Source organism: Mesoplodon mirus, assembly GCF_964341445.2.
Source record: "Mesoplodon mirus genome assembly, chromosome: 2".
In the NCBI taxonomy this organism is placed as follows: domain Eukaryota; kingdom Metazoa; phylum Chordata; class Mammalia; order Artiodactyla; family Ziphiidae; genus Mesoplodon; species Mesoplodon mirus.
The window spans coordinates 96,632,808-96,704,896 of NC_138977.1; positions in this window are offsets into that span (position 1 = coordinate 96,632,808).

Sequence of the window (72,089 nt, forward strand, 5' to 3'; positions counted from 1 at the left end):
GTGAGTTGGTGGAAAGGAGTGGAGGACATTTCCAAGGTTGGTCAATGTCACTAGGACATCTGTGTTTGCTCATTGGCAGTTATCAAAGTCATGCCCCTCCCCTCTCCAGAGACAGAGATGGGGGGTTCTTTCTTGATGATTACATTTCAAATAGATGGCTCCCAGTTCCATGAGAAAGACGCCTCTGGGTTGTAAAACTGGTAAGAGGCTGGCAGGTTTACATCTCGAAGGGGCAGACAAAAGATTGACAACAAAGTTTTCTAAGGTAAACACTCTAAGAAAAGGGAGGTCTGGGCATACAGTCAGGAATAAACCTGTTTAAGTACAGTCAAGCTGAGGGGGCATTAAGGACATGTTGAACAATATGCATATACATGCAAGTATACACATACATAATAATATATGTGTGTGATATAATACAAAAGACAAAATATGTCATGAGTACATCCTAATATTTTCAGGGCAAATTCAGGACTATAGAGATTTTACATAGTCTCACTGATCTTATAACTGTTATTTACTTTTTCCTTCAATAAAAATCCTAGTTCACAATAATATCACTATAACTAACCATTTATTTTTCTCAAATGCACATACAGCTGTCTCAGAAAAATAATTATGGAATTATCACTAAATGAAATTAATTCTGAAGACATATTAAGTTATATTTGAAATTCTTTTTGTCCTTAATTCATATACAGTTAAATTATGGTATTTCAAAGTCACTTGAAAAACTTTTTCTCTGCATTGTACCAATTCAATATAAGGTTGATTTGTTGTAGTTTACATTTTATTTTTGAAATAACCTTCTTAATGCAAAGTCTTTTCTTGGTTCCAAAATCAAAACTATAAAAATAGTATATTCAGAAAAGTCTAGTTTCTATCTCTGCTCCTCTCCACATTATTCTCTCCCTTTTTATAGATATCCACCCCTCCTATGTTACAATTTATTGTTCCATTGTTTCTTTTTTAATCATATAAGTAAATATGCATTACTATGTGTGTTTACATATACATGTGTATGTACATAATATATATGTATATACACACACACACATTTTATATTTGTAGTTTCTTCCCTGCTACAGACTGAATATTTGTATCTTCTCAGAATTCACGTTAAAACCTAATCCCTAATGTGATGATATTAGAAGGTAGACATTTTGGGAGGTACTTAGTTCACTAGTGTGGAGCCTTCATGAATGCTTTCTTAAGAGACCCCACAGAGATCCCTCTTCCTTCTGCCATATGAGATTACAGGGATAAGACAGCTATCAGTGAGGAAGCAAGCTCTCCCCAGACACCAAATCTGCAGGCATCATGATCTTAGATTTCCCAGTCTCCAGAACTGTGAGAAATAAATGTTTGTTCTTTATAAGCCACCTGGCCTATAGTATTTTTATTATAGCAGACCTAATGAACTAAGACATGTCCCTTTTTTACATTATGTTAGCTAGTTTTTTGTTAGTTGACTACTATATACATAGTACTTCACTATGTGAATATAATAAAGTATATTCAGTCAATCCTGCTGATGATGAATATTTGGGCATTTTTATGTGAGACTGCATTGCTCACGACCAGATGCACACCAGAGAGGGAAAATTCCCTCCCCATTTTATGTGTTATTCTCAAATTGGCTTGTTGAGATTTCCACTGAGTAGCTTATGGTGTTTGGGATTTCTCTGGACCTTTTAATAGTCACTTTCCTTTCCTCTGAAGTTTTTTTTTTTTTTAATAATTGTAAGACTTACAAAGTTAAATTTCCACTATATACATGTAATTTTTCTGTGACTATGATAATAACTTCATTGGTATAACATTTAGTATTATATGTAATAAGCATGCTCCACATCATCATGGCTTTCTGGTAGGTTGGGGACAAAGTATTCTATCAATCTGATATAGCTTCCCTAAGTTTTAGAGACTTAGGAAAATAGCCCATGAATATCTTAAACCAGTAATATTCATTATCTCAAATTACAGCTCCAAGAAACTCAAAAGAGTATGTGAGTGACAAAGCAAGTCACTATCACAATTGAGAAGAGATGATGGACTAAGTCTCCTGTCTCCCAATCTATAACCCATACCCTAATTAAATGGAAAACATTCCCTGAAGGAAACACACGAGTTCTTTACTGTTACACCTCACTTATTAAAACACTGCTTTTTTTAAAAATGAAAAAGTCAGTTGCCTTTAGTAAAGACTGCCTTTGTGAATTTCAAAATACCCCTTCCATCACACTTTACTGTCTGACATAATATATTGAGAATAAAAATATATGAAGCTCACTTGCTCATTCATTAGTTTGCAGCAATACTTAAGGAAAAGTAATTACACTACTCCTTGGCAGGTTCTGAGTAAGATGGTTATGCAAATTTTCTCACCATTAGAAAACCATGGATTTTTATGAAACCCTTTCATTATTCTGATGTTTTATTGTTTAACCTCTGATCCTAGATCGTTGAATTGTAAGCCAGAAGGCAGCATTTTCAAATGTAAGAAAAATGATTGCACATAAAATAAAAATAAAGTTATATAACTATAACTTGGTAAAATTTGGGGTTATGTGTGTATCAACGAACCAATTATACTGAAAGACCATGTGCTGGGTGACATGGCACAACTCCTAAAATATATTCCCATATCAGTAGCAATTGCAACTGTAGCTGTCTTGGTCCAATGAAGAGATAGAAATCACAAAGGGGGTTAAACGGTAAACGTCTAAAATAAGAATTAGCTATAATAAAAGAATAAGTATGATATAAGGCAACTTTATATGGTACCCTAAGACTAAAGGACAGTACTCAAGGAAGGATGAGCTTAGGGGTTCTGACCTTGTTGAGTAAGATGTAGTACATTTGGAGCTGAGAAGTGAGAAATATAATTTGATCACTAATACAGTAACTATGTCAATTGCTAGGTCACATAAATAACAAATGACAAGATGATCAAGCCATAACAGGATGGTAAAATCGTTTAAAAAGGTTAACGACAATTATTGTGTCTTTGTGATCCTCTTCTTATGTAATATGCAAATTGCTTAATACATTTTTCAAAGTTTTTCATATTCTAAATTATTTTCCACCATGGCCCAGCCATTTTCCCCAATACTAAATGTTATATAGATAATTAAATAATGAATAATTAATGACTAATTAAATTAAATTCAGATGAGGTATTAACAGATATATACATGAGGACTCAGATATATGACATTGACTTAATTTAGTTTATCTGGGGTAAAAGAACATATTAGTTAAGAGTTAGGCTCTGGAATCATACTTTCTAAGTGAAATTCCTATATTTCCACTAATAACATTGTGTTTTGGTCAAGTTAACTAAGTTCTTTTTTTCCTCAGTTTATTGACTTAAAATGAGGATGATAATAATAATACACATCTTACAGAGTTGGATGTAACCAATTTAATTGACTATAAGTACACAGAACAAAGCCAGGAAAATAATAAATACTCAACAAACATGTCTATGATCACAACAATCAGTATTTTGGATTGATCAGGGGGAAGTTTATGATCTTATAGTGTATTGATGAAAAGAGTGACTAGAATAGTCTTGTAACAGTAATATATAACCTTTAGATTTTTCTTAATATTAGATATCAAAATTTCGCTATCCTGACAAGATAAAGTATTCTAATTAATAATGTTGAATCACATTTTATTTTCTGGATGACACTGAGAAGAAAGTAAATCTCTAGAGAGAATCATGAGTAGAGAGCCAGTTCTGAGGATGAGAGGACATACTATACAGTAAAGCCCTGAGCTTTTGACATAGGGTGGGCCATTGTATCATATGTTCATCAACATCAGATGATACTTTAATAGTCAATTTGGTTATTAAGTTAAACAAAAGACATAGAGTACACAAAAACAAATTCAAATAATATTCAATATAATAATATATGCCACAATGAGATATCACTTCACATCTCTTAGGATAGTTATTATAAAGATGAAATGAAATAAAATGAAATGAAATGAAAAAAGTGTTGGTGAGAATGTGGAGAAATTGGAAACTTCATGCATTGCTGGTAGGAATATAAAATGGTATAACTACTGCTGAAAAGTGTATGCTGTTTCCTCAAAAATTAAGCATAGAATCATCATAAGGTCCAGCAATTCCATGTTTAGGTATATACAGAAAAGAGTTGAAAGTAGGAGCTTGAAAAGTATGTGTACACCAACATTCATAGTAGCATTATTTACAATAGCCAAAAGGTGGAAACACCTCAAATGTCCATAGAAATATGGATGGATAAACAAAACACATTGTGTTTGCTCTCATTCAATTGATCTACAATTTACCTTGATCCTACTTTTGTCATTGTTGCCTATTGCAAAAGGAATAGATTCTAATCCAAATGTAAATGTTTGACATCTATATTAAGAGTATGAAACAATCTATGAAACATAGAAAGAGAAAAGAGGAAAATAGAAGGCATTAGTGACATCTTGATATTTCTATCTGGAAATTTTCCAAGCATACATAAGGAACAAGATTGTGAACAACCAAAACAGCTGTGTATTAGTCTTTTAAATGAACAGGGTTTATTAGAATTTCATTATTTCTCATTATGGCTAATATTGTATTCCCCAGCTGGAACGTTCCCAAGAGGTTTGGAATTTACTAAAAATTACTCATGAGAAAATTGTCAGAAGATCCATAATTGCAATATAAAGCACTTTTCTGGGTAAGTACACTTTGTCTTCTTAGAGAGACTTGGTACGTCATGGTACTTTAAGTTGGTCACAGGAGAAATGGGAAAGTTTCTCTGTACAAGTTGATACTGTGCATAAGAGAAAAGAAGTTGCTAAAGATTTTATGATCAGTATTAAACATATCAAATGGACTAGCTCTTCTAAAAAATAAAATAATCCTCTGTGGACAGAAATGGACAGAAAAGAAAGAAGTGGTGGAGGCTAAAAAAAGCAGACATACTAGATACCAAAACCTCAAACACGTGATGGGATTTTGGATAAAGGGCCAATCACTCTATTCTTGTTAGAGAAATCAAGTCAAAATTGTCACGAAACACTTCACTAACTTTTCCTGCCCCCAACACCCATCATGTTTTTATTTTCTTTTATTGAAGTAGAGTTGACTTACAATATTATATTAATTTCAGGTGTACAACACAGTGATTTGATATTTTTATAGATTGTACTCCATATAAAGTTATTAAAAAATACTGGCTATATTCCTTGTGCTGTACATTACATCTTTGTAACTTAAATAAGTTTTATACCTAGTAGCTTATATCTCTTAATTACCTTCACCTATCTTTCCCCACCCCCTCTGGTAACCACTAGTTTGTTCTCTGTATCTGTGAGTCAGTTTCTGTTTTTTTATATATTTTAAAAAAAATTTAGATTCCACATATAAGTGAAAAAATACACTTGTATTTGTCTTTCTCTGTCTGATTTATTTCACTTAGCATAACATCCTCCAGGTCCACCCATGTTGTCACAAATGGCACAATTTCATTCTTTTTTATGACTGAGTAATATTCCATTGCATATATATATCAGTCATATCCACAAAGACAATCTTTTAAAAAAAGAGGGAAAGTAATGGCTAAAAATATCAATATTATTTGAGAAAGTAGTATAGTAGCTACATGCTTTTTGAAGTAGCAATAGAGAAGGAGACAGCCCTCAGAAATGAGAAATATAGATCTTTGGAATAGAGTTATTGAGCAATAACTCTAATACTTGCACTGGAGACTCAAGTTAAGCTGATGAAGGTAAATCCACAGAATAGATAACCTCAGAAAAGGAAACATTGAACACCACACACACACGATTTACAAAGAAAACTAATATTTAAAAAGTTAGTTAACAAAGGATAGTATATACTGAATCATATTTAAGTCACTATCATTCCCCACTGAGCAATACTGACTCTTGCAAATGCTCTAGCTAAGCCAAATCAAATCTGAAAATGGCAACTGCCTCCTGGCCTTACAGAATGGCAGAGGAAACATCTCTGACACACTGTTAAGAATCAGAAGTATGATAATATATGTGCTCTTTCCAACTGGGTGCCCACTTCACAAATCATTTAACTACTCAAATCTACTGTCACCCCTATATGTTAACTGTTATAAGATTTAGATCAGTGTTAATAGAAATACAATTCACACCTCAAATATGAGCCACTATGTAAGTTTCAGGTTTTTTCCAGCAACATTAAACAAATTAAAATTGATTATATATTGTGTTAAGTCTATCTGAAATGCTATCACTTCAACATGTGATCACTATGAAACTTATTAATGAAATATTACATATTTCTTTGTTAGTATTAAGTCTTTGAAATTGAGTGTGTGTCTTAAACTTTAGCACATCTCAAATTGGACTAGCCACCTGCCCAGTGCTCATAAGCCACAGGTGTTTACTGGCCATAGAAAGTGATGATTTAGATTTTATTTTTAATGCTGATATATTTGTGCCATTGTTTAGCCATAGGGAAAAAAGAGACATTTATGAAAAATGGTTTTCTATTGCTCTTGAGATTAAATCCTCTATTGTTAATATGCTTGTCCAAACATTCATGATCTAACTCCCTTACATTTTCCTACTCACTCTCCATCTTTTTCCTTATCTTTCAGCCACACCTATCTTATAGGTTTTTAACTTCCAATTTAACCTACACATCCTCAGGAAAGCTCTCTGAACCCAAGATAATATTAAGGCTCTCATTTTATATTTTAAAACAACTTACAAGTTTTCTTTATAATATCCAGAAACACTAGTGATATTTTTTAATTTTACATGGTTATGCCACCCATAATCATTAAATCCTACAGTGACCTCCCATCATTTTCAGAATAAAATCCAAATGCCTTACCTTGTCTCCAAGATTTTATAATCTGTTATCTGTCTACCTCTCAAAACTCAATCTCTTTGCACTTGCTTCCTTCATTTCAGCTACCTTGATGTTCTTTCTTTTGTAGAAATATGATAGGCCTATTGCAGTAGCTTTGTGTTGCCGTTCTCCATGCCCTAAAAGTTCTTGCTCTAGACCTGGTTACACAAGTCACATTTCAGATGCTCAGTTGCCACATGTGGCTACATCTAACAGGACAGTGTGGAAAGCATTTCTCTCATTCTTGGTTCAATTGGACAGCACTGCTCCAGACCAGGATGGCCAGACTTTCCCCATAAAGGCAGATGGTAATATTTTGCAGTATGTGAGCCATATAGTCCTTGTCATAATTTTTCAGGTCTTCAATTGTAGCAGTAAAGCAGCTATATACAGTGTAAACAAATGGACAAAACTGTGTTTCAGCAAAACTTTGTTTATGGAAAAAGGAGACAGGTTGGATCTGGCCCACGGCCTATAGTTTGCACTTCTCTGTTCTACACATTTCTGTGGCTAGCTCCTTAATGTTATACCCTTTAGAGTCAAAATTTACTTCACTACTGAAACCTTTACAGAGCACGCAGTCAAAATTATCCTTCCAACCTTCAACTTCCCCTCAGTTACTCTTTCCCATCTCATTCTATTTAACCTTCATCATAATACTTGTCATTACCTTAATTTACCTTAATCATTTAAAAATGGTATTATTTGCCTCCTTTGCTAGATAAAAGCTCTATCAAAGGGAGTATAGTCTGTCTTTTTCATCATTCTGTCCCTAGGACTTAGAATACAACTTGGCATGTTGTGGACAATCAATTTTTTGAAGAATGGATACTTAATACAATTATATTTAATTATATGTTATTATATTTAGATTGTTGCTTAATGGCTTTTTTCCCCCATAAGAGTGTAAATATAACAAAGACAGATTAAAATTTTGCATTTACCATTGAGGTCCAGATTTTAACAAAGGGCTTCATATGAATACTGTATTTCTTTAATTATAAAACAATGAAATATGATTTATCATCAGTTAATTATACCTAATAAAACTAGAAAACTAATATGTTAAATGTATACATAATTATAAGTTGCATTATCTTTCAGCAACATTAAATACGAAAAATATGATTCAAAGTAGAATAAAAAGGTAAACCATGTATCGGCTATGTATGCAGTAGGTAATTTTTTTTAATACTTTAATCTTATTTTGGTTTTATTTTGTTCTTTTTTTAACATCTTTATTGGAGTATAATTGCTTTACAATGGTGTGTTAGTTTCTGCTTTATAACAAAGTGAATCAGTTATACATATACATATGTTCCCATATATTTTCCCTCTTGTGTCCATTAAGGATGCTTGTAGACAGAAAATGTTCAAATGTCTTAAATAAATGTAGTAGGTAGGGCTTCCCTGGTGGAGCAGTGGTTGAGAGTCCACCTGCTGATGCAGGGGACACGGGTTCATGCCCCGGTCCGAGAAGATCCCACGTGCCATGGAGTGGCTAGGCCCATGAGCCATGGCTGCTGAGCCTGTGTGTCCGGAGCCTGTGTTCTGCAATGGGAGAGGCCACAGCAGTGAGAGACCCATGTATCACAAAAAAAAAAAAAAGTAGTAGGTAACTTTATTTAAGACATTTGAACCTTTTCTGACTACAAGCGTCCTTAATGGAGCCTGTTGTTTGCCTCTTTAATAACGTTACATGACATAGGTAAACTGTGTTTAATTTCACATAGTTGACCTTAATGAATATGCATGGAAACTCCTGGTTTCATTTAATATTCCCTGCTGTTTATATCCATAAGCATAATAGAAAGCACAAAAGAAGATTGTCCCAGTCTTTATAGAAATTACATTCTTTTAACATATTCTTCCTCTCCTAGTTTTTAATGGCAATTACAATGGCTTTTATGAAACATACTTTCCTTTTATTTAGACTATCAATGATCAGATGAAATAAACAGAGGAAGAAAGAGACACCAATCTCTTCTATATCTACCTGATCAAATGGTCAAGAAAATATCTTGCCATCACTTTGATAGTTCAGATCTCAGGTTATTCTTTTGCTTTCAAGCAGATGTTGGGGATCCCCTGTCTGATATAACACAGAGAATATACTATCTTTGAGTGAAATAGAACTTGAGGGATATTTCAATTTTTTTGTTTTGCTTTGTTTTTTAATAAATTTATTTATTATATTTACTTATTATTTTTGGCTGCGTTGGGTCTTTGTTGCTGTGCATGGGCTTTCTCTAGTTGCAGTGAGTGGGGGTACTCTTTGTTGCAGTGTGTGGGCTTTTCATTGTAGTGGCTTCTCTTGTTGCAGAGCATGGGCTGTAGGCGCACAGGCTCAGTAGTTGTGGCTCACAGGCTCTAGAGCACAGGCTCAGTACTTATGGCACATGGGCTTCAGTAGTTGTGGCACGCAGGCTCAGTAGTTGTGGCTCGTGGGCTCTAGAGCATAAGCTCAGTAGTTGTGGTGTACAGGTTTAGCTGCTCCATGGCATGTGGGATCTTCCTGAACCAGGGTTCAAACCCTTGTCCCCTGCATTGACAGGCAGATTCTTAACCACTGTGCCACAAGGGAAGCCCGATATTTCAATTTTTCATGTGCTATTTCTCCACTCTTTCAAGCTTATGCCAAATAATCCTTCCTGTTCTGACAATTAATTATGCTTTGTGGGTTTTTTCCTTCTAACCTGTAGATAGGGTGTCACTAAGGATTCTCTTCTTACCATTTGGTTCGGTCACACTGTATCTTTTTAAATTTCTCAAAAGCATTTATAATACTCTTTTCTGTTCTTGACTCCTGGCTTATTTTAACTTGGTGTTTGGGCTCAATTTGCTTATCATATTCTCTCGAAATCTTCCCTGTCCCTTCTCTGTTTATTCTCTTCTTTCATTATTGTCTTTATGTTGACTAACTTATGTTGGGGAGAAAGAATTTTCCTCTACTTTTCTATTTTCTTCTGGCTGTTCTAAGAATTAATTGACATGAGAAAGATTAACAGGAGAAAATCAAATTTAATTTCATAAGTAAAGGAACCCCACATATATGAGAGGTTCAAGGACTGAAAGGTAAAATGAGGTATATGTGACATCCTGAGCTAAGGAATGGGGTCAGGGCCTGGGACTTCCAAGGACAGGTGGGTCATTCACAGGACAATAAGAAGAAGAGGAGAAGTTTGCCCTGCCATACAGATGGAACCACTTAGATAAAATTTATCTTTGGTAATACCTCTTTTTCTGGGAAGTATTTGTAAGTAGTTAATTGAGGGGCAGTAGTTCCTCTTGAGCCTATAGGGTCTCCATTGCCTTCAGCTCAAAATAATCTACAAGCCAAGATCACATATCTTGGGGACGTCTGTTCTGAACACCTACATTTACAATCAGACTTCTACAGGGAAAAATGTATGTAAAAATCATGTCCTTTGGCTGAAATTATTGACTGAAAAAAAATTTCACAGTGTGAGAAATGTGAGTTAAGTTTTATTTGGAACCAAATGAGAACTATAGTCTGGAAGACAGTCTCTCAGCTCTGTGAAACTGCTCTAAAGAGTTAGTGGGGAAGGTCAGTATATATGTGATTTTAGTGAAGGGGGATACTTGCAATCAAGCACACATTTTGGCAAAAGACTGCTGCTAGTCATGAGGCACAGATGTCTCCACTGATGATGTTAGTACCTTTATAAATATGAGAAGATGCAAGAAATTGGCCTCAGAAAATCTGAAGTAAATGCCCTAAGAAAAGGGAATTCAGGGGCCTACAGTCAGAAAGACACCTATCTAAAGTTTAATTAGGCTGAGCAAAATGTGAAGGCCTTTGTCACCCATTTGTAACCAACCAGCCCCTTCACTCCAGGCCCTTGGAAATAACTCAGTTGTTTTCTGCCTTGACAGGTTTGCAGTTGCAAGAATGTCATACAATGAAATCACATAGTCTAGAGTCTTTTGAGTCTTGCTTATTATGCTCTGTATACTGTGTTTTAAATCCGTCCATGTTATTGGGTCTATCAGTAGTTCATTCCTTTTTATTCTTGGGTAGAAGTCCATTGCTTGGATTTACTGCAGTGTGTTTTGCTATCCCCCCCCCCATTTGAGGGATATTTGGGTTGTTTCCAGATGTAAGCAATTATAAATGAAGCTGCTTTAAGTAGTCATGTACATGTTTTTTATGAGAACATAGATTTTCATTTTAATTGGGTAAATATCTATTGTGGGATTGCTAGATGATATGTTTAGCTTATATTTAACTTTAGATGATCAAACTGTTTTCCAAAATGTGTTTTGAATTCATACTATCAATCTCTCAGAGTTTGAGTTACTATACATACTTACTAGAACACTATATTGTCAGCTTTTTAGTTTATTTATTTAATTAGTTAATTTATTTAAGTCAATTTGATGTGTATAGTGATAAATCATTGTGGTATAAATTTACAATTCTCTAATGATTAATGATGCTCATTATCTTTTTACTTTTTTAAAAATTAATTAATTAATTATTTTTAATTTTTTTGGCTGTGTTGGGTCTTTGTTGCTGCATGCGCACTTTCTCTAGCTGCGGTGAGTGGGGGCTACTCTTCATTGTGGTGTGCGGCCTGCTCATTGTGGTGGCTTCTTTTGTTGTGGAGCATGGGCTCTAGGCTTGCAGGCTTAAGTAGTTGTGGCAGACTGTGGCACAAGGGCTCAGTAGTTTTGGCTCATGGTTCTAGAGTGCAGGCTCAGTAGTTGTGGCGCACAGGCTTAGTTGCTCTGTAGCATGTGGGATTTTCCTGGACTAGGGCTCGAACCTGTGTCCCCTGCATTGGCAGATGGATTCTTAACCACTGTGCCACCAGTAAAGTCCCCCTTTTTATTTGTTTAATAACCACCTGTACATCTTCTTTTGTGAAGTATCTCTTGAAATATGTTGTCGATTTATTGGTTTGTTTGTTTTCCTACTATTGATTTTTGAGAATTTTTTATGTAATACACAAAAAATTCCTTAGCAGATATGTGATTTGAAAATATTTTCTCTCAGGTTGTTACCTGTGTTTTCATTTTCTTAAGAATGTCTTTCAATGACTAGAGTCTTTCAATTAGCTAAACTTTTCTTACTGGTGTTTGATGTCATCTGCCGTAATTAAACAAATGCTCACTTACTTGTACTTGCCTGTCTTTTTTAGACTTACATTAGTTGGTTGCTTTGCAATTATCTGATGGGTTAGAATGAATTTGTGTATTTTCAAATTTCTCTGGGATTTTTTGTTGTTACTGGTGTAAATGTGAGAGTGATGCTCTGTTCAGGCTTGGACACTGTTAGCAGCATCTGGAGTCTCATGATCACAGGTTTTTCAGTCAAATTCCTCAAGAAGATTTCATTATATTATTAGCTATTTTTTGGGGGGGCAAGCTATTTAATTTTCTGTGCCTCAATTTCTTCAGTGAGCAGAGAAAACATAACAAGAAGTATGTTCAAATATTATATTTATATAGCACTTGATATAAAGATGGAACCAGGGACATGAGATCAGATCAGAGTTTTAGTTTGGATCTGCCACTCTCTTTTCCCACTATGTTCTCTAAGAATCCATTCTCTTATCTGCAGAATGAGAATATTCAACTAAATTGTATTCATGGTGTTTCTCTATCATGATCTGAAACTATTATAAATCATAGTTTCATCTTAGAACATACAATATTTTTATTCATTAAATCATACTTATCTATCTCCTGCAGATACTGTGCTTATTTGTGCATCAATATGATTGTGTGAACTACTGCTGATGTTTGAATGTTAATATTTGCAGCATTTAATAACATAGTTATGCAGTTTATGAACTAGGTTTCTTCTTTTAATGATATGTCATGACATCTTATTCTGAAAAATACTATGTTGTTATCTAGAATTAAAATGAGACTGTGACGTCTGAACAGCTTTTTGAAAGATAACAAATTTATGTTTATTAACAAAATTATATATTATAACAAATTCATATTTATTAGGGCACGTTTAAACTTATTTAATGCAAAGTATATTCCTTAAAATAAGTTAATTCATCTCAGCAATAGTTAGTCAAGAAATCTGTATAGTCTGCTATTTGTTCTTTCTATACAGTAGGCATACATGTGTTGTGTGTCCAGTGAGCATGGTTTCCCACTCACCAAGAAGACAAAGTTTCTGAAATTCCTGTTATTTTACAAAGGACTAATAGAGATTAACTTTTAAGGAAGCATTTACATTAAGCGGGACAATTTTTAAGATATTATCTTTCTCACTAGATAATAATGTAAAAAGGAAATTAAGAATCCATTATTGAGTTTCAGAAACAGAAGGAAAAAACAACTTAAAATGAAAACAATACAAACTATTAACTCATGACATTTCTTCTATCTGCTAAAATGTCACTGCACACTTCAAAACTCAATCTGTCTTTGTCTTATGGATCACTCAGATATCTCATTATAAAGCCTTATCCCATTTTTATAATCAACAAGAAATTATTTAGAGAAGCACTAAAAATATTTAAAAGTAGAATAGTTGGTGTGAGGGTGTTCTGTTGGCAGTGCTTTTCTGTCCTTCTGAGCTATATTTTGCAATAATTTAAAAACTGAAAATATTTATAAAATTAAAATACTGCTGACTCCAGCAGGTTTGAGAACTGAAGGCTTAATATATTTGTTAAAAGCAGTGCATCATTTGGCATTGCATAAAATCCCATAGATAGTCCCCAATTCCTCTCTCCAGTGAAGCAGGAGGCATAATCTAGACATGAAAAAGAATAATGATAGCTACTGCTGATCAGCCCAGTCTTATAATACAGGAAAATTCACTTTCTCCAAGATTAAACATCCACTGGTATGGCCCAGTGATTATATTTCAGCAAGAATATATTTCCTTTTGGGAGAACATATAAAGTTGCTGAGTAGAGATACTTAAATGATCTGCAATTTCAAGAATCAGCAGTGACGAGGGTGTGCTACATCAAACAAATGCAAGAGTAAAAAATTTAAAGTTTTAAAACCAACACTTTATTCGTTGATCAGCAATTGGAATTCCTTATGAAGTGATAAATTACTTAGGCTATGTTTAACATATGACATTTTGAGTCAATTTTCCAGTCACTCCTCAATGACAAAATCTTAATTGTTTATTTCTTGTTGGTTTCATGAGATCATTTGAATTATTGATTCTTCCCTTTAATATTGAACTGCCATGTGCTTAAGGTATTTAAAGGATATGGGAAAATATGGGATAAGTGCCAAAAAATGTTAAATTAAAATATAAATTCTCTTTTGATTTTCACATTAGCCATCTAATTACAATTTTGGATGCAGGGCTGAAGAGGAAGAGGAAAGCATGCTTGCTACTTACTACCTTAAGCAAAGTCCTGTCTTATATGTTTATATGTCTTCACATAAACTGATCATGGCAATGATAATCTTCAAGTAAATAATTCCAGATCATATACTAGAGAATATGGAGCATCAGCTTTAGATAACTGTGGTGGACTATTCTGAATAATTTTTAAAAATCTGATTATTTTCAAAAGGCTTTAGGCAAATGTCTAAAGACATTTCTAGATAATGCCTAAGCTAAGCAATATGAATTAATAAATTAATTCAGAAACCTATGATTACATTTGCCATGGCAATGCTAATGACTTACTTCACATTTGTGACTATTAGTAAGAGATAATGCACGGGAATTTTACAGACATATGAATTATTTCATGCTAAAATTCTAAGCATTTAAATTATTTTACATAATGATATTTAAAAATATACATATATATATATATATATACCAATCACTACTTAAATCTATAAATGGTTATTTTTCACTATAAATAGGATACAGTCATTTAAACTATCAAGTATTCTCCTTAAGTGTAAAGTTCACCTGTTTGTGATCATAGAATGGAAAAAAAGACCAGTATTAAATTATAAATTCACAGCAACAGCTACATTTATTAAAGAACACTTCTGAGCAGGGCCTCAGCCCAATATGACTCCTAAAACGGAGCTATAAACTCCTGCATAACAGTGCTTTACTTATATTAACTCTAAAAGAAGAAATAGTGGAATATTTTTTCCATTTAAAAAACACGTTAATGAAGGCCATTCCCTCCAGGCTCTTTCTTTATCTAGTGTGAGAGAGAAGGAATGGCCACCAATCCAGTTAGTTTGGTCATTCAAAAATTAGATTTGTACCTCCTCTTTATAATCCCCACAGGATCTGTTATAAACGTGGTTTAGATGCCTAAAACCTTAACTGAATTTGAGTTAGCATTGTGGTGTCTTCATTTGTCAAATTAATGGACCACCAACTCAACAATCAGAAGATGGCCTGAGGGAAAGAGAACCCAAAAGAAACAAATTTTCCTTAGTGGGAAGGAATGGAAATTCTGAAACAAGGAGACAGTTCTGGTTTTGGAAGAACACTGGAGTAATGGTGCCTGAGAAGTCGGTAGTAAGGTGACTTTTTTACATGGGAGGAAAGCACCATGGCAGAAATAGACTCCATGATGAGTACGTTTTGTCTTGGGCCATGTCTAATACCTAATTTGATAGGAACTGTTTATTCTGCTTCTCCCAGACGTCTTCAATAACCTCTACCATTCGCCTAATTCACACTCATCTAAATCCCTATAGAACCAATTACATGGTTGCATCACAGAATGAGCTAAAAAATTACATTCAGTCTTACTCTCAGGAAACTTGAAAATGTATATGTGATGAGAACATTTTCCTGGTCTAAGTATCCCCTTCATGCTCTAGAGTGCTAGACTTTGGAATTTTATTCTTGAGCAGTAACAGAATCATTTTCCTTTGAAAAGTCTTGATCTTGCCTTCAGAATTTCTGCTCTCTGCTTTGTATAGTAAGTAAGGAAACCTATCTCCCAATTATGGCAAGAATATTAGTCATACCCTGTAAATGATTTGCAAATTTAATTTTTAATCGAAACACAGTCTAGTATGAGACAGTGATATCTAAAACAGTTGAAAATTGATTAACTTTAAATGTATATATGTTAGTGATAATTTTTTAAATGAGTAAATTAAAAGTAAACTTCTGGCAGAAGTTTCAGTCAGAACTCAGGGTTCTTTCCATTCAGTTTTTCCCAACCACAGTCCCACACATTTCAGTGACTAATGAGATCTGTAGATTATAGATCTTCTCTCAAATGGTGACCTGGAAACAATAATCTTGAATCTTCACTTATTTAACTTCAGCCAAACAACTTAGTTGAAACGTTTGTTATTTCAAAGGGTTACCTAAAGTATTGGTCAACCTTTCACTATTTCATATACTCAGGATAAATGAGGCAGTTAGCCTTCTTCATAACATCACCCAACTATCTGAGTGTGCTCTAGGGCAGACCTATCAAACAGTACACATGGCATGGCACACTGAGGGAGCTCCATGGGTTTAAGGTAGGATAAGCAAAAATTTATAGTTCAATCTGGGACCCATTCAAGAATGAAAAGAATACTAAAATTATTGAAATTTATCACTGTTGAAATATAGATTGATACAATGTTTTATTTTATTGGATATAGATTTTCAAAATAAAAATGCTTTTGAAAATAAAAATATGTTGCTATGCATATTAAAGCAAGAAAATATTTTTGTATTGAGTATTGGAACAATAAAAATAATGATTCATGTATTTTGGTCAATTTTGAGGTCATATATTTTTAATAACATTTTTATAGTATGTTTTTAAAATTTACTTTTCCATATGTTATCAGTATTTTATTTTTTATTTACCTATAATATCTATTAGAGTTGCATTTTCTGATATATATATATATATATATATATATAGTGTATATATATACACACACACACATATATATATATGTATACACACACACACACACACACACACACACACACACATATATATATATATATAAATGGCCACTTCCATAATTTTTTTTCATTAGTGTACAATATTTTTATTTGAAAAACAAAACACTAAATATTTCTTTTACTAGTTCTGATATATCTTGTAAGCTTAGATAAAAATATGTTGAATGGAGACCATTTTCAGTTATAATTGTTGTCATGTGTGAAAGTTTTAGCCAAAATATCTTTCCTCTTTCCTGAAGTTTTTGAGAATTCTTTGGTACAATTTGTGTTGTTTCTCCATTCTCCTCCTTAGTAGCTTAAAAGTCTCTCTCAGGTCTATTTCATCTATCTACCTGCCAGATAACAAAATCCTGTAATCAGTATCTCTTGCTCTGTTCTCTCCAAACTTGCTGGCCTAAGTCCTTTTATTTTTAAAATAATCCCATTACTAAAAATTTAATGGGGTTTTGGGAGGAGCAAAACTCTCAGTGCCAGCAATACATGGAGAGGCTTAAATTAGTATAGACATGCTCACAAATTTCAGTTTTTTTAAAAAAATAAAGTTATGCATACTAGTTAAAGACAGTTATGTGGTATTATTTCCATCAAGGAAATAAAAAGAGTTAAATATGTTCACTTTCTCTCATCCCTAAAAAAATCCTAAGTTGTGTTCTGTTCCAACATATGGGTGGTAGAAAAAAAAGTAGTATTTAACAACGAGAAATGTGAGACTTTTCTATAACACAGTTCTTAAGTGTGGTATTTTTAAAAGTCACTGACTAGATCTGTCCAGTTAGAAATTCTCTGCATCACCAATCTTGTATGCTAGCCACATGGGGCACTTGAATTTGCCTAGTGTGTCTGAGTAAATAAATTTTAATGGAATTTAATTTATTAATTTAAGTTTAAATGCATATAACCATATAACTCATGGCTAACATTTTGGGCAGTGCAGCTCTATTTAAAGAATCATGTCATATTTACTTCTTATAATATATTAAAAATATATATATGTTTATAGAAGTTTAATCTAAGTATTTATCATTCCTTAATTGAAGGCTGAGATATACTTTTTCTTTTATTTCATAAAAATTGAAATCACATTGAAAATCACAAGAGAAAAATAAAATAGTGCCAACTTCATCAAGCCTATTATCTTTTCCTGCATTTTTTCTTTCCTGAAATTTTTACTTTTTTAAGCTAATTTAAGCATTTTCTTAAGGAAATGAGAAATAAGTCTAGTGGAAATAAAAATGGCACAAATGCCTTAGCATTGAAAACAAAGCAAAACAAAACAGAGATTTTTATCTCATAAATAAGACTCACAAGCATAAATGTCTCACCACAAAGCCGTGTTTTTGAGATTTGTTGTGGATTTTGTGATATAAGTTCATAAAAATGTAAAAATAGTAAAAATAGTCCTTTTCTTTTCTTGAAACCACTGGTAAGTCTTGAATACTGGTAAATTTTGTTGTTCTCATCACAGTGAAAATAAGAGTACATCTTGAATTATTTTAATATAAAATATTTTATATTTTAATATAAGATTGTCTTTGTTTTTACACATTTTATTTTCTCAAGATAGTCTTTTATCATTCAACTTTAATAGTCCAGCTTTTCTTTAACTAGATTTCAGTTTTTAGGCTCCATTCCCATCTCAATGTGAAATAAACTAACCAAACAATCAACCAATAAAAATGACAAAAATTCTGTTTTAAAATAAGATTGTTAATGCCTCCGGTGTATATTCCCCTAGGGCATGGCAATTTATTTAATTAATCACCAATTAAATAGTCAGATATATATTGAATAGCTATGAACTGATATGCACCCTGTCAAATAAGTTCCCCAAGGGATAGTAAAATAAATCACATTTTCATTTTGAGTTGATGGTCAACTCAGTAGTCACACAATTAAATTTATGTGTAGAGGCAGAATCTGATATCATTATCTGACTTTTTTCATTTCAGTTATGGCTACAACTATAGGTATTGGCATCATGTAAAGGCAATTATAGGCAAATATCAAGCTACAATCATATGCCTCAGTCTTCCAAATTTTAATTTAGGTAAAGTTATGTAATTTTAATTTTAACTGGTCTAATTCTTAATATTAAAAATGAATTCTAATGAACTTTTTTATTTCAATTGTTCTCCAAATTAAGAGTGGATACAAACATATAAGTAATTATGCAAACAGATAGTTGAACCTAAAAATCTTATATCATTTTTAGCCTAAAATTTAGCAATAAGTGTAAGCCATTATAAAGTTAACATCACTACATAGTAATATGGAGATAAATCCTAAAATGCCTTGAAAAGCGTCACATGCATTTAGGATTGCAGAATGGTTCAGTCGTCTAACACATACCGTCTCATTCATAAATGAGTGTTCCTCAGATTGGTGGTTGCCAAGGGAGAAGGGATGGAGTGGGAGGTTGGGGTTAACAGATGTAAGCTTTTATATACAGAATGGATAAACAACAAGGTCCTACTATACAGCACAGAGAACTGTATTCAATATCCTGTGATAAACCATAATAGAAAAGAATATTAAAAAAAGAATGTATGTATATATATGTATAACTGAATCACTTTGCTGTACAGCAATAATTAACACAACATTGTAAATCAACTATACTTCAATTAAAAAAATATTCTATGGGGCTTCCCTGGTGGCATGGTTGTTGAGAGTCTGCCTGCCAATGCAGGGGATGTGGGTTCGTGCCCCGGTCTGGGAGGATCCCACATGTCACGGAACGGCTAGGCCCGTGAGCCATGGCCACTGAGCCTGTGCGTCCGGAGCCTGTGCTCTGCAACGGGAGAGGCCACAAAGTAAGAGGCCCATGTATCGAAAAAAAAAATTATATGCCAAGAGAAACCATTGCAAAAACTAACTAACTAAATAAATAAATAAATACGTGTTCTGTTTCTGGTCTAAAGCTAGTGAGGGATTATTGTTTTTAAAAATAACTGTGAGATTTTTAAAAATTAATATATTTACATTCCCTTTCACAAATACTCTTTTGGTCAATAAAATGACTACTGAATTGATTGTCCATAAAGTTAAGGTATTTGTTATTCAATTACTGATTCTAATGATTTTCCAAGTAGCTTTTCGAACTGCTTACCAAATTATATTATCCAAAAAAGATGCTAACAATTTTAATCCAAATCCAGTAGTTTCCTTTCTATTGCATATTCAGTGAGCAACACAGATTTAGCTGATCAGAAATGGGTTTGATAACTCAGTGAAGTGTGTTTAATTGTCTCAATTTTTTACAGCAATTTTACCCCAAATCCAAGTCGTTTGTTAGACTAACAACAACATGCCAACTGACTGAGTTAAGTAGTCCAGACAAGAAGAATATTCTGGCCAATGTCAACAGATAAGTATATGAATGTTATGAGTGTTTGTGTACCCCCAAAACTCATGTGTTGAATCCTAACCCTTAAGGTGATGGTAGTAGAAGGTGGGGCCTTTGGGAGCTGGGTAGGTCATGAGGAAGGAGCCTTCATGAATGAAATTAGTGCCCTTATAAAACAGGGTTAAGAGAGATCTCACAATTCCTTCCACTACTTAAAGACACAGTGAGAAGTTGGCAGTTTGTCACACAGGAATGGTCTTCAATAAGACCCAATCATGTTGGCACCCTGTTCTTAGACTTCCAGACTAACTTTGAGAAATAAATTTTTAGTGTGTATAAGCCACCTAGTCTATGGAATTTTGTTATAGCAGCCTGAATGGGCTAAGAAAATACATAAATAAATTCAATAACATTGTTTATTTTTTAATATAAAATTTGTGATTATAAACTGAGAGAGACATACAAGAGAAGACTGTAAAATAAATATTGAGATAAATATTAGAATGATGATTTGAGAAAAAAGGGAGATTTATAAATGATAGAAATTAATCCAAAATGGTTCAAGTCATTCTTTAGTGATTTTTCATCTACCATGCATGATTGCTAGTTTTTTTGTTTTCACTTGTATATATATGTGTATATTTTAATTGGGGTATAGTTGCTTCACAATGTTGTGCTACTTTCTGCTGTACAGCAAAGTGAATCAGACATATACATACACATACCCCCTCCCTTCTGGATTTCTCTCCCATCTAAGTCACCACAGAGCATCAAGTAGAATTCCCCATGCTATACAGCAGGCTCTTACTAGTTATCTATTACATACATAGCAGTGTATACATGTCAATCCAAATCTCCCAACTCATCCCACCCATCCTTTCACCCCTTGATGTCCATACGTTTGTTCTCTATGTCTATGTCTATTTCTGCTTTGCAAACATGTTCATCTGTATCATTTTTCTAGATTCCACATATATGTGTCAATACATGATATTTGTTTTTCTCTTTCTGACTTACTTTGGTCTGTATGACAGTCTCCAAGTCCATCCACATCTCTACAAATGACCCAATTTCTTTCCTCTTAATGGCTGAGTAATATTCCATTGTGTATATATACCACATATTCTTTATCCACTTGTATATTTTCTTAAAAATAATTTGGTGTTTACTGAAAATTTAAGTACCTGGGGATAATCTGCTTTTATGAAGAAATGCTCATTTTGTATCCTGGCATTTTATACCATCTAGTTAAAGAGTAGGACAGATAAAAATGTTTGTGCTTATGTCAGACATATCAATGATATTAGATTCTTAATTACCAACTGCTAACATATAGTTAAATTCCTTTGTCCCACTACTGGGCATATATCTGGAGAAAATCATGGTCCAAAAGGATACATGCACCCAAATATTCATTGCAGCATTGTTTACAATATCCAAGACATGGAAGCAACCTAGATGTCCATCAACAGTGCAATGGATAAAGAAGATGTGGTAAGTATATACAATGGAATATTACTCAGTCATCAAAGAGAATGAAATAATGTCATTTGCATCAACATGGATGGACCTAGAGAATGTCATACTGAGTGAAATAAGTCAGAGAGAGAGAGAGAGGGAGAGAGAGGGAGAGAAATATCATATGGTATCACTTATGTGAAGAATCTAAAAAGAAAGGATACAAATGAACTTATTTACAAAACAGAAACAGACTCACAGACTAAGAGAACAAACATGGTTACCAGTGGTGAAGGGCGGGAGGAAGGGATAGTTAGAAAGTTTGAGATTGACATGTACACACTGTCATATTTAAATGGATAACCAACAAGGACCTACTATATAGCACAGGGGCTCAATGTTATGTGGTAACCTGGATGGAAGGGGAGTTGGAAGGGAGAATGGATACATTTATATGTATGGCTGAGTCACTTTTCTGTGAAACTAAAACTATCATAACATTGTTAATCAGCTATATTCCAATATAAAATAAAAAGTGTGATGAAAAAACTCCCTTGTTCACTATAAATATTGGCCAGTTAGTGTCAGAGTTATCCAGTGTTGTATTTTTACTAGTGATTTTTCTATCACCTTGAAATCTCTTCCAGCTTTCAGCCTTGAAAAATCTACTCATCTATATCTACCTAAACTTATTTTCTACTATTCTTTGAGATATATACTATATTTAATAAGCAAACATAAATTGTTTGGTTGATCTAAATTCCAACACAGCCACATTACTGAGACAAATCTTTCCCAGTCTTACAGCTCCTCCCCTGCTCAGATTAACTTAGTGCTAATGGATCTTGCTTTCTTCCACATCTCTATGGTATGAGGGAATATTTCATTTATGCATGTGTGTTTCTCCTTAGATACACTCATTTATGCATGTGTATATCTCTTAGCAACTGCTCCACAAATAAGTGTGCTCCAAAAATAAAGGTGTATTTCCTTATTTATGCATGTGTATATCTCCTTAGCAACTACTCCACAAATAAGTGTGCTCCAAAAATAAGGGTGAATACAGACACACGCACACAAACACACTTTATAAATTATATGAAATAGAAATGATTGTTATAAGATAGATGGTTTCTATGCATAATAACAATAAAGTTAGCATTTTCTGTATAGCAGCAACATAAAGTAATTTTATATAAACTTTCAGTTCAATTGATTTTTTAAAATATACTGAAGGGGAATATTTTTGACTAAACAAATAGAAGTACTCTTCATATTTTTTCTAAATCTGTCATAGTCTATCTGAGGAAGTCTCCAGGAAGTTTATGTTTAGAGTGTGCTCAGCAGAAAGATTATTGTGAAAATTATTTTTATTTAATATAAGGATAAAATAATCACACACGTATGGATAGTCTGTTATAGGTGAAATGCCTGGCAGTGACAAGTATTAAAATTGAAAATGTGAATTCTAGTAACAACAAAAATTGTGCCAAGTAGAAAATAAGTATGCTTAATGGAAAAGTAAAAGTGCAAAAAATCAGATTAAATACTCGTCCCCATGTCTCAAAAAGGAAAAAAAATAATGTGATTGGGATATATAGCTTTTTTAAAAATGGGTGCTGAAATTATTGACACACCTTAAATTAGTAGCTGTAGTGCAATATATGTTTTTTCATTCCTTTGATTTTGGTTTTCTGCTAAAATTTTAAATCCCAGACAAATAATTTAATTAATATATTCTTTCCAATAAGTAAGAATAGTGAAAACATTTGCCCTTTATTTATGAAACTTCTTGACACAAATTATTTAATAATTAGGTGCATTTATTTTTAAACTTGGTAACAGTGATTAGGGAAAATAAATAAATATCTTTTGAAATTTGGGATTAGCTAATCTCAGTTCCTTTACCAACATATTGGTGATAATTTCAACATTAATAGCTTCTAATTGTTGATTGGTCTTTTCTCCTTAATATTTTTCTTAGTTTTTGATGAGGCTTTTAATATACACAACCATGAGCTATTTCATCATAATGATTGCAGGCCTAATTGTGACAATTTCAGAAATTACAATACTTTCAATAAAATGAGTGAGCAAGTCAGTGGAAGAAAATAATTCGATGATACATGACAAATTCACATAAGAAGTCAACCAACTGTCATTTGGTTACTCTGATTTTCCAAACTAGAAACTCATATTCTGATAGAAAGCCCATGTTGAGGATTATTATGAAGATTATGTAAAATTTAGTGGAAATGGACTCTTCTTTTGTTTTTGTTTGTGGTGAGAAAAATACAGTTGTAACTGAACCTTAAACATAAAGGTGTTAAAATTTTATTTTATTTTCTAACTTATTTCTCAAAGCCTGCTTTAGAAAATGCATGGCTAGTTTTTTCCTGCATAGAGAATATTACATCGATTATTTTGAGTTAATAAAAAGACAGAGTCTAACAAAACACATTACAGTTGATGGAGCCATCACAATTGTGATTTAAATTATGTGTAAATAAATTGCCTTTAAAATAACCAACTCCTTTTAATCTATTTAAACAGCTGAGAGGAGCTTCAAGATTGCAGAAGAGTAAGACGTGGAGATCACCTTCCTCCCCACAAATACATCAGAAATACATCTACATGTGGAACAGCTCCTATAGAACCCCCACTGAACGCTGGCAGAAGACCTCAGACCTCCCAAAAGGCAAGAAACTCCCCACGTACCTGGGTAGGGCAAAAGAAAAAAAGAAAAAAAAAACAGAGACAAAAGAATAGGGACGGGACCTGCACCAGTGGGAGGGAGCTGTGAAGGAGGAAAGGTTTCCACACACTAGAAGCCCCTTCGCGGGCAGAGACTGCGGGTGGCATGGGGGGAAGATTCAGCGTTGTGGAGGAGAGAGCAGAAACAGGGTTGTGGGGGGAAAAGCAGAGAGATTCCCGCACAGAGGATTGGTGCCGACCAGCACTCACCAGCCCAAGAGGCTTGTCTGCTCACCCGCTGGGGCGGGAGGGGGCTGGGTGCTGAGGCTCAGGCTTTGGTCAGATTCCAGGGAAAGGACTGGGGTTGGTGGCGTGAACACAGTCTGAACGGGGCTAGTGTGTCACAGCTAGCGGGGATGGAGTCCGGGAAAAGGTCTGGACCTGCCAAAGAGACAAGAGACTTTATCTTCCCTCTTTGTTTCCTGATGCGTGAGGAGAGGGGATTAAGAGCACCAGTTAGTGGAGGCCCAGAGATGTGCAGGAGCCACAGCTATCAGCATAGACCCAAGAGAAGGGTATGAGACACTAATGCTGCTGCTGCAGCCACCAAGAAGCCTGTGTGCAAGCACAGGTCACTGTCCACACCTCCCCTCCTGGGAGCCTGTGCAGCCTGCCACTGCCAGGGTCCCGTGATCCAGGGACAACTTCCCTAGGAGAACACACGGCACACCTCAGGCTGTTGCAACCTCATGCTGGACTCTGCCACTGCAGGCTCATCCCGCATCCGTACCCCTCCCTCCCTCCGGCCTGAGTGAGCCAGAGAACCTGAATCAGCTTTTCCTTTAACCCCATCCTGTCTGAGCAAAGAAGAGACACCCTCAGGTGACCTACACTCAGAGGCGGATCCAAATCCAAAGCTGAACACCAGGAGGTGTGCAAACAAAAAAGAGAAAGGGAAATTTCTACCAGCAGCCTCAGGAGCAGTGGATTACATCTCCAGAATCAACTTGATGTACCCTGCATCTGTGGAATACCTGAATAGACAATGAATCACCCCAAATTGATAAGGTGGATTTTGGGAGCAAAAATGTATATATATATATATAATTTCCCTCTTTCTCTTTCTGTGAGGGTGTATGTATATGCTTCAGTGTGTGATTTTGCCTGTATAGCTTTGCTTTTACCATTTGTCCTAGGGTTCTGTCTGTCTGATTTCTTTTCTTTTTAAAAATTTTTTCTTAATAAATATTTTTTGTTTTATTTTCCGTTTCTTTCTTTCTTTCTTTCTTTCTTTCTTTCTTTCTTTCTTTCTTTCTTTCTTTCCTATTTTTTCTCCCTATTATTCTGAGCTGCGTGGATGAAAGTCTCTTGTTGCTCCAGCCAGGCATCAGGGTTGTGTCTCTGAGGTGGGAGAGGCAACTTCAGGACACTGGTCCACAAGAGACCTCCCAGCTCCATGTAATATCAAATGGCGAAAATCTCCCAGAGATCTCCATCTCAATGCCAAAACCCAGCTTAACTCAATGAGCAGCCAGCTGCAGTGCTGGACACCCTATGCCAAACAACTAGCAAGACAGGAAAACAACCCCATCCATTAGCAGACAGGAGGGCTAAAATCATAATAGGGCAACAGAAACCTCAAAATACACCACCAGACGTGGACCTGCCCACCAGAAAGACAAGATCCAGCCTCATCCACCAGAACACAGGCACTAGTCCCCTCCACCAGGAAGCCTACACAACCCACTGAACCAAATTTAGCCACTGGGGACAGACACCAAAATCACCGGGAACTAAGAACCTTCAGCCTGTGAAAAGGAGACCCAAAACACAGTAAGGTAAGCAAAATGAGAAGACACAGAAACACACAGCAGATGAAGAAGCAAGACAAAAACCCACCAGACCTAACAAATGAAGAGGAAATAGGCAGTCTACCTGAAAAAAGAATTTAGCATAATGATAGTAAAGATGACTGAAAATCTTGGATGTAGAATGGAGAAACTACAAGAAATGTTTAACAAGGATCTAGAAGAACTAAAGAGCAAACAAACAATGATGAACAACACAATAAATGAAATTAAAAATTCTCTAGAAGGGATCAGTAGCAGAAAAACTGAGGCAGAAGATGGATAAGTGACCTGGAAGATAAAATAGTGGAAACAATTATTGCAGAGCAGAATAAAGAGAAAAGAATGAAAAGAACTGAGGACAGTCTCAGAGACCTCTGGGACAACATTAAACACACCAACATTCGAACTATAGGGGTCCCAGAAGAAGAAGAGAAAAAGAAAGGGACTGAGAAAATATTTGATGAGATTATAGTTGAAAAATTCCCTAATATGGGAAAGGAAATAGTTAATCAAGTCCAGGAAGCAAAGAGAGTCCCACAGAGGATAAATCCAAAGAGAAACATGCCAAGACACATATTAATCAAACTATCAAAAATTAAATACAAAGAAAAAATATTAAAAGAAGCAAGGGAAAAAAAAAACACAAATAACATACATGGGAATACCCATAAGGTTAACAGCTGAACTTTCATCAGAAACTCTGCAAGCCAGAAGGGACTGGCAGGACATATTTAAAGTGATGAAGGAGAAAAACCTACAACCAAGATTACTCTACCCAGCAAGGATCTCATTCAGATTTGATGGAGAAATTAAAAACATTACAGACAAGCAAAAGTGAAGAGAATTCAGCACCACCATACCAGCTTTACAACAAATGCTAAAGGAACTTCTCTAGGCAAGAAACACAAGAAAAGGAAAAGACCTACAATAACAAACCCAAAACAATTAAGAAAATGGTAATAGGAAGATACATAATGATAATTACCTTAAATGTAAGTGGATTAAGTACTCCAACCAAAAGTCATAGACTGGTTGAATGGACACAAAAACAAGACCCGTATATATGCTGTTAAAAAGAGACCAACTTCAGACCTAGGGACACATACAGACTGAAAGTGAGGGGATGGAAAAAGATATTCCATGCAAATGGAAATCAAAAGAAAGCTGGAGTGGCAATTCTCATAACACACAAATAGATTTTAAAATAAAGACTATTACAAGGGACAAAGAAGGATACTACATAATGATCAGGGGATTGATCCAAGAAGACGATATAAGAAATGTAAATATTTATGCACCCAACATAGGAGCACCTCATTACATAAGGCAAACACTAACAGCCATAAGATGGGAAATTGACAGTAACACATCGTAGTAGGGGACTTTAAAACACCACTTTAACCAATGGACAGATCATCCAAAATGAAAATAAAAAAGGAAACACGAGCTTTAAATGATACATTAAACATGAGGGACTTAATTGAAATTTACAGGACATTCCAACTAAAAACAACAGAATACACATTCTTCTCAAGTGCTCATGGCACATTCTCCAGGATAGATCATATCTTGGGTCACAAATCAAGCCATGGTAAATTTAAGAAAATTGAAATCATATCAAGTATCTTTTCCTACCACAACGCTTTGAGACCAGATATAAATTCCAGGAAAAATATATAAAAAATACAAACACATGGAAGCTAAACAATGCACTACATAATAACCAAGAGATCACTGAAGAAATCAAAGAGGAAATCAAAAAATACTTAGAAACAAATGACAGTTAAAACACGATGACCCAAAACCTATGAGATGCAGCAACAGCAGTTCAAAGAGGGAAGTTCTTAGCAATACAATTGCACCATAGGAAAAAAGAAACATCTAAAAACATCAATTGAAACTTACACCTAAAGCAATTAGAGAAAGCAGAACAAAATAACCCCAAAGTTAGCAGAAGGAGAGAAATCATAAAGATCAGATCAGAAATAAATGAAAAAGAAATGAAGGAAACGATAGCAAAGATCAATAAAATTAAAAGCTGGTTCTTTGAGAACATAAACAAAAATGATAAACCATTAGCCAGACTCATCAAAAAAAAAAAAAAAGGAGGGGGGAGAAGACCCAAATCAATATATTTGGAAATGAAAAAGGAGTAGTAACAACTAACACTGGAGAAATACAAAGGATAATGAGAGATTACTACAAGCAACTCTATGCCAATAAAATGGACAACCTGGAAGAAATGGACAAATTCTTAGAAATGCACAACCTTCCGAGACAGAACCAGGAAGAAGTGGAAAATATGGACAGACTAATCACAGGCACTGAAATTGAAACTGTGATTAAAAAGCTTCCAACAAACAAAAGCCCAGGACCAGGTGGCTTCATAGGCGAATGCTATCAAACATTTAGAAAAGAGTTCACACCTATCCTTCTCAAACTCTTGGAAAATATAGCAGAAGAAGGAACACTCCTAAACTCATTCTATGAGGCCACCATCACCCTGATACCAAAACCAGACAAAGATGCCACAAAGAAAGAAAACTACAGGCCACTATCACTGATGAACATAGATGCAAAAATCCTCAACAAAATACTAGCAAACAGAATCCAACAGCACATTAAAAGGATCATACACTATGATCAAGTGGAGTTGATCCCAGGAATGCAAGGATTCTTCAATATAAGCAAATCAATCTAAGTGATACACCATATTAAAAAATTGAAGGAGAAAAACCATATGATCATCTCAATAGATGCAGAGAAAGCTTTTGACAAAATCCAACATACATTTTTGATAAAAACCCTGCAGAGAGTAGGCATAGAGGGAAATTTCCTGAACATAATAAAGGCCACATATGACAAAGCCACAGCCAACAACGTCCTCAGTGGTGAAAAACTGAAACCATTTCCACGAAGATCAGGAACAAGACAAGGTTACGCACTCTCACTACTATATTCCAAAATAGTTTTGGAATTGTTAGCCACAGCAATCAGAGAATAAAAAGAAATAAAAGGAATCCAAATCGGAAAAGAAGAAGTAAAGCTGTCACTCTGCAGATGACATGATACTATATATAGAGAATCCTAAAGAGCTACTAGAAAACTACTAGAGCTAATCAATGAATTCAGTAAAGTTGCAGGATACAAAATTAATGCACAGAAATCTCTAGCATTCCTATACACTAAATGATGAAATATCTGAAAGTGAAATTAAGAAAACACTCCCATTTACCATTGCAACAAAAAGAATAAAATATCTAGGAATAAACCTACCTAAGGAGACAAAAGACGTGGATGCAGAAAATTATAAGACACTGATGAAAGAAATTAAAGATGATACAAATAGATGGAGAGATATACCATGTTCTTGGATTGAAAGAATCAACATTGTGAAAATGACTCTATTACTGAAAGCAATCTACAGATTCAACACAATCCCTATCAAACTACCACTGGCATTTTTCACAGAACTAGAACAAAAAATTTCACAATTTGTATAGAAACACAAAAGACCCAGAATTGCCAAAGCAATCTTCAGAAAGAAAAACGGAGCTGGAGGAATCAGGCTCCCTGACTTCAGACTATACTACATAGCTACAGTAGTCAAGACAGTATGGTACTGGCACGAAAACAGAAATATAGATCAATGGAACACGATAGAATGCCAAGAGATAAACCCACACACATACGATCAACTTACCTTTGATAAAGGAGACAAGGATATGCAGTGGAGAAAAGACAACCTCTTCAATAAGTAGTGCTGGGATAACTGCACAGCTACATGTAAAAGAATGAAATTAGAACACTCCTTAACACTGTACACAAAAATAAACTCAAAATGGATTAAAGACCTAAATGTAAGGCCAGACACCATCAAACTCTTAGAGGAAAACATAGGCAGTACACTCTATGACATAAATTACAGCAAGATCCTTTCTGAGCCACCTCCTAGAGAAATGGAAATTAAAACAAAAATAAACAAATGGGACCTAATGAAACTTAAAAGCTTTTACACAGCAAAGGAAACCATAAACAAGATGAAAAGATCACCCTCAGAATAGGAGAAAATATTTTCAAATAAAGCAACTGACAAAGGATTAATCTCCAAAACATACAAGCAGCTCATGCAGCTTAATATCAAAAAACAAAAACAAACAACCAAATACAAAAATGGGCAGAAGACCTAAATAGACATTTCTCCAAAGAAGATATACAGATTGCCAACAAACACATGAAAGAATGCTCAACATCATTAATCATTAGAGAAATCCAAATCAAAACTACAATGAGATATCATCTCACACTGGTCAGAATGGCCATCATCAAAAAATCTAGAAACAATAAATGCTGGAGAGGGTGTGGAGAAAAGGGAACCCTCTTGCACTGTTGGTGGGAATGTAAATTGATACAGCCACTATGGAGAACAGTATGGAGGTTCCTTAAAAAACTAAAAATAGAACTACCATATGACTCAGCAATCCCACTACTGGGCATATACACTAAGAAAACCATAATTCTAAAAGAGTCAGGTACCACAATGCTCATTGCATCTCTTTTTACAATAGCCAGGACATGGAAGCAACCTAAGTGTCCATCAACAGATGAATGGATAAAGAAGATGTGTCACATATATACAATGGAATATTACTCAGCCATAAAAAGAAATGAAATTGAGTTTTTTGTCATGAGCTAATTGGACTTAGAGTCTGTCATACAGAATGAAGTAACTCAGAAAGGGTAAAACTAATACCGTATGCTAACATGTATATACGGAATTTAAGAAAGAAAAAAGAAAAAGGTCATGAAGAGCCTAGGGTCAAGAAGGGAATAAAGACACAGACCTACTAGCAAATGGACATATATACAGTACCAAATGTAAGGTAGATAGCTAGTGGGAAGCAGACTTATAGCACAGGGAGATCAGCTCGGTGTTTTGTGACCACCTAGGTTGGTGGGATGGAGGGAGACACAAGAGGGAAGAGATATGGGAACATATGTATATGTATAACTGATTCACTTTGTTATAAAGCAGAAACTAACACACTATTGTAAAGCAATTATACTCCAATAAAGATATAAATAAATAAATAAATAAATAAGTAAATAATTAAGTAAATAAATAAATAGCTGAATACAAGATCTTTGATAAAAAAATTATCACAAACACTGGCAACAGTTTTATTAGTAGGAAAAAAATACTTTCATTCAAACCAAAACCTGAGACAATGTAACCTATGTTTTATCTAGATCTTATAAATATCCCTCATCTGTTTCAAAAAAGAGAAAAGCAGGCAATTTTAATATTTGAATATTAAAAGACCTTACAAACATTTTTTAATAGTATCTTTTAGAATATATCACCTCTTCATATTAGTGAACTCTGCATTTTGACCTATTCCATTTTCATCAAATTTGCCTGCTTTAATATAAAAAATTTAAAACTTTAAAACATATTTAATATTTCCCCTCAGATTAGAATATTGAAAAATCTGTTCCACCTGTTTGTCTTTACAATTTACAATTCCTGGTGAAAATTTAATACCTTATAGATATCTGTGAAAAACAAATCATACAATTTAGTTTTCTTTGCAAGGAATATTAAGTAAAACAACTGAAATAAAACAACTCATGCAGCATTTGGCACAAAACATAAATTTAATAAATGCATAATATTTCTAAAGTGAAATTTATAAATAATAGATAAATTTTCCATAAAAAGTATAAATACTCTCCACCTAATTATTGTTTCATGCTAAAATTGTTTTTCTTATTTTATATTTCAAAGTTCCTGAAATAGTCATCACAATTATGCAGAAAGTAAAATAATTATTTCTCTTTAAAATGGTATATTAGAGAATTTTTGAAAATTCTCTAATTTTTTTTATTTTACTAGATTTTAAATGCTTTAATTTTTTTTTGTTCTTTTTGTCTTTTTTTTTTTTTTTTTTTTTTTTTTTTTTTTGCATTATGTGGGCTTCTCACTGCTGTGGCCTCTCCCATTGCGGAGCACAGGCTCCGGACATGCAGGCCCAGCAGCCATGGCTCACGGGCCCAGCTGCTCCGCGGCATGTGGGATCCTCCCAGACCGGGGCACGAACCCGCGTCCCCTGCATCGGCAGGCGGACTCTCAACCACTGCGCCACCAGGGAAGCCCCCTCTTTTTGTCTTTTAAATACAAAGTCTTAGCTGTCCCAGTGCCCAAAGTCTTCCCTTCCACTAAGGTCCAGTAGAGTCTGAATCTTCAATCAGAACCTCTGTGGTAGCAGCGAGTATAACCACGTTCATGACAAGTCCTTCAGCATCTCCACTGCTGCCATTTCACACAAAGATTTCCCATCAGCCATCAGGCTCACCGGTTCCTTCCCACTACAGTATGACTTTGACAGCCCTTCAGCTTCTAGCAGGAGGTGCTCTCCAGAGGTGGAGCTTCCCAAGGGCTCAGGAAGAAGAGGAAGACGCTGACCGTCTGCAGGTTGTGTCAGGGACTTTGGATTAGTGCCCAAGATATCTGTGCTGGTGAGGAGGGCGCCTGCATTGGCAGCCAGAGCTTCGGCAATCAGCACTTCAGGGTGGGCTTTTGCTTTGTGAGCCACTACGCTGTCCTTCTTCTAATTTTTTTTTTTTTTTGCCACAGATATTGCAAGAAAACTGGTAGAAATAGTCTGCATCATGATTCTTCATGTGACAATTAAGGGATGCCTTTTGCCGACAGGTAAATACACAGATCTCGCATTGTAATTGCTTCTCGCCAGCATAAATCATCCGGTGCACTGCCAGATTGTGGGAACTCTTGAAGGCACGAGCACAGTACTCACAGATATAATCTGTTTGATCTGTATGATGTTTGGCATGTCATAGAAGTTGCTTCTGGAGCCTGAAGAGTCGCCCACAGGAGGGATGGGGACATAAGTATTCCTTCTTCAGCAAACGCTGATATTTAATGTGGTGCTACAAATAGCTAGGATGAGCAAGAAGGCCCCAAATTCCACCTTAAGATCATGCTAATCACCTCCATTTTTAAATGTGCAGAAGCCTGCAGGTTAATTATTATTATCTTGTTTACATCTTTATTAGAGTATAGTTGCTTTAAAATGGTGTGTCAGTTTCTGCTTTATAACAAAGTGAATCAGTTATACATATACATATGTATATCTCTTCCCTCTTGCAACTCCCTCCCTCCCACCGTCCCTATCCCAACCCTCTAGGTGGTCACAAAACACTGAGCTGATCTCCCTGAGCTATGTGGCTGTTTCCAACTGAATATCGATTTTATGTTTGGTACTGTATATATGTCCATGCCACTCTCTCACTTTGGCACAGCTTCACTACAAATAACTCAATTTGTACAAATAACTACAAATAACTCAATTTCGTTTCTTTTTATGGCTGAGTAATATTCCATTGTATATATGTGCCACATCTTCTTTATCCATTCATCTGTTGATGGACAATTAGGTTGCTTCCATGTCCTGGCTATTGTAAAAAGAGATGCAATGAGCATTGTGGTACCTGACTCTTTTAGAATTATGGTTTTATCAGAGTATATGCCCAGTAGTGGGATTGCTGGGTGGTATGGTAGTTCTATTTTTAGTTTTTTAAGGAACCTCCATACTGTTCTCCATAGTGGCTGTATCAATTTACATTCCCACCAACAGTGCAAGAGGGTTCCCTTTTCTCCACACCCTCTCCAGCATTTATTGTTTCTAGATTTTTTGATAATGGCCATTCTGACCAGTGTGAGATGATATCTCATTGTAGTTTTGATTTGGATTTCTCTAATGATTAATGATGTTGAGCATTCTTTCATGTGTTTGTTGGCAATCTGTATATCTTCTTTGGAGAAATGTCTATTTAGGTCTTCTGCCCATTTTTGTATTTGGTTGTTTGTTTTTGTTTTTTGATATTAAGCTGCATGAGCTGCTTGTATGTTTTGGAGATTAATCCTTTGTCAGTTGCTTCATTTGAAAATATATTCTCCTATTCTGAGGGTGGTCTTTTCATCTTGTTTATGGTTTCCTTTGCTGTGCAAAAGCTTTTAAGTTTCATTAGGTCCCATTTGTTTATTTTTGTTTTAATTTCCATTTCTCTAGGAGGTGGCTCAGAAAGGATCTTGCTGTGATTTATGTCATAGAGTGTACTGCCTATGTTTTCCTCTAAGAGTTTGATGGTGTCTGGCCTTACATTTAGGTCTTTAATCCATTTTGAGTTTATTTTTGCATACGGTGTTAAGGAGTGTTCTAACTTCATTCTTTTACATGTAGCTGTGCAGTTATCCCAGCACTACTTATTGAAGAGGCTGTCTTTTCTCCACTGCATATCCTTGCCTCCTTTATCAAAGACAAGGTGACCATATGTGCGTGGGTTTATCTCTGGGCTTTCTATCATGTTCCATTGATCTATCTTTCTGTTTTTGTGTCAGTACCATACTGTCTTGATTACTGTAGCTTTGTAGTATAGTCTGAAGACAGGGAGACTGATTCCTCTAGCTCCATTTTTCTTTCTGAAGATTGCTTTGGCAATTCTGGGTCTTTTGCGTTTCTATACAAATTGTGAAATTTTTTGTTCTAGTTCTGTGAAAAATGCCAGTGGTAGTTTGATAGGGATTGTGTTGAATCTGTAGATTGCTTTCAGTAATAGAGTCATTTTCACAATGTTGATTCTTTCAATCCAAGAACATGGTATATCTCTCCATCTATTTGTATCATCTTTAATTTCTTTCATCAGTGTGTTATAATTTTCTGCATACAGGTCTTTTGTCTCCTTAGGTAGGTTTATTCCTAGATATTTTATTCTTTTTGTTGCAATGGTAAATGGGAGTGCTTTCTTAATTTCACTTTCAGATTTTTCATCATTAGTGTATAGGAATGCTAGAGACTTCTGTGCATTAATTTTGTATCTTGCAACTTTACCAAATTCATTGATTAGCTCTAGTAGTTTTCTGGTAGCATCTTTAGGATTCTCTGTGTATAGTATCATGTCATCTGCAAAGAGTGACAACTTTACTTCTTCTTTTCCGATTTGGATTCCTTTTATTTCTTTTTATTCTGTGATTGTTGTGGTTAAAACTTCCAAAACTATGTTGAATCACAATGGTGAGAGTGCGTAACCTTGTCTTGTTCCTGATCTTAGTGGAAATGGTTTCAGTTTTTCACCATTGAGGATGATATTGGCTGTGGGTTTGTCATATATGGCCTTTATTGTGTTGAAGAAATTTCCCTCTATGCCTACTTTCTGCAGGGTTTTTATCATAAATGGGTGTTGAATTTTGGTGGAATCTTTCTCTGCATTAATTGAGATGATCATATGGTTTTTCTCCTTCAGGTTCTTAATATGGTGTATCACATTGTTTGATTTGCATATATTGAAGAATCCTTGCATTCCTGGGATCAACCGCACTTGATCATAGTGTATGATCCTTTTAATGTGCTGTTGGATTCTGTTTGCTAGTATTTTGTTGAAGATTTTTGCATCTACGTTCATCAGTGATAGTGGCCTGTAGTTTTCTTTCTTTGTGGCATCTTTGCTTGGTTTTTGTATCAGGATGATGGTGGCCTCATAGAATGAGTTTGGGAGTGTTCCTTTTTCTGCTATATTTTGCAAGAGTTTGAGAAGGATATGTGTGAGCTCTGTTCTAAATGTTTGATAGAATTCACCTGTGAAACCATCTGGTCCTTGGCTTTTTGTTGTTGGAAGATTTTAAATCACAGTTTCAATTTCAGTGCTTGTGATTGGTCTGTGCATATTTTCTCTTTCTTCCTGGTTCTGTCTCGGAAGGTTGTGCATTTCTAAGAATTTGTCCATTTCTTCCAGGTTGTCCATTTTATTGGCATAGAGTTGCTTGTAGTAATCTCTCATGATCCTTTGTATTTCTGCAGTGTCCGTTGTTACTTTTCCTTTTTCATTTCTAATTCTATTGATTTGAGTCTTCTCCCTTTTTTTCTTGATGAGTCTGGCTAATGGCTTATCAATTTTGTTTATCTTCTGCAAGAACCAGCTTTTAGTTTTATTGATCTCCTGCAGCTTAATTATGCCTGCGAAGATTACTGCACCTTTTTCCAATCACATTTCCCCACCCTCCGCAAGCTCCCCATACCTCAGAGTGCCCTACTTCTTTATTCTTTATCCTGCAAACCTCCCAAGGTCCTCACCCTCCAGGTGGAGGTTCAGAGGTTTGTTCTCCCTTCTCGTTTGGTTGCATTGGGAATAAATAGTCTGCTGCACACCTCAGCTTCTCAGCAGTTTGACTTGTTGTGTGTCAGGTCTTCTAATATATACTACTTGAAGAACAAGATTATGGCTAAACTGGAGTTTGAAAACTTAGACCAATGTGGGACACTGGTCTTCTCCTGCCTTCAGACTCAGAATCATATGGGAACTTACGCTATTGGCATGTGCTTTAGACTTAGACTATAAAAGCCATCAATTCTTCTGGGTCTTTACATTGCCAACTCCATATCTTTGGACATCTCATCTTCTCAGCCTCCATAACCACTTGAGCCAATTCCTTATATTAAAAAAATGTATATTTAAAAAATAAAAGGTTCCTTAGTGATCCATTTTCCTTCTGTAAGCAGATATTAAATCAGTATTCAAAATTTTTCCTGGGGCTCTTTTTCTTTACTAAATAGTAAACTTTAGGTAACTAATGTTTTGTGTCTTCAAAAAAAGTGTACTTCTTAATGTAACATACACTCTTTTGGAAAGGTTTTTAACAATGCAGCATTACTAATTTTAATTATCTGCAGTCTATACTTTCAGAATGTACTTTCTTGAGGTATATATGTCTTATTTTGCTGTTCTTTATGTAATCCATCTGGGTAGTTGGTAGTCTGATTTAAAATCAACCAATTGATCTTATTTCCTATGTGCAGAATTAATAGATAGAGGTCACTGGGGAAAACTTTTGTGTTGGGAAGGGTTTTGCCTTGAGTTTGTTTCTAACGTATAGCTTAATTTTCCACTCCAAACCCAATCATGCTCTTAATCATGGTTTTGCCAGTCCAGAAAAATTATATATACATATATATGAATATATATATATATAATATATTTAAGCTAGTAAATGTATTTTTTAAAATATCTATTTTTCCATAATAAAAAGCATGCTTCTGAGTTGTTTCCTATGATGATCTATACTATGGTTGAGTTTGATCATGTTACAGAGTTAACTTTGGGGTGAATAGTCATTTTTTTCCCTAGAAGTATTTATGTATCAGAACATAAAATGTAAAGGGATTGCCATGTCAGAAATTTTTAGGCAAGCACATGGTACAAGAGGTATAGCCCTTGGGTAAATGAGTGAATATCAAGAGAAATGAGGATAATATATTTTCTGTTAAAATATAAGTAAAAGTTCAAACATAATTCCATGTAATTCTATGTGTTCTTCTCATTTTGCGAGTATCAACATCTGAAAACATAGTATGAAACAAAAATTAAATGTTTGTTATATTACATTATCATTATGTATATGTATATGTTTGTGCATGGTGGGAAGAGAGAGAGGGAGAGAGAGAGAGAAAGAGGCTATAATATGATATCATATGAGTGTCATAACCTAAGTTTCAAGGTCTGCTTAGTAGAGTCTAGAAAAGTCTGAGGTAAAAAGAATAACAGAACAGGACAAACACTGGGACAGCAGGGAGCAATTCTTTCAGACAAGCAAAATATATATCAAACCGTGATGGTCAAAATAATTATGGGTTTACTGATATCAGGAAACAAAAGAATGTAGAAATGGGGATTTGGGATAGTAGCAAGGCTGAAATACATGTGAATATGTGATCTTACTAGGAAACTGCTTTCAATAAAAAAAAAAAAAGGAGTCTGATATTGCATCCTTCTACCACGAACCTGGTGACAGGCTCAAGGCAAAATGATTAGATCCCTTAACAGACATGGTAGAGCTGGATGTGAGGAACGGCAAAAGCAAGAATACTTGTCCAAGTCAGGTCTTCATCTGATAGATAAAACTATTCTCATAGTGTTAGGGCTTGTGTGTGGGTGTGGATGTGCATGTGTGCACATATTTGTAAAGATGAGATTATTTACATATGTTAATACAAGTCATTTTCAACACTCTCCCATCAATAAAAGTTTCTGTGATATATATAGGAAAGGCATAAACACTTAAAAGAGAAAATCCCTGAGCAGCTGTCTATAGGAGTGGAGCTGAGTGAGCTGACCTAACTTATCTGAAAAAATAACACTGTCAAATATTTCTGCCTTTTTTTTAAAAAAAAAGATATGTCCTCATTCTCAGGAAAGTCTTTCCTTTTTCTTACTAAGGACTTTAGGGTGTTAACCATGATTAAATAAACAAAACACTCTAGTAGTTTTCCTGGGGATCATCAAAAATTGACAAGCCTACATTACCAATATTCCTGATTTAAAAGTATTGTTTTGTTAGAGTGATTTTTTCAAAGTGAAGAAGAATTTACAAATTCTTCTTTTAACAACAAATTGAGTGAAAAAATATGTTGAATATAGTAAAATCAATATTGGGATATTCTCATAATTAAATGATTTAAATTCACAATTGATATCTATGACCCAAAATTGCTTAGAACAGGGTAAAATAAGCAGAGCCCATCTATTAGTGTAGTGCTTATCTTGTGGTAAACATACATATTATCTAATTATTTTCAACAAAGTGTTGTGAGGTAGGCATCGTTTTTATTCTCATTTTACACAGGAAAAAAATTTCGCCCTTAGATGGGTGGAATGGGGGGAAGGAGGTCCAAGAGGGAAGGAATATATGTGTATACACATAGCTGATTCACTTCGTTGTACAGCAGAAACTAACAAATCATTGTAAAGCAAATATATCCCGATTAAAAAACATAGAACTATTAAGCAAGAAACTCCATAAAGTAAGATATATATATTCCAGATTTTGATGCAAATATGTTCTATATAAACAGTAAGGATGTTCTGTCTGACAAACATTTATCAAAAATATTATGTGCTTGGAAGATTTTAGATGAAACAGATTTGATTTTTTTTTGATAAAGCCTATGGTGTCATGGCTTGCTTCAATTTCATTGAAAACAGAATTCAATATATAAGGACTACAGTAGAGAGAACATGTACTTAATTTTATCTCATGGAAATGGAATGTACTTTGGAGGATGGGGATACTACATTTGGTTTTAGAATAATGAGTAGAAATAACCAGTTGAAAATGTTTAACAGCATAAAATCTGAAACCAGACTCTCCAGATTTATATGCCAGCTCCCAGTTCACTATCTAAGTATGTTACTTAGGATAAATGTGCCTCAGTTCCCTTACATATAAAATGAGATATAATAGTACATCTCTCATAGATCTTTTGTTAGATTTAAGTGCATTTATATATGCATATTGCTTACAACAGGGCTTATTTTAGAGAAAAACTATGGAAATTATTATTATTATTATTATTATTATTATTATTATTATTATTATCACTCTTATTACTCCAGACATGACATGCACTAAACACACAGTGTACACACACCTGTAAACACTTAAGTGAAGTCAAGGAGGCAAAAAACAGCATGGTATGTTTATGGAGCCACAAGAAATTTGGTGAATAAGGCATGAAGTGTTAAGAGGGGTTAAGGAGAGGGAGCATAGGGCCAAATCATAGAATGACTTAAATGTTATATTAAAAGACTTCAACTTCATAATAGGGAACCATTGCAAGATCTCAAGCTCTGACATTGGCAGATGTGTTTTTATGTACCACTCCAGGGGGACACAATTGATTTGAGTGCAGCAGAAGCAGGGGTACCTAGGGGGTTGCTGTAATGGTTGAGATGAGAAGCAATGAGGACTTAAATCGATACAATAAAATTAGATACAAATAAAAAGGGGCAAGCACATTTTAGAAACATAAACAGAAGTGTTTGAATGATTTGATGAGGGTAAAGAAGAGAATTGAAAATTTCTTTAAGATTTTGGTAACACTGAAGTAAATCATGTTAAAAAAAATACAAAGGGTAAAAAATAAGCAAATTCAGTTTAACACATGATGGATGGGCAGGCTTGAGATGCCTGCCTGCCCGGCAAGAATGAGGATGCCCAGTATAAAGTAATATATACTACCCTGGAGCTATATTTGTTTTTAACCATCCATAGGGCTCTAGATATTTGTTTCATCGTTTCTTAAATTTATAAATGTAGAATATGGCCTGCCACAAGAGAAATTTCTCAAGCAGTACAAGTTCTATTGTAATTTTTTTTGTTATTGTCAATGTGATTGTTGTCAAACTCTATATTATGAAAACTCTTGATTTTTAATGAAAATAAATTGAAAATATGCAAATGCTGCTTCAGAATAAACATTTTTGTTAGATGTTTCAGTGAACTTTTAGGAAATGTGTGTTTACTCACTTTGGGGACAGATGAAACACAGAAACAAAGAAATTATCTGAGTTTGCTCCTAGAAGAATTCTTTCTCCAACTGAAAACTCCTCTAACTCCCCATTGCAATTTAGTAAAATATACATCCACCTCTTCTGGTACTAATCATTTTTTAATCTTTTTAATTTTTTTCCACTACTAATCAAAATGGAAACTTTAGGTCTTACACTTTGTTTACTAATTACCTGCTGCACTTTACATTATGTGATCATTTTATGATTCAAATTGAATTCAAATAATGAATATAAAATGAGTAGGGCCAGCTTTTCTACAATAGCTCTTTGTAATTTTATTGCCTTTATGTTATTTTTTCTCCTTTGCAATCAAATTTCACTTACAGAATTGGCAAGAGCTAAAAGCTCTGTACTGTGTTCTTTTGACCTTTTATTTATTAAAATGCTTTGGGTACAGATTAATTTACTTTGCAAATATTTATTGTTGTTTCACCTGACTTGAAAAAGGAGCTGTAGGCACTTTGATAAATGAATTGAGAGGTTGTCTGGCTTCTCCATACCTTCTGGAATTACTTTTATCCCTTACTGAAATGATATCTTGCAATTTTCTGCTAGTGTGTCCCTAGGGAAACCGCAGCTGATATTTCTATGAATTCTATTGCTGTAGCAATAGCTCTATTTTCCTTTGCTCTCTGTTAGTGGAGATACATTGTTATAACAAAAATGTAACCCTCTGAAGCACTGGGTTTTTGTATGTCAAGCCTTTTAGTTATGCATTACAGATAGAAATGAATGAGGTTGAGTTGTAGATAGTCAGGAGAATGGGTCTTTAATCAGTGGGATGTTGTCACAGGATAATTCTTGGTATGCATTATGGTTCTAGCAACTTCTTTTCAGACACTCCATTTATCATAGCACTTCCTTAGTTGTATATGACTCTGACAGTTAACTGGTCCTCTTTTTCTGTAAAGATGTTGGTCTTAGATATAAAGCTCTCTCTTTTATCAGTATAAAAATAAAAGATTTAGTTCAGCTTCAAATTGTATTTGAAAAAAATACAAATTCAATGGATTCCACATGTCACTGTTAAGTCAGGTGAAAAAATAATAGGTGGAACCTTCTATGGGATAACACAGAACCAAGTTAAAGGTGAAATTTCTATTTGACTGGGTAAAGTCATGAATTTTTCTCACAAACCTACCCAACCCACTGGTTGCCTTCAATATCAAGGGAGGCTTTGTCCAACAACTTCCTGCTCCTTTCCATTAGAAATTCTACAACATTATTTAATTCATTTATTCAACAGATTTGTGTTGAAGCCCCACAAATCTTTAGATACTGTTCTAAGCTATGAAGATCAGCAGTGAATATGAACACAGAAAGTCACTGCCCTCATGGGGATTACCCTTTAATGGAACAAAAGACAATGATGAACAATGAATTAAATGCATGAGTGCTAAGAAGGAAATAAATAAATCAGCCTAAGCAGGCAGAAAGTGACTGAAAGGTTTTATTTTAAACATACTAGTCAGGGAATGTCTCTCTGACTGGGTGATATTTTGGGCAGAAACATAATAAAGTAAGGAAACAAGCCCTATATGATATCTGGGAGAAGAATATTCCAGGCAGAGGCAAAAACAATGGCAAAGGCTTGGAGGCAGAATTCCAGGAATAGTTGGTGGGTTACAGAAATAGCAAGAAGCACAAGTGGCTGTAGTTAATCAAGCTAGGAGGAGAGACTAAGTCAGAAAAGGAGAAAAAAGCATGCAATGCTTGAAGGCCAAGAGGAAGACTCTGGCTTTCACTGAAGGAAGTTGGAATCTATTGGCTTTCAGCAAAGTGACATGATAAGACTTTAGTTTTTAAAAGATCACTCTGTCTACTGTAACAAGTAGTGAGACCACACGTTTTGATTTTTACTGGGGTATTGCCAGACACAACAAAATACCAACATATCACCAGGTCCAGCATGCTGAGGCTGATGGATTTTTTTTTTTTCATTTATTTTGTCCATTAGAATTTTAATTTTCAGAGTTAGGTTTTTAGTTTAAGATCTTAAACAGGAGGGATTACATGAGAGACATTAATTAGATCTTCATGGACTAAAATATCTGTGTATTTACATAGCATATCATTTCTCAGGTCGGGATGCCTACCTTTCTGGGTCTGGGGTATCGGAGACCCTTGGTAAATCTACAACATGGTTCTATAGCCTCTTGACAAACACATGTATTACACTTCCCTTTAGTTCGTGGATTATATTAAAACTGTTATTTTTGATTCTTATATGTAAACAATAAGTACAATAAAATCAATGAACACCAGAGGGGGAGAACAGAAAATATTTGAAAAGTCCCTTAAATTTTTTCTATAATTCTAAGTCATCTTTATGTGTTATATTCCTTAAAAATAACAGAAGAAAACAGAGTCCAAAATGAGTTTAAAAGTTTATGTACATGTTACTATGGCTCAGAATCTCTGTCCTGAGATAGATCATAGAAAAGGATCAAAGTCACACCCTTTCTCTCCAACTCAAACAGCACCATTTCCCCTCAGCTGAAATGAACAGTATATATTCCCACAATGGCTTGGTTCTGAGCTGTTGACAAAACCTCAAGGTGTCATCTAATTATCCAGTAAAACATTCCAGCTCCTGAGTGTCAGAGACTTTGAACTATCAAGGAAAGCCACCTTCAAAACAATGTGAAAATTGTCATGGGAGAAACTGCTAGGTTTTACACAATATATGTCTCCCCATTTTTCTCTAGAGAATAGAAATTGTAGCTTGGCACAAGGCAGCTGACTAGAAGACTACATTGTTCAGCCTTCCTTGCAACTAAGTGTGGTCACATTAAGTGTTGACCCATGGAATATGAGAAGTATGGATGAGTAGAAATTTCAGGTCTTATTCCTAAGAGAAAAGTTCCACCATCATTTCCCTTCCTCCTGCATCTTTCTAATAAGAGTACAAGTATGGCAACAAGTAACCTTGGACCTTGTACGTGAGGGTTATGCCATAGAGATGGCAAAACCACAAAATACATGGGCCTGTGTCTATGACACCATGATCCTAACCCATTATCTTGGATCAATTGCTCTCCCATAATTACTTTTGAGAAAAATCAATTTGCTTCTTATTTGAGTCACCTTTACTTTGGGTCTTTGTTAGAGCACCATATGTGTAATCTCTTAAAAATAAAAATTAGTGGGGTTTCTAATAAATACATCCATCCTTTCAATAAAAACACTACCACCATAGGCAAGCCAACTTTATGTCTCTGAAGCTGAGAACACTATTCTAACTTTAAAATCCAGATTAAGAAAACTTTACTACCTTCTTAGTTATATAAGATCACCTTCACAAGGTGAAAGGCCTTTTCTGTTTCCCAAGGTGTAGCTACATTCTGTACTTAAAAAAAAATTAGATGAATATACTGCCATTATGTATAAACTGACTCCAACAAATATATTTTTCCTCACTGATCTGTATTTAGAACTTGTAATTGTGTCAGAGACCTGACTTTGGTTTGATACAAAAGTGTTTCTAAAAATTTTGTCTGATCAAAAGTCTTTGATCAAGGAAGAGTTTATTTTTGCTTTTTTTTTCTCCCCATTTAATCTTTTAAGTATGGTTCTAACTTTTAGCAGGGTTGAAAGAACATAAAAAAATATTAACTTAAAAAATATTTTTAGAGATTGGTTCAAGATGGCAGAATAGAAGGACCCACTCCCTCTTGCAAGAGTAGTGCACTCATTCCCTCTTGCCAGAACACCAGAATCATAACTAACTGCTGAACAATCAATGACAGGAAGACACTGCAACTCACAAAATAAGATACTTCACATTCAAAGACAAAGGAGAAGCTGCAATGAGATGGTAGGAGGGGCACAACCACAATAAAATCAAATCCCATAACTGCTGGGTGGGCGACTCACAAACTGGAGAACACTTATACCACGGAAGTCCACCCAGTGGACTGAAGGTTCTGAGCCCCACATCAGGCTTCCCAACCTGGAGGTCTGGCAATTGGTGGAGGAATTCCCAGAGAATCAGACTTTGAAGCCTGGCAGGATTTGATTGCAGGATTTTGACAGGACTGGGGAAAACAGAGACTCCACTCTTGGAGGGCACACTCAAAATAGTGTGCACACCAGGACCCAGGAGAAGGAGCAGTGATGCCATAGAGACTGAACCAGACCTACCTGCTAGTGTTGGAGGGTCTCCTGCAGAGGCAGGATGGGGGAGCAGCTGTGGCTCATTGTGGGGACAAGGGCACTGGCAGCAGAAATTCTGGGAAGTACTCCTTGGCATGAGTCATCTGGAGTCCACCATTAGCCTGACCAAAGAGCCTGTAGCCTCCAGTGCTGGGTCACAAATGGCTAAACAACCAACAGGGAGGGAACTCAACCCTAACCATCAGCAAACAAGTAGATTAAAGTTTTACTAAGCTCTGCCCAACAGAGCAACACCCAGCTCTACACACTGCCAGTCCCTCCCATCAGAAAGCTTGCACAAGCCTCTAAGATAGCCTCATCTACCAGACAGCAGATAGCAGAAGTAAGAAGAACTACAATCCTGCAGCCTGTGGAATGAAAACTACAGTCACAGAAAGATAGACAAAATGAAAAGGCAGAGGACTATGTACCAGATGAAGGAACAAGATAAAACCCCATAAAAACAACTAAATGAAGTGGAGAAAGGCAACTTTCCAAAAAAGAATTCAGAATAATGATAGTGAAGATGATCCAAGACCTCGGAAAAGAATGGAGGCAAATATTGAGAAGATACAAAAAATGTTTAACAAAGACCTAGAAGAATTAAAGAACAAACAAACAGTGATGAACAATACAATAACTGAAATGAAAAATGCACTAGAAGGAATCAATAGCAGAATAACTGAGGCAGAAGAACAGACAAGTGACCTGGAAGACAGAATGGTGCAAATCACTGCCATGAAACAGAAGAAAGAAAAAATAATGAAAAGAAATGAAGACAGCCTAAGAGACCTCTGGGACAACATGAAATGCACCAACATTCACATTATAGGGGTCTTAGAAGGAGAAGAGAGACAGAAAGGACCTGAGAAAATATTTGAAGAGATTATAGTCAGAAACTTCCCTAATATGGGAAAGGAAATAGCCACCCAAGTCCAGGAAGTGCAGAGACTCCCAGGCAGGATAAACCCAAGGAGAAACATGCCAAGACATAGAGTAATCAAATTGACAAAATTTAAAGACAGAAAAATTATTAAAAGCAACAAGGGAAAAATGACAACATACAATAAAACTCCCATAAGGTTAACAGCTGATTTCTCAGCAGAAACTCTAGAAGCCAGAAGGGAATGGCATGCTTTATGTAAAGTGATGAAAGGGAAGAATCTATAACCAAGATCACTCTACACGGCAAGGATCTCATTCAGATTTGACAGAGAAATTAAAACCTTTACAGACAAGCGAAAACTAAGAGAATTCAGCACCACCAAACCAGCTCTATAACAAATGCTAAAGGAATTTCTCTAAGTGGGAAACACAGAGTAGAAAAGGACCTACAAAAACAAACCCAAAACAATTAAGGAAATGGTAATAGGAACATACAGATTGATAATTACCTTAAATGTGAATGGATTAAATGCACCAACCAAAAGACACAGGTTCGCTGAATGAATACAAAAACAAGACCTGAATATATGCTGTCTAAAAGAGACACACTTCAGACCTAGGAACACATACACTGAAAGAGAGGGAATGGAAAAAGATATTCCATGAAAATGGAAATCAAAAGAAAGATAGAGTAGCAATGCTCATATCAGAAAAAATAGACTTTAAAATAAAGAGTGTTACAAGAGACAAAGAAGGACACTACATAATGATCAAGGGATCAAACCAAGAAGAAGATATAATAATTATAGATATATATGCACCCAAAACAGAAGCACCTCAATACGTAAGGCACAATAATAGTGGGGGACTTTAACACCTCACTTACAACAAAGGACAGATCAAGCAGACAGAAAATTAATAAGGAAACACAAGCTTTAAATGAAACAATAGGTAAGATAGTTTTAATTGATATTTATAGGAGTTTCCATCCAAAAACAGCAGATTACACTTTCTTCTCAAGTGTACATGGAATATTCTCCAGGATAGATCACAGCTTGAGTCACAAATCAAGCCTTGGTAAATTTAAGAAAATTGAAATCATATCAAGCATCTTTTCTGACCACAATGCTATGAGACTAGGAATAAATTACAGGGGAAAAAATGTAAAAAAACACAAACACATGGAGGCTAAACAATATGTTATTAAATAACCAAGAGATCACTGAAGAAATCAAACAGGAAATCAAAAAATTCCTGGAGACAAATGACAACAAAAACACAGTGACCCAAAACCAATGGGATGCAGCAAAAGCAGTTCTAAGAGGGAAGTTTATAGCAATATGATCCGACCTCAAGAAACAAGGAAAATCTCAAATAAACAATCTAACCTTACACATAAATGAACGAGAGTAAGAACAAACAAAACCCAAAGTTAGTAGAAGGAAAGAAATCATAAAGATCAGAGCAGAAATAAACCAAGTAGAAACAAAGAAAACAATAGCAAAAATCAATAAAACTAGAACCTTTAGCCAGACTCATCAAGAAAAAGAGGGAGAGGACTCAAATCAGTAAAATCAGAAATGAAAAAGGAGAAGTTAAAATGGCCACTTCAGAAATAGAAAGAGTCATAAGAGATTACTACAAGCAACTCTATGCCAATAAAATGAACAACTTGGAAGAAATGGACAAATTCTTACAAAGGTATAACCTTCCAAGACTAAGCCAGGAAGAAATATAAACTATGAACAGACTAATCACAAGTAATGAAATTGAAACTGTGATTAAAAATCTTCCAACAGGGCTTCCCTGGTGGTGCAGTGGTTGAGAGTCCGCCTACTGATACAGGGTACATGGATTCGTGCCCCGGTCTGGGAAGATCCCACATGCCGTGGAGTGGCTGGTCCTGTGAGCCATGGGAGCTGAGCCTGTGTGTCCAGAGCCTGTGCTCCACAACGGGAGAGGCCACAACAGTGAGAGGCCCGCGTACTGAAAAAAAAAAAAAAAAAAAAATCTTCCAACAAACAAAAGTCCAGGACCAGATGGCTTCACAGGTGAATCCTATCAAACATTTAGAGAAGAGCTAACACCCATCCATCTCAAACTCTTCCAAAAAATTGCAGAGGAAGGAACACTCCCAAACTCATTCTACTATCACCTTGATACCAAAACCAGACAAAGATACTACAAAAAGATAAAAATAAAAGAAAATTACAGACCACTATTGCTGATGAATATAGATACAAAAATCTGCAACAAATACTAGCAAACAGAATCCAACAACATATTAAAAGGATCATACACTATGATCAAGTGGGATTTATCCCAGGGATAAAAGGATTCTTCAATATATGCAAATCAATCACTGTGATACACCATATTAACAGATTGAAGAATAAAAAACATATGATCATCTCAGTACGGGCAGAAAAAGATTTTGACAAAATTCAACACCCAATTATGATAAAAACTCTCCAGAAAGTGGGCATAGAGGGAACCTACCTCAACATACTAAAAGCCATATACGACAAACTCACAACAAACATCATTCTCAATTGTAAAAAACTGAAAACACTTCCTCTTAGATCAGGAATAAGACAAGGATGTCCATTCTGTCCACTATTATTCAATATAGATTTGGAAGTCTTAGCCATAGCAATCAAAGAAGAAAAAGAAATAAAAGGAATACAAATTGCAAAAGAAAAAGTAAAACTGTCACTGTTTGCAGATGACAGAATACTATACATAGATAATCCTAAAGATGCCACCAGAAAATTATTAGAGCTAATCAATGAATTTTGTAAATTTGAAGGTACAAAATTAATGCACAGAAATCTCTTGCATTACTATACACTAACAATGAAAGATCAGAAAGGGAAATTAAGGAAACAATCCCATTCACCATTGCAAAAAAAAAAAAAAAGAATAAAATACCTAGGAATAAACCTACGAGGAGGTAAAAGACCTGTACTCAGAAAATTATGACATTGATGAAAGAAATCAAAGATGATACAAACAGATGGAGAGATATACCATGTTCTTAGATTGGAAGAACCAATGTTGTGAAAATGACTATTCTACCCAGATCAATCTACGGGTCAGTGCCATCTCTATCAAATTACCAGTGGCATTTTTTACAGAACTAGAACAAAAAAAAATCTTAAAAGATTTATGGAGGCAGCAAAGACCCTGAAGAGCCAAAGCAATCTTGAGGGAAAAAAAATAACTGGGGGAATAAGGCTCCCTGACTTCAGACTATACTACAAAGCTACAGTAATCAAAACAGTATGGTACTGTCACAAAAAACAGAAATATAGATCAATGGAACAGGATAGAAAGCCCAGAGTTAAACCCATGCACCTGTGGTGAACTAATATATGACAAAGGAGGCAAGAATATGCAGTGGAGAAAAGACAGCCCTTTAATAAGTGGCGCTGGAAAAACTGGACAGCTACATGTAAAAGAATAAAATTAGAACACTCCCTAACACCATACACAAAAATAAACTCAAAATGGATTAAAGACCTAAATATAAGACCAGACACCATAAAACCATTAGAGGAAAACATAGGAAGAACACTCTGACATAAATCACAGCAAGATCTTTTTTGACCCACCTCCTAGAGTAATGGAAATAAAAACAAAAGTAAACAAATGGGACCTAATGAAACTTCAAAGCTTTTGCACAGCAAAGGAAACTATAAACAATACGAAAAGACAACCCTCAGAATGGGAGAATATATTTGCAGACCAATCAATGGACAAAGGATTAATCTCCAACATATATAAACAGCTCATACAGCTCAATATTAAAAAGACAAACAACCCAATCAAAAAATGGGCAGAAGACCTAAATAGACATTTCTCCAAAGAAGACATACAGATGGCCAAGAGATACATGAAAAGCTGCTTAACATCACTAATTATTAGAGAAATGAAAATCAAAACTACAATGAGGTATCACCTCACACTGGTTAGAATGTGCATCATCAGAAAATCTACAAACAACAAATGCTGGAGAGGATGTGGAGAAAAAGGAACCCTTGTACACTGTTGGTGGGAATGTAAATTGATACAGCCACTATGAAGAACAGTATGGAGTTTCCTTAACAAAGTAAAAACAGAATTACCATATGAACCAGCAATCCCACTGCTGGGCATATACCCAGAGAAAACCATAATTCAAAAAAACACATGCAGCCCAATGTTCATTGGAGCACTATTTACAATAGCCATGTCATGGAAGCAACCTACATGCCCAATGACAGATGAATGGATAAAGAAGATGTGGTACCTATATACAGTGGAATATTACTCAGCCATAAACAGGAACGAAATTGGGCCATTATTAAAGATGTAGATGTATCTAGAGATTGTCACACAGAATGAAGTAAGTCAGAAAGAGAAAAACAAGTATTGTACATTAAAGCATATATTTGGAATCCAGAAAAATGGTACAGATGAACTGGTTTGCAAGGCAGAATAGAGACACGGATGTAGAGAACAAACACATGGACACCAAGGGGGGAAAGCGGGGTGGGGAATGTGGGTTGAACTGGGAGATTAGGATTGACATATAAACACTACTATGTATAAAATAGATAACTAATAATAAAAAAAGTGTTTTTAAACTTTCTAATGCTATTATTCCAGTTTTCTGGACATGATTCTACTCCCCTGTGGTTGTAGTCAGTGAAAATCTTATGTAATGTGCCTCATTGATATCTATTTCATCTTCAGTTATTTGGACCTGTCAGCAATTTATAACCTCAAGTTTTCTTTCTTTTCTTAATCAACACCTCCAAACACACAGACACACACACACACACACACACACACACTTATTTTATCTCACTCAGCTTTGTCTAGTATGTGTATGTGGGTATGCAATTGCAACTGTGAGTACCTGGAGAGTGGGTACTGTGTTTTGGTCTCATTCATTTATTTCCTGCATAGTTTCTACAGTACTTGACAGAGTAAATTCCAATAAACATTTATTAAATTTAATTAGAATGGGAAGAATTCACTAAAAAAAAATCACCAAACTATTGTGACTGAACTTTGAAGTGATGCTCAAGGAGATGAAATTCATTTATGTATCAAACTTCTCTCTTTTGGAAACTAACTAAAGGTCAAGTTATTCATATATGAACACGCTATCATCTAGAATCATTTTCTTGAATTAATTATCTTACAAAACATGGGTTTCTCAGGTGCAAACAAATACTAACTGTGCCAAAGTATACTCTAAGTAAAGTGAAACTTACTCTTAACTCTACTGTAATTATTTTGAGTTTCACTGCTGATTTACAAGTATTCACCATAGAAAATGTGTATTATATATATTATATATTACATACTCTGATATAGAGTAAGGAGAATTTTCATAGCTTAATTTATTGAAAAAAATTAAAATTACTTTTTTTTGCACATCATTACATAAACATAATATAATGGCATCATCATAGAATTTGTGATTTAGGGGGAGGCAATGAAATTCATACTTTCAATCATATAATGAGAAAATTAGGACTTAGAAAGGAGTATTGATTGTCCAAAAGCAAGTATACATTCAGGATGAGAATCAAGAGTTTTAAAAAAACTAGCTATCACTTATTGAGCAGATAGTATATTCCATCATATTAGATATGTTCTAGGGAGAGAGATTATTGTTGTGGTATTATGTTATTGATTATTAAAGGAAGCCTCTGGAGCAAAATTGTTTAAGTCTTAATCCTGGCTCTTCAATCTAGTAACAGGGTTAGCTTAGGCAAGTTCCCTACCCTCTTTACGTCTTATTTTCCTCCTCTGTAAAATAGGGTATATATTAGTATCTTACTCACTGAGTTACTGTGGAGATTTAGGAAGTGAATACATGTGATACACATAGTTTTACATAGTGTCATTCATATAATAAGCTTTAGATGATTATTAGCTATTTTTATTATATAGATCATATTTAATGTTCAAAACAATTGAACTTATCTCCATATTTTATATAAGACTACTGAGACTCTGAAAAGGTAACTTACTTAAAATCACAAAATGTGTATGTGCTTCACTTGGAATTCAAATGCTGTTTTGACACAAAAGCTGTTTTAAAAAAATATATTAAAGTTATGATTTCCTGTACTCTAAACAATTTTTACTGAAAGTATCATTTGACCTGCATTATGCAGTTAATAGCTTTTGTTTTTATGGCAATAGTTTAAATACAATAGTCAAACATGGAATAAAATGGGATGCTAGACACCTGACGGTTTCAAATTGCTGAAAATAATCTTACCCATCAGATATTTTGTTTTCCTTGATTAGAGCAAAATATCACACAAAAGATTTTGTTTTTGTTTATAATTACTCTGGGGTTTTCTTTATGTTGTTATTGCTAATACAGAGAAATTTTGCTGTTAGAATTAATATAGTGTTAACTGGAATGTTTTTCTGGTAAAATCAATTGGCCTATGATTTCTGATTTCCCAACATTTGGTTCAGTAATTTTTCTTACATCAACAAAACTTTGGTGCTTTGAGAAACATTTATTGCCTAAATTATGTTACAGCAAATTATATGTCTCTTTATTTTTGATTACTATTGTATATACCTGCATGAAAACAAAATAAAAAATCAATATATGATGTGTATTAACAAAGAAATAAAGTTCTTAAAAATACATCCCCCTGTGGATCAGTGTGGTAAATGTTGCTAAGTTTTGGTGATTGTTAAATAAAGGGCCTCATGAATTATTTAGTACAAAGAACAAGTAATATATTGCTGGTATAATCTTAAGTTGAATACATTTCATCATATTCTCTATAATTATATTTGAATCTAACTATATCTAAACACATGTATTATTTAAAGACACCACCTCATAAATGAAGGCAAGCAGTTTACTGGCAAATCAAGACTGCATTTCACAGATCAGTTTTTTTGAGTCAAAGGAAGTATTGAACCCTCTCTGGGATTTTGCCATTCAAAGAGGCAATAAAAGGTTACTGCTTCAGTCTTTTCTTTCATACCCGTAGAGAAAACTATGGTCATGCTGGAGTAATAGCATATGACAAAATGAAAAAACAAAAAAACAAAAAAACAAAACAGTGTCTTCCTTTCTCAAATTCACCTTTATTTTAATTTTCAATTAAAAAGATCAATGCAGTGTTTATATTTAAATGTCTGTGGTTAGCTTGAAACATGTGTTTTTCTCTTTTCCAGTTCATTATGTTATTAACAATGAGAGCAGACAATAACTAATCAGTTTTAAAACCTTTAAAGGTTTTCTTTTTAGCAGCATTTGAGAAGTGACAAATTAGAAGTGTTAACATACTGAAAATTAAGCATGTTGATGATATCATTGACACATATTCTTGAAAATTTCATGGAGGTTATTGAGTGAATCCTTACCATATTACTTGACTATAAAGTTTTACAAAGGATCAGTATCACCATAAGTTTATGTGTTTTTCAAAATCATTAATATTCAAAGTGTTTTTATAATAAAGTACTCAAATAAAAATACCTTGGGGAAATTTGAAGAATGATGTGTTATTGTAAAAGGTATCTTCAGGACAAAATAGATTGGAAGATCATATGTTACCAAGTATAAATTTTTCTGGGTTTTAAGATCATTTATAAAACCACCACAGTTTCTTACCCTGTTTTATTGCTTCTCCTTCCTCAGTAAACTTCCTTCTGCTGCCCATTAGCTCAGCCTCATTGCTCTCTCAGAGCTGCCATGTGGTGGGAGGCTGAATAATGGTCCCCAGACCCTGGGGATTAGATTCCTAATCCTTGGAATGTCTAAATGTTACCTTATAAGAACAAAAGATTTTTGCAGGTGTGATTAAATCAAGAAGTTCAGGATCTTGAGATGAAGAGGTTATCTTGGACTATCTGTGTGGACCCTAGATACAATCACAAGTGTCTGTTTAGGAGGAAGGCAGAGGGAGATTTAACAGAAACAGAAGTTAATGTGACCATGAAGGCAGAGATAGCAGTGATTTGGCCACAAGCACCAAGGATGTCAGTAGCATCAGAAGCTACAAGAGGCAAGAAATGTATTGTACCTTAGAGTAGCCAGGGGGGAGGACATCTCTGCTAACACCTTTTGGTTCAGTGATACTAATTTTGGACTGCTAGCCACAAGTTGTTTTAGGCCATCCAGTTCATGGTAATTTTTTATAGCAGCAACAAGAAATAAATATACAAGCTCACTACTGTTCCTGTTTTCCCTCACTTAGGACTTCATTCCTCCTTGACCTAGTAAATTTTATTTTTTCTGCAAGTATCATTCATCATGGTTTCAACATCTACCCTTAACTTTCTCGTGCTATATCAGCCCTCACTCATCTCTTCATCCCCTCATTTTTTAATACTTTTGCTACACAAATTCACCCTTAGTTCACAGCCTTGTAATTGATTGTTCAGTTCAATTGAATTTTAATAATTTTTTCTTACATTTTATTGTACTTGCCTTCAGCTTACAATATATCTATTACTTCTATAGAGCTCATGGTTCCTACAATGTTGATCACTCCTAAAGTATTCAATATATTACACATCAATCAAAGGCTTTCTAACTTTGCTCTGTTCTTTTGCCATTCTAATCTCTCCATGTGTATATTTTCTACTCATCATTGTGATTCTCTTTGTCTTATCCTCTGATCTTCTATTTAATGGCAATCTTGGTTTTCATTTTTGATGAAAAATCATTTTGTGGGTCTTAAATGCCATGTTAGAATCCAAATTCTCAACACCGGCAAACTCTTCAGCAATAAAGAGGCTATACATATTCAAGAGAATAGAAATTTGGATAGCTACCCACTCTGTTTTGATTGCCAACATATACTTGGCATTTAGGAGATTGTCTAAAGCTGTGGTCACATAAAAATATTATTTGTAAGTGAACTACAGGCTTTATTCCCAGTTGGCTCTTTTGTGTACAAAGACATAGCTGGAGACAAAAGGATTGGTTTGAGCATGGCCTCATATGCATGTTCTCACTGGTTAAACCATGAAGGAATCAGTCATACTAACTACTTTGATTCCTCAGTTTCTAAGATAAATAGACTGAAGGAAATTAAATGTGGGTGTTTGTGAAGTTTAATGATTCCAGACAAAGGAAGCTAATGCTGTTCTAAGGGGGGAAAACTTACTAATTAATCAGAGCCTTGAGACAGAAGAATAGAGCCCTTTGAATAAATTTAATTGTCCCAATAGGCTAAATGAACAGAGAAGAAAAATATTGATTTGACTGATGACCTAATTTTGACAAGCAACAGAAATTTGGTTTCTGAATATTATATAGCTAGCTTATTTGGCAGATTATCTCTATATCTTATAGTTTAGTATCATATAGATGTAATCATAGACTGAGCACACAAACACATGCTTTAATCATACATGACACACACATATGACAAAACACACAGCTTGTAAAGAAATGATCAACCATATGAAACTTAATAATTGCTCTATAGGTAGGGGAAAAGTGTTTTACCTCTCTCTTCCATAAAAATCGCCCATTGTTCAATCTTGATTGAAAAGCATTTAGTAGCATAGTAAAAAGGAAAGGAAGAGAAGGCTGTAAAACTTGTAAGGGAGACAGGGACAGCAACTAGACAGAGGCTCTTATTGCAGTGGGGCACTTCGTGAAGCATACAAATAAAATTCTTGAGAGAAAGAGTCTCACTGTTTCAGACTTTGCACTTACCCTAGAGAAAATGGTGTGCATGGCAACATAATGGTGAATGGAAAAAGTCAAACATTTAGAAAGAAATATTTTCAAACACCACAAGTGTGAATGATACACATGCTGAAAAATTTTCTCTCCAGAAAAGTTATTTTGATGTCTCCTTATCAAAACACTTTCACCCTATTTTTGTCAGTTTTTTAGAATTTCTCATCTGTTCTTTTCCATTTCTAAATCATTTGCAATTTTCTGCTACAATAGCTTTATCTTCAATGTTAAAAAGTAAAATACATCGACTGAAAATTTTGTATATAAGTGTACACTAGAACTACTGATTTAGAATTCATTATGCAGCAACCAGAGAAGATTATTTAGCACAGTATGGTGTCCTGTCTTCAGAAATAATTTTCCTCCTATTAGCTTCTCTATCGTTTCCTATTTGTTTTCATCATAGCTGCGAATGCATATAAACTTCTTGTTTATTTGGTTCAGAATTTGGGTGGTTCTGGCTGTCAATAGCTGACCCATCTCTTCCACTCTTGTAAATGAGCACCTCAGCCCCAAGCCTGCTCATATCATCAGCTATGCTTCATTGAACACACTGGTGAGTCTTACAGTCCCTGGGTTCTTTCTTTCAGAGATAGGCTGCTTTTGCTAAGCAATATATGTATGTTATCTCTCTTATTTCAAACCCCTTCCTTCCGCATATCAAGGCCTAGAATTCATCTTATCAGAAGAGTCAACAAAGAAGTGGAAAATATAGTTTAAGGAGTAGGGAAAACACAATTTTCACTTTTTATATGAAATGCATGAGGTTTTCCTGGCTGGTCATGAAAATTTAAAATATCCCTTTACTTGTGTTAGATATCCCCAAGGGAGATACCTCCAGTAAAATTTGGCATTCATGGATTCCCTAAATAGGAAGAGAATTTTGGAGTCTTATATGAGGTGTAGAAAGTTATGATAATGACACCCCCCTCTTAAGACATCATTTCATTTTCTTGGATTTTCAGATGGTTAACTGAAGCCACAAAGAAGAAAGGGTTTTAAGCTGTCACTAATCTTTTCTTCTGGTGAAGCCAGGGTGCAATTGAAAATCTTCCCTTTATGGAACATTGATCACTTTTCTAGCTTTGTGTAGGAACTTTATATATGAACAGAAAAGGAGAGTCTGAGGCCTGTAAGATTAAAGTATTCAAGTACTTCATCCTATTGTTTACTGGGACATCAAGGATATTCATAAGTGTGTTTTATCTTCCTGTGGGAAACCCTGTTCTGGGTCATTTGAGGTTACAGACATATTTCAGAGATATTGTAGGTTCACTTCTAGACCATTACAATAAACCTAATATTGCAATAAAGCAAGTCACATGAATTTTTTGGTTTCCTGTGTCTCGTAAAATTTATGTTTATGCTATATGTAGTCTATTAGATATGCAATAGCATTGTGTCTAAAAAAAATGTTCATACCTTAATTAAAAATACTTTATGGCTAAAAAATTCTTATCATCATCTGAGCCAGTGAGTCATATAACATCAAAGATCACTGACTACAGATCATAACAAATATAATAATGAAAAAGTTTGAAAGATTGTGAGAATTGCCAAAATGGGACACAGAGACAGGAAGTCAGTAAATGCTATTGGAAAAGTATCACTGATACACATGCTTGACACAATGTTGCCACAGACCTTCAATTTGTAAAATACACCACATCTGTGAAGCACAATAAAACAAGGTATGCTTGTACAGTGTTCATAAATTTTAGAATAGATGTTCTCTGTTTAGTCACTAAAAATAAAATATTAAATGGGTTACTGTTTTGTTTCAGCTCCTCCACAACTCCTCCAGTGGCCACAGCCACACCAAGTTGAGAGAGAGAGTGAGGAGAAAGAAGAAGACATCAGGCGATTTCTCAACGAAGCTCAACCTCTCATCATATTCCTGGAGGGAAGCCTGAGCAGAGAATTTCACTGCCTGGGGTTTCAGCCTAAATTTCCTTATCAGACATCCTTTTCTGAGTTTCAATTCTCAGATGCTCATATATCTGGATAGTCTTCTCAACCACTCTCCAGGTCATCTCTGTAAACCTCAGACCACGTTCTAGGTTCCAGTAAGTTTTTTTTTCTTCTCTCCCTTTATTTGCACAGTTATTTTTCTGTGGCCAGATATTTCTGTTTTTTCCAATTCTTGGTTGTTACCTAATTTTGTTTTTAATGATGCAGAGTTTTGTCCTCATGACTTCTCCATCTTCCAGATATTATTAGGAGGTATTATTCACATTAATGGGGATGTTACTTTGTTGTTATTGTCATCATTGTTGTTTTATCACAGTCAATAATAGTTGGTGAGAGGGAAGGGAAACAGAATAGCAACTAAATAGAACTAATGATTCTTTTAATGTGACTTGGGGGAAAAGAAAATGAGTCAAGTTTCACTGAGACTTTAGGGTTTCATTCTTTCTGGTAGGAATAAAGCACCTGAGTTACAAGAGAGAAACGTTAACAGAGGTAAAGTTATACAGTGTGTGTATTGTGGGGGAAGTTGGCAAAACAGCCCTAGTGAATGTTGAGTTTTCCTTGCTGAGTATTTTTTATAAAGTAATTTGAAGTTTTTCTCATTAAAATCATTTAAAATATGTAAGTACCTGCCAGGTTGGAAGGAATTGAAATCTGACACAGGTAAATTTGTGACAGTGTTACTCATTGTGGACAGTCACTGAGTTAGTCAGTCGCTCAGTAAGCATGGAGTAAATAAGTCTTCCCTAAGATAATACATCATAAAGCTACTATTGGGTATTCTAACTTTAGAGAATTATGTAATTCTAATCATTTCTTTCTACTCATTATAGTATCGACAGTTAAATATATATTTTCATCCTCTTTTCAAATTGATAATTTAGTTTTATTCATTTACTATTCATGCTTATGAAAATTTTTTAAATTAACTTTTTATATTCTTATCAGAAAAACATTGGCCATAGATATGGCTCAGATCTAAGCTGGAATAAGTGGACTTTAATTTGGACATATGTTTCACTGTCAGGGGATCTCCTGTCATTGGATCATATTGTTGAAGATTCCAGAAATTATTAAATTTAATGTTTCTGCTTTTGAATGGCTACAAAATACACCATATGCAAATTAGTTGACTATGTATTATGCCACGTGAGTGTGTACACACACAGCCAATCACACTTTCCATGCTTTGTAGCAATATGGAATAAGTTACTAACTAAGTTTAAAAGTATTTATATTTAAAAATCCCAAATGAGTCTGTTAATACAAAGTATTTAAGATAGTGCTCTTAAAAACTTTCATTTAGAATTAGAATAAAATATCTAGATTAAAAATGCAAAATAAAAAGCAAAAACAAATCTGGAATTGAGATTTCCCAAGTTTCTTTTAAACAGAAGTAAAATCTATTTTCCTATCAATATACAGTTATTGTTTATCTACTCCAAATCTTTAAAAGTGTCTTTTTATGAAATCCTGAAAGGGAGATTTTAAGAAAGTCTTTTATTTGTGTGTGTGTGTGGTACACGGGTCTCTCACTGTTGTGGCCTCTCCTGTTGCAGAGCACAGGCTCCAGATGCGCAGGCTCAGCGGCCATGGCTCAAGGGCCCAGCCGCTCCACGGCATGTGGTATCTTCCCGGACCAGGGCACGAACCCGTGTCCTTACATCAGCAGGAGGACTCTCAACCACTGCGCCACCAGGGAAGCACAGGAGAACCTCTTGGACGGAAAGAAAGGCTGGAGAAGCCTATTCCACTCATGAGGAGAGCTCGTGTGCTGGTTTGCCAACAGTTAGGGTGGAGAGAGTTTGCACTGGCAGGCACTGCCTCCCCACACTCCCCAGTCCAAATGGTGTGAATAACTTGGCCCTGCTCACTCCACACCACAGCCTAGCACACGACCTGGACCAGTTGCGCTCTGGAAAAGACTCAGTCTAACCATGCAGAGACAGACGAGGGGGCCTGGGCTATGATCCAGGTGGGGTGGTGATGGCCATTGTCAGCACTCACTGGAGCAGCACTGCGGGAGCACCGCTGCGGGCTCCCAGCCCAGGAAGAGTGCTCCAGCCCCACACACTCCACTTTAATATCCCAGTAAATTTTTCCATGATATATGGAAATTATCCATCTATAAATGGATAAATTATCAGTGATGAGCATTATACATTCATGCAAATTCTGGACATATTTTTTAAGATTTGGAAGTAATAAGTTCTGAGAGCCATCGTTAATAAACATTCTGCCTTATATATTATGTTTATGCACATTTAAAACATTAAGAATTTTTCAATGAACCCAGTTTTGCAATTTAGGGCATTCAAACTTTTTGTTGTTTCATTTTATTTATTCTATCAGTCCTAACCAAGTACTATTGCTTTATGGTGGTAGACAGGGGCTTAGAGATGTTTTAAGTGTGTTTGTTTATGAAATCGACTATGTGTCTGGGAAACTTGTCTGTTCTTTAATGCAAACTTCACATGATCATAGAAATCAAAAAAATTAGAATACTAGCAGCATCTTTAGGGTATATGACTTCTGTACCAAATAATAAGTCTGTCATTTCTATTCTGCGGTTTTATTACACACGTGATTATAAAATGAGACAGGGGTTAGGTGTGTGCTCTTTTGTGCTATTATCAAAGGAATGTTACCTCATGGATTCCAATATTTTTCAAAAAATAATACAATTACTTGGTTACCTTACTGTCTCTCTCAATTCTAGAAAAATCCATTTTGGAAAGTATGTAAGTAGACACCCTTCTATCAAACAGTAAGCAGCATCATCAATTAATTAACCTTTTAACAACTTGCTATGTGATGGTCACTGAATAGGAAATGGTGGATAAAACTGCCACAATCTCTGCTTGTAAATTTTTAACTGGGAAACTCAGATTTAATAAATAATTATTAAAATAATTACTTATGTGCCTGTGCTCTAAAGGGATATGTACAGTACTTTCTATAAGCCTAAATACAGGAAAACTAACTTAACCTTGGGGCATAAGAGTCAATGGAAAAAAGCTTCCTTAAGGAAATTAGTTTTGTATTCGCATCTTTATTGGAGTATAATTGCTTCACAGGAAATGATTCTGAGACTAGACCTGAATGTTAAGAGACTAGACCTTATCATTCAGGTCTAGTCTCTCACTGAGGCAAGAGAAAGCATGATGGGTTTTAGATGTGGAAGTATGATGTTTTAGGTATTGTAAGAAGTTTAAATTAGCTTGAGAAAAGAATATAAAGGACTTACTTAACTAGATAAGTTTGGAAACATAAGCAAAACTCAGATCATGTTAGAATTCCTAAGATCTATTAAGTATTTTCACTTAAATCAACACTGGATATCCATTGAAGAGTATTAAACTGAGGCATGGCATGAAGAGGCTTACATTTTAAGAAGTCCTCATTGGATTGGGGTGGAGAAGTGAGTGGCTATATGAAAACCAATTATAATACTACTGCTATAGCCTGGTCTAAAGTGGTGTGGTAGTAATGAACTTTCACAGAGATTCTCTAGCTGAGAATATTCAATTTTTGGTCATCTCAAATTGAAGCAATATTTCTTCAAGAGCTAGTACATAGCTAAACAAATTTACTAGGTTCCTTGGCAGTTAGGTAAAGCCATACGACTCTGTGCCAGCCAAGGAAATACATGTGAAAGTGATTGGCACTTATTCCAGTCTTGGCTCGTGAAACTATCACACCTGTGTTCCTTTGTACTTCTTCACAGGAGATGTAGCAAACAAACTGTTGAATATGGCAGAGCCCACATCAAGTTGGACCACTGTCAACTTTTTCTCCTGTCCAGTATTATGAGAAGAGCAAAAACTATAGCACATTTGGGGACTACATATTACATCAGTTAGGCTATGCTAACTAATATACAACCTTGGATTTAATTTTAAAAATAAGTTGTCATATGAAACAATTCACCAATGTTGTTTGCATATATTGTTTGCAATATGTCCTTATGTTATTTTTCAAAAGGTAGCTTTACAGGGGTAAAATATTCTATTTTAGCTTCCTATGACTCCTATAGCAAATTACTACAAACTGGGTGGCTTATAGAACTTTATTCTCTCACAGTCTGGAAGCTAGAAGTTTGAAATCAAGATGTTAGCAAGGTTGGTTCCTTCTTGAGGCTCTGAGGATAAAACTTTTTTATGATTCTCTCCTAGCTTCTGGTAACTGCCAGCAATCTTTGACACTTCTTGGTTTACAGCTCTATCACTCTTGTCTCTGAGTGGCATTCTCTTTGACTGTCTCTGTACCTGTCCCTTCACATGGCCTCTTATAAGGACATTGGTCATTATATTTAGGGAATACCTTAATCCAGTATGATCTCATTTTAACTTGATTACATCTGCAGACAAAGACCCTATGGCCAAATAATGCCAAATTCACAGGTACCAGGGGCTGGGACTTCAACCACTCCTTTTGGGGAACACAATCCAACTGATGACATACACATACAACAAAATTCAACCATCATGAAAATATAATTCTTTGGCATTTACTATAGAAAACATAGTATGTAAACACCATCATACTCATAATATACAATACTTTCATCACCCCCAACAGCTTTCTTCTGACACTTTTCAGTCAATACACCGATGCCAGTACCTAGCAATCACTAATCTGCTTTCTCTCACTATAGTTTTGTCTATTCTAGTATTGTCTATTCTAGTATTCTAGTATGTCAGATTAATGAATCATAGATTATAAAATACTTTGTGCCTGGCTTCCATCACTTAAAAAATGCCATTAAGATTCATCTATGTTATTGTGTGTATCTGAAATATGTGCTTTTTTGTTGCTGTGTAAGTTTCTGTTGTATGAATCTGGACAAGTTATTTATCATTTCCTGTGTGGATATGAAATTCACAGCATCCATGTCGGTGTGCTTTGACATTATCCCCAAGGGACTTAGGGGGCAAGGGAAACTGACAAGGATATGAAACTCATATGAAACTTGCTGAGCTGTGAAAAACAAAGTCATTTTTCTCTGTACCAGATCCCTCATGTCTTCTACCAGTAAATGTGAAATCATGACAGGCTATTGTAATAAATAGCTTGTAAGTAGGATAAAAACCAGTTTCTTTATAATTTCCTTTGCTGATGCTTATTCCAATTACTATTTCAAACTGGTATGCCATAAGTTTAATTTTTGACCCTATAGTTTTTCTCATTCTATTTTTATATACATTTATCTAAATTATATAAAATGTTTTTATAGATATTTTTATATAAATAATTTACAAATATTAATAATTTCCAAATATTAAGTTAACTTAATATTAACTTCATTAACTCTAAATGGGTATGGCCTACCACATATATCCTATCGCTGAATATCCTATCACATACCTGGGCATCCCCTCCTGTTATCAAATGATCATAACAAATGAACTATATCCACAATTTATTAAATATTCTACATAGCATGTTTCTGATACTAAATATATAATTAAACACCACTTCCTTCATTCATTCACTTACACAGGCTTTTCCATTACTGAACTCAATCCTAATTATTAAATCCTACATCTTCCGTATCAGCAATTTCTCTTCATTCTGATGCTATTTTACAGTCCCTCCTCATTACTGAAATAATTATCAAAGTTATTGTGGTAGAAAGAAAAGGAAAGTTGAAGGGGAATTTAGATATTTTGATAATAAATTGACAGACTTTTATCATATTGAAGTAGAGAAGAAAGAAAGGAAAGAGAGAGAGAAAATGAAGAGGATGGCAAGTTTGTTTGATATGAGATAGATTAGAAAAGAAAAGAAATTGAGAGAAGAAATTTAATACATAAGGAAAATCTATTTCAGATTCTATTAACCAGCATTTTCTAATTTACCTCTCATAATAAAACCATAAAGTAACTATCAATATCAGTCTTTTCCATCATCAGAGCAGCCAAGTTACTTAACTTTACACTTAGGGTCATTTTGAGTAGGATTAAGCTATTTGAAATAAATAGAACTAAACCAACAAGAATTTATCTTTCCACAGTAGCTTTCAATGTTTTTCATTATAAAATGTAGCACAGAGAAAATGTACAGCTCAGTGATCTAAAGATAAAAGAATATTGTTACCTCCCCCAAAGATATTTCATTATCACTCTTGATTTCTACATCCTTCCTCCTCTCCCCCAGAGATAAATATTATCTTAATTTTATGGCAATAACTTCCTCACACACCTAAGTACCACACTAAAGACTATAGCTTAATTTGGCCAGCATTTTGGAGCTAATATAAACATAATCATCCAGCATGTATTATTTTCTGTCTGGCTTCTTTTGCTCTCTAAATATGTATTAACTGTTAATGCTTATAATTCTTTTGTTTTTATTGTTATACAGTATTCCACTGTATTCATTTACAGCAATCTATCTAATCAACCTTTGGTGGATATTTGAGTTGTTTTCAGTTTCTGGTCTATTATAGCATTCCCATGAATATTCAGCTCTAAGAATCTTGGAGTGCATACACATGAATGTCAGTTGGGTATGTACCTAGAAGTGGAATTGCTGTCTCATGGAGTATTTGCAGGTTCAGTGTTAGTAGATAATGCCCAATAATTTTTAACAGGAAATTTTAACAATTTATATTCCTTCAAATAGCATATGGGGGCTCCCACTGTTCTATATTTTCTCCATCAATTTGTTAGAATTTTTCTTTTCTTTCTTTTCTTCTTTTTTTTTAATATTGGCTATTCAGTTGAGTACATGTTGGCATTTCTGTGATTACATAAGAATTGAGGACCTTTCCATATTTATAAGCTAATTAGAATCATTTAGTTATGAACCAATTATTGATGTCTCCAACCTTCTTAAAATTGAGTTCTTGATTTTTTATTTCTTTAATACTTCATATAAATCAGATATAGGACTTTTATAGGTTATATGAGTTGAAAATACCTTCTACAATTGAGCAAATTGCATTTTCACTCTCTTAATTATGTATATAGATGACAATTCTCAAATTTAGGAAGTGATTTTATTAATATTTTAAATGATTAGTGATTATGTTTACTACTCTTTTTATATAACCCTAGATTTGTGTTGCTAATATAGTGTTTAGGATTTTTGCATCTATGTTCATGAATGATATTGGTGTATAATTTTCTTATAATATCCTTATCTGGTTTTGGTATCAAGTTTAAGTGAGCCTCATTAAATGAGTTGTGGAATGTTCTGATTTTTTTACTCCCTAGGAGATGTTTGTAAGATTAGTAGAATTTATCGCTTAAACATTTGTTAAAATTTATGGGTGAAACCACATAAATGTAGAGGTTCATTCATGGAAAGATTTTAGAATTACAGACTCAGATTCTAAAATTGATATATAACTAGTCAAATTCCTCTTGTATCATTTTTGTTCTGACATTTTCCTAGGAATGTGCCCATTTCAGCAAGTATTTAAAATATATTGGCATGACTTCCCTGGTGGCACAGTAAGAATCCACTTGCCAATGCAGGGGACATGTCTTCAAGCCCTGGTCCAGGAAGATCCCACATGCTGCGGAGCAGCTAAGCCCGTGCACTACAACTACTGAGCCTGCGTGTTGCAACTACTGAAGCCTGTGCACCTATAGCCCATGCTCCACAACAAGAGAAGCCACCATAATGAGAAGCCCCCGCACTGCAATGAAAAGTAGTCCCCGCTCACTGCAACTAGAGAAAGCCCACGCGCAACAACAAAGACCCAACACAGCTAAAAATAAAATAAATAAATTTAAAATATATTGGCAAATAATTGTTCATAAATATCATTTTTACTTCCAGCTCTTTCATTCCATTACTCCTCTAACCCTATTCTTAAACCTTATGTAACTAGTTTCCAGTGTTGCTATGTTGAACCACCTTCACATTTTTTAGATTTGACCAACTTTGCGTCCCTAGAATTTGTACCCTCTTTGCTACTCCCAGTAGAACTTATCATTCTCTCTAGTTTGGATGCCTATAGGACTGTCATAACTTTTTTGGCTTTATTTTTGTTATCTTCAAATGCATCCTTCACACTGCCACTAGAATGGTAAAAGTAAAGCATATGTATGATTGCTATTTTGAAAAGGATAAGGTTTCCCAACTGTCTACATCATAAATTCTAGAAAACATTTCATGGGATATTCTTTTCACTGCATTTTTGCCTATTTAACTCATAGGCTTATTTTGGTTCAGTATAGGCACACTAACCTCATCCAGAAAGCATTTGCTGACTAGTATACTACCTATCAAATAGGTTAACATAAAGCTTTTTGTGACTTTTTATTCTTATATGTATTTATACTACATCATTGCACTAACTGCATTTTATTATGTTTCTTATAGACCCTCTCTATGACTAATTATCCACTTAGTTCTTTTATTTATTTATTGGAGTATAGTTGCTTTACTCTGCTGTGTCAGTTTCTGCTGTACAGCAAAGTGAATCTACCATACATATACATATATCCCCTCTTTTCTGGGTTTCCTTCCCATTTAGGTCACCACAGAACACTGAGTAGAGTTTCCTGTGCTATACAGCAGGTTCTCGTTAGTTATCTATTTTATCTGCAGTATCCACTTAGTTATTTAGGTTATTTGTCTTCATATCCCTGATTCCTAGCTCAGTAACTCACATCACCAAAACCCTCAAGAAATATTTATTAATGTAATAATTGAATATATGAATGACTAAAATATTTAATCAAAGTCATTCTGATAATTAATATAGTGGCTAAGGGCAGAACAAGGAACTTTGCTTACTACTGGTCATACAAAAATAATGACAGTGAAGGGAATAAATACAAGATATTCCTGACTTTATATTGATTACTCTGTAATAGTCACTATTATCATGTAATAGTTTGAAAGCTAATGAGCATGCCACATATCTTAAAATTTTCCTGAGGAATTAAAGGTAAATATTAAGTGATTCTGAAAACTTTAAGTTTTCTACATGTTTAAAGTTAGGTTTGGGAATGTATTAATCCTGTTAGTCATTGAAACGTTATATACTGGTATTTCTCTTTCAAGCAGTTAACAGAGGAACAGACATATATAGAACAGATAGATAACACTTCTAGAAAGTTAATTTCCATTAGACATTTGTTGCTATAGCTAAGCATTGAATAAGGATTGCACCTGATTTTTATATTTAATTGTTCTTTGTTATTTTATTTATTTTTATAGATAATCTTCATGCATTTTCTTAGAAAAAAATCTTCATATAAAGCACCTGTGAATGAATTTCAAAGACTTTAGGGATTTTTTTTAAAAATCTTTATTGAAGCATAATTGCTTTACAATGGTGTGTTAGTTTCTGCTTTATAACAAAGTGAATCAGCTATACATATACATATATCCCCATATCTCCTCCCTCTTGAGACTTTAGGGATTCTAATGTTTAACAACTGGTTTCTTATTTGCAAATTCTCCTTACACCTCATTTCTTACCACTGCTTCTTAAATACTAGTCGTTTATAAAGTTCAACATGAATTTTGTCTTCCTCCATGACATCCTTCACCCTGCTATCAAAGTGCATATTTTTTCACTTCATTCTTGTGCCTCAAAGAATTCAGTGCCTCTCCATCATCTTCAAATTAAGATGCAGACTCCTGAGCATAGCACACAAACTCATTTATATCTCAGCCCTTTAAAACTCTTCCAGCCTCATCTCTTTTGAATCCTCTCTGATCTGTATCACAGACACACAGGAGAAGCCATATCCCAAGGACATTCATTGTTTCTTGGCTACATACATTTGCATGTGCTTTCTCTCTGCTTTGAACTAACTCTCCATTTCTAACTCCAACATATCCTTGAAAGGTTAAACTCCTGGTGGGATGGATACCTTTTCTAACCCACTGATTGGCATCATACATTCTTTCTATGGCTTCCCAGGACACCACTGAATGTCACTTATATCACGATGATCAGTATTCCTTCCAAAATCTCATTCCATTCTGTACCCCTACAACCAAGCACAGCACAAGGAAGCCCAATCATTTTGTTAAATGAATGGATGACTATATCATTTTGTGGACATGCACTTACATAGGGCTCTTACTGTTCTGTCAGATAATGAGTTTCCCTGCTCTTTCTCCTCTCACTCTTCTCATTATACCACAGTTACCATCCTGTGGATGCATGTTTCATTCATGTGCCTGTTGTCCCTAGCAGACTTCTGCAGTTCACCCTCAGTGCTCCTTAGCATCTGCTAGCTTCCCTTCAGCTCTTAGTTTAAATAATGTTCCATATGCATTCTTCAAGGTTTGTTGATTTTGTTCTCTAGAGAGTGCCCTATACTTCAAATGAAGAATCTGAAAATATGAGGATTATTAAAATAAATTCCTGTGTTTTGGCCAAAGTTCAGTATGGTGTTATAGTAGTTTGCAGATTTCAGCTTGGAAGCAAAGTTATATATAATACAAGAAATTGAACGTAAGCATCTAAACAACAGATTAATAAAAGAATTTTCTGGGTCTTAATTTTAATCAGTTTATTTGCCACAGGAGAATAGTGTTTGAAGTCAAGGTTTAAAATTCAAATACGTATTAATGGAATTCATTATTGTAAAGCATAGAAGTTATAAATAAAAGCTATATTACAGGTAAAATAAATCCAGAATGTGAAGAGAGACTTGGAATCTCACCAGTATTATGGTATAAATGTATTTACTTCTTTCATAAATACTACTGACTTTGTAAAATATATCCAATATATATACTTCCAGAAAGTTCACATATTATTATGTCTCAGAACCTTAGATAATTAGTGTAAATATGCCTTCAAAATCTCTATCTCTGGCTCAGAACTTTACCCTGAGGATGCAATCCTTTTTAAAAAAAAAATTGATCTGAAAATATCCTCATGATTGTCCCATAAGCATCTCAAACTCATCTTGCCTAGAACTGAATTTGTGTCAGCACTCTCTTCAAATCTTCTCCTCTTGCCACTTTAATTATCTTAATTATTGGAAACTTCATCAGCTGAGGACCCCATGTATAAATCACCTCCCTCTCTGTGCTACACACTTCACCCTTCTGTCATCAAATGTGACCAGTTCTACAGCAAATCTTTAGTGTATCTCTAGTCTCACTATTAGAGATTTTTGTGTAATGCTCTTATTTTTCCCTGGGTAATTAAAATACACTTCCATCTTCCTTGTTTTTCAGGTTTAACTCTTAGAAATTGGGTGTTTTTTTTTCCTATGATTTCCACAACCCACATCTAATCTTTCAATAAATCCTATTAGGCTATACTTCCAAATGTATTCCTGATTTGACCACATTTAGTCATTGCTGTTGAAAAACCAGTCAAAGTCATTCTTCTCTCTTATTAAGACTACTGCAAAAGCTTTCAGATTGGTCACCTTATCTCTACTCTTGCTCAGTCACTTTCGTATACCAGTCTGAAACATTGTTTTAAAAGAAAAATTCGATCATAATTGCTCTTACTTGCAATGTTTGTCTAAAATGTTTCCCACCACACGTTGAAATGCTTGATAAAATATGTGTAAAAATTGTTTTAAATATATAGCTGAGACTTAAAGAAAGTTAAGTAAATACCTAAAGGTCAAAACATAAAGAGTAAGTGTGAAACTAGACAAGTATGCTTGTATTGATACTCAGCTTCCCTGGGGGGCACTTATCAATCCTTGTAACCAAGAAACTTACATCGAAAGGTCTGGGGAAAAGGAAGGCACATCTTGGTACTGAAAAATATACAGAGAACTGAGAACCTGGCTTAAATATAAAACTCTGAAAAGATTCCATCTTTTGTTAGAAATTGTAGAACAGAATAAAACATTTATCATGGCAAGCAACAAGGATACATCTATGTCTCATTCAATGACTTACGTGGAAAAATATTCACTCATGAAAATCATCAGCACAAACACTGTTAGGATGGGATATAAATTTGTTGTACAAGAAATGTAGGCTCTGTAATTGCAAGAAATGCCTCCGTTAGATCGTGTGTCACAAGGAACGCAGATCGCTACCGAGGGGGCATGCTTTCAAGGTGAGATTGCTGATCATTTCTACCAGTAAAGCACTACCTAACTGAGACTGCTAGTTAAAAAAAAGCACAACCATAGAAATGAAACAAACACAAAGGATCATAAGCAACAATAAGTGGAAAGACCATACAGCAGAAATAGATCAACTCAAAACTTTGTGAAATTAATAACTCTCATTTGATGAGTGGGCACTGTGTCACAGAGTTCTTCATACATGCTAATATTTAATTATCAAAAGAATGCAAACAGATGTTGGCTATGTTCCCATTTTCCATATGAGAAAAATGAAATAGACAAGTTTATAGAGTATTTCTTTCTTTCACATATGAAATAAAAGCTACATATTCAAGTTCTGGCATTCTTGCTTTTAATCACCATGCTGTGTTGCTTTCTATTAGGTAAAATCTTAAATATTGAGAGAACAGTGTCAGAGTAGCTTCCTCATTTCCCTTTTGTGAAAAACGGGGATATTATAAATATTACCATGTGGACTTCTGAGAGGTAAATGAGACAATTCATATTAAACACTTAACTAAATACATGGCTCCTAACACTCAACATTTATGAAAACTTTAGATTTCTTGTTTAAAAAAATCCACTGTGGAAATATTTACTATATGATATCTATTAATTTATGTTGTCTGAATTGTTTGTTTTCTATGTGGCTTTGTTGAGGCTTGAGTTTCCACATGCATGTATTATCTACAAGCATTAGCAACTTTATAAATTTTTAACCATTCTTTTGTCTATATTTCATTTAAAATTAAAAATTATTTGTAATATGAGGAGGTTGTATGCTAGTCTCAACTTTTCTAGGATTAAAGATTGGCATTGAGTAAAATTGAATATTTCAAATTATGAAAATATTTGTGCACTTCATATAATTTTTCCATTTAGTGGTATCTAACAATCTCCAAACACATAGAACATAAAGTGCTATCTATTATTTAGTTTATAATATTAGCATGGTAATTTATTTAATTCCTTACAAGCATTTTAATAACATGTGTGATTATTTCTTTCTTTTATGTACACATATACACATACATGAGAAACTAAGATTATAAAATTAAACAAAATATTATAATTTGTAGACAAAAATAAATTTATGGAAATTATAGAAAAAATGTGTCCAGTACATATGCCTTGAAGAACTAATACATTTAAAATTATTAATATTTAATAATAATTATTATCATTATTAATTATTATATAATAATTATATTATATATAATTATATAATAATAATTAATATTGTTATTATTAATTAATTAATTAATAATATATTTAAAATATTAAAATGGCAACAACATCATCTTGTAATAAGGATGGTAAAAATTCACATGTCGATCTCAGAAATATTTTATGTTCACATGAATTGACTCTTCAAATGTTAGTCTTCAAAGAACTGTGCAACATGGATGATACAAGACTTAGTGATTGTCTGAGGATATCTTTATCAGAAGAAAATCATATGTTTGGGAAAAATACAGGAATTTTAGGACATACAATTAGAGAGGAAAGGACCTATAAATCATATCAATACAAAACTTGGGTGTATATCCCATTATGTTTTGTTAACTTGGGTTTATACTACTTCTTTTCAGGTCCTGAGACAACTCACCATGACACTTAAATTTTAATCTGCCTTGTCTCTGCTAATGAGTTCCATGAATTATAAACTTTTTGAAAAAAGTCAAGGATGAACAACTCATTTAGGATAAGTTTTAGTGATACTCAAGATGACAATAAACATTTTTTGAACACTTTTCTATTCACTATTACTTATTGTTAATCATCACTTATGAATTAATGTTACTCTTATAGTACAGTATCTTTTTTTGGCATTGAGTTATGTCTCAAACTCTTAATATTATATCAACAAATGAAGAAAATTGGGAGAATGCCTTACATGTTTACTGCTCAGAATACATTCACATTATATTTAAGAACATTTTGTAAGAATGTGTTTTCAAAATGTTACATAATATATTTAATGAAAAAATACAGAGAAGAATCTCGCTATATTAGAAGGCATGCTTATTGGGAGAATTTTAAAAATTCTATTTAAAAATAGAAAAACAACTCAAAAGAATTTCCATCTGACAATCTTTCAGAATTTAAATACATCCTTTGAATATTTCTTTCTTCATGGGCATAGATATGTGCCTGAAAAAACTTGTTTTTCTGTCCTTCTTATAAGGTACAATTTAAACTTGAGACTTTCATATAAATTACAAAGATGTGCCAACAGTGAGTGTTTTGCTATACTTGCATCTTATTAATTTAACTAGGAACTAGGTTGGGATCCTTCTAGCTTGTCTAAACATTCAGGAAATAAATAATATTCTGTCCATTGCTACCATTTAGCATTTCCTTACTGTTTATCTTTCTATATTACAATGTTGCTGGCCTAATATAGTCATTTAAGGAACATCTTGATACACATTCATATCTCATTGGAGATTTTATTGTCTAAATGAATCAATTTGTACAAATTTAGAAAGATAGCTTATTTTGTTGCAAATATGTATATGAAAATACTTGCAACTATGTAAAAATGTCAATGCAGCATTACAACTTGTCCATGCATGTCAATAATAGAAATCTTATATTGATTTTAAATATTTAATTAAAAATTAATTTTTGATTCCTAATACTTGATTATGTATTAATATCAACATTTTATTAAATAAAAAGGGAGTATTAATTTGATTAAGTTAATCAAATTTAACTTTTGAGTTAGTATTTCTGTTTTATATATTTCTGTATGTAAGAATTAAAAAACACAAATTTTGAGGAAAATTATCA